Genomic DNA, 72089 nt, shown 5'->3' with positions numbered 1-72089 from the left:
CACTATAGTATTACTAAAATAACACTAGGATTACACTATAGTATAACTAAATTTACACTACAATAACACTATAGTATAACTAAAATAACATTAGCATTACACTATAGTATAACAAAAATTACACTAAGTTTACACTATAATGTAACTAAATTTACACTATAATAACACTATAGTATAACTAAAATAACAATAGAATTACACTATAGTATAACTAAAATTACACTAGGATTATACTATAGTATAACTAAAATAACACTAGTATTACACTATCGTATAACAAAATTTACACTACAATAACACTATAGTATAACTAAAATTACACTAGGATTACGCTATAGTAAAACTAAATTTACACTACAATAAAACTATAGTATAACTAAAATAACACTAACTTTACACTATAGTATAACTAAAATTACACTAGGTTTACACTATAGTATAACTAAATTTACACTACAATAACACTATAGTATAACTAAAATAACACTAGAATTACATTATAGTATAACTAAAATTACACTAGGTTTACACTATAGTATAACTAAATTTAAACTACAATAACACTATAGTATAACTAAAATAACATTAGAATTATACTATAGTATAATTAAAATAACACTAGCATTACACTATCGTATAACTAAATTTACACTACAATTACACTATAGTATAACTAAAATAACACTAGAATTACACTATAGTATAACTAAAATAACACTAGGATTACATTATAGTAAAATTAAATTTACACTACAATAACACTATAGTATAACTAAAATAATACTAGCATTACACTATAGTATAACTAAAATTACACTAATTTTACACTATAGTGTAACTAAATTTACACTACCATAACACTATAGTATAACTAAAATAAAACTAGAATTACATTATAGCATAACTAAAATTACACTAGGTTTACACTTTAGTGTAACTAAATTTACATGTAACTAAATTTACACTACAATAACACTATAGTATAACTAAAATAACACTAGAATTACACTATAGTATAACTAAAATTACACTAGGATTACACTATAGTATAACTAAATTTACACTACAATAACACTATATTATAACTAAAATTACACTAGGTTTATACTATAGTATAACTAAAATTACACTTGGTTTACACTATAGTATAACTAAATTTACACTACAATAACACTATAGTATAAATAAAATAACACTAGCATTAGACTATAGTATATCTAAAATTATACTAGGATTACACTATAGTATAACTAAATTTACACTACAATAACACTTTAGTATGACTAAAATAACACTAGGATTACACTATAGTATAACTAAATTTACACTACAATAACATTATAGTATAACTAAAATAACACTAGCATTACACTATAGTATAACTAAAATTACACTAGGTTTACACTATAGTGTATCTAAATTTACACTACAATAACACTATAGTATAACTAAAATAACACTAGAATTACACTATGGTATAACAAAAATTACACTAGGTTTACACTATAGTATAACTAAAATAACATAGCATTACACTATAGTATAACTAAAATTACACTAGGATTACACTCTATTATAACAAAATTTACACTACAATAACACTATAGTATAACTAAAATAACACTAGCATTACAATATAGTATAACTAAAATTACACTAAGTCTACACTATAGTGTAACTAAATTTACATTACAATAACACTATAGTATAACTAAAATAACACTAGAATTAAACTATAGTATAACTAAAATTACACTAGGATTACACTATAGTATAACTAAAATAACACTAGCATTACACTATAGTATAACTAAATTTACACTACAATAACAATATAGTATAACTAAAATAACAATAGAATTACCCTATAGTATAACTAAAATTACACTAGGATTACACTATAGTATAACTAAATTTACACTACAATAAAACTATAGTATAACTAAAATAACACTAGCATTACACTATAGTATAACTAAAATTACACTAGGTTTACACTATAGTATAACTAAATTTACACTACAATAACATTATAGTATAACTAAAATAACACTAGAATTACACTTTAGTATAACTAAAATTACACTAGGTTTACACTATAGTGTAACTAAATTTACTCTACAATAACACTATAGTATAACTAAAATAACACTAGCCTTACACTATAGTATAACTAAAATTACACTAGGTTTACACTATAGTATAACTAAATTTACACTACAATAACATTATATAACTAAAATTACACTAGGTTTACACTATAGTATAACTAAATTTACACTACAATATCACTATAATATAACTAAAATAACACTAGCATTACACTATAGTATAACTAAAATTACCCTAGGATTACACTCTATTATAACTAAATTTACACTACAATAACACTATAGTATAACTAAAATAACATTAGCATTACACTATATTATAACTAAAATTACACTAAGATTACCCTATAGTGTAACTAAATTTACACTATAATAACACTATAGTATAACTAAAATAACAATAGAATTACACTATAGTATAACTAAAATTACACTAGGATTATACTATAGTATAACTAAAATAACACTAGCATTACACTATCGTATAACTAAATTTACACTACAATAACACTATAGTATAACTAAAATAACACTAGAATTACACTATAGTATAACTTAAATAACACTAGGATTATGCTATAGTAAAACTAAATTTACACTACAATAAAACTATAGTATAACTAAATTTACACTATTATAACACTATAGTATAACTAAAATAGCACTAGAATTACATTATAGTATAACTAAAATTACACTAGGTTTACACTATGTGTAACTAAATTTACACTACAATAACACTATAGTATAACTAAAATAACACTAGAATTACACTATAGTATAACTAAAATTACACTAGGATTACACTATGGTATAACTAAATTTACAATACAATAACACTATAGTATAACTGTGAGGACCTCGGGTTACTAATCTCGTCTTAGGGCAATTAATGATTAATAAAACAATTAATCAATAATAGAAAATAATACAAACCAAGAGGTAATATTTTTTTTTAAAAAAAACTTTCCAGAGCCTCGCTCGATCCGGCAAAGTTAGCCGATCGAGCGAGCTATGAATTAATACTCTCGGGTCTGCACACCAAAGCCTCGCTCGATCCGGCAAAAATCGCCGATCGAGCGAGCATGAATTTTTCTCGTTTTAGCCCATAACAACAGGCCTCCCTCGATCCGACAAAAATCGCCGATCGAGTGAGCATGATTTCAAGAAAAAGTTCAGAACACACTTTGCTGTCAAAACATAGAACAATGGCAAGAATCTTCAATACAAATCGATCATAAGCATGTGACGACCCGGTTCTGAATCTCTCAAATTCACAAAATTAATCCAAGATCATGAATAAAAGATAAGCAAACACCAAGCATTCAAAGCTGGAATTTTTTTTTTAATGGGCTGCGCTCGAGCGGCTGAAATGCGCTGCTCGGGCGCACCCTGTTGGTGTCAAAACAGTAGCCAATTGCCCTGGCTGTGCTCGGGATGCTGTTTTCTGCAGCTCGGGCGTGGCCCTGGGCAGTTTCCTGCCCACAAAACGCAGCTCAAAACCAGGTCTAAAACTTGCTGTCAAACTTGAACCTTTGATCTACTAAAACATGCACAAAGTAAGAATCAAGTTCTAAACATGTTGTATCAACTCCCAAAAGCATCATCATGGTATAGAAATCATATCAAGTCAACAACATATATATACATTAACAACTCAAAGCAAGAGTAGAACATCCATTTCAAGTGTATGTTTACAAGATCAACTATCAACACTTTAACTAAAGTTCAAGTCTACTAATTCAAAGCCTCAACTCTTATTCTAAACATATAAGACAGCAACTTCATTTCTATACCGGATCATCACGCTAATCTCTCATCTCTTGTTCTTCAATTCCGCTTTTGCCCGGATCCACTTCCGCCTATCGTCATGACACATACAACACAACAAATAGCCGGATAACTCCGGTGAGAAATATATTTCCCAGTAAAAGCAACTAAACATGCAATACAAATCATATATCAAACTCATGATATAAAAGTAAATACGATGCATGTTTTAAAACAAGGTTCATCTCTTATTAAAACAAGGTTCATCTCTTATCTCGTCAATTGGGATCCCGAGAAGTAGATATCATAACTAATCCACCGACTCTCCCGATCGAGGTGGGGTTACTTATCTTTCTTCTCTACACTTCGAAGCAATCATATATGCAAATCAGACGCTAGGCTAAAACAACCACCCAGGCCATACATATACAATTCCTCAAATCGTCTATTCGAACGTTTCCGTTCATTTCAAAATCAAGGAATAAGTCTTCAAGATGAATGCAACTTATATATCATCATCAAGGCATTCATTATATCAACACTTATTCAATAACTCAAAGTAAAACACATAAGAGCAAATAATCAAACAAGTATGTGATTTAGGGGAACTCGATACAAACCATCTCGAGTTGTAATCCCAATCAAATAATAGTCCACTTTTACCTTTCAAATGTGAAGTGTAGGATGTCTTCTAACTGTTCAAAGTTGTACAAGATGACCAATATAAGCCTTGACTCAATTCTGCTCAAAACCATACAACTTGAATGTAGAATAGTCTCAAACCTTGTTCCTTCTTCTATCGATTTCGAAGTTAAGATCAATGAATTGAAATGTCCTGTTCAAGCACTGAAACGATAGCATAACAATCAAGGAAACATCAGCTATTAGTTCAGCAACTTCGGAATCCAAAAACAATAGCAAATCACTTCAAATCAATAGTTCAACGGCATATCGATATAAACTCGGTGATTCCGAACATATCAAGAACAACATTAGCTATATACAATTCAAAACCAGCATAATCCTCAACATATCAATAGTTATTCAATTGAATCATAGCTGGAATTCATAAGAACATGATATACAAATCAATCTTCAACTCAACTTCAAGATTATCAAAGGTAGAAGGTTAACAACCACACTTTTATATCAACATCTGATCTCTGTCAAATTCGACTTCTCAAACCTTGATAATCAAAGAAGAAACTAAAATCAAATCAAAGGTCATCTTGCGAGGATTCCAGAACATCTTTCGGAATCGAAATCGGATCACCGTAGAAAAAGATATCGCAATTGAAAGATGAAGGAAAAAGCTTGGCAAAGTCTCTGTTTCTTGCTCTCGGTTTCTTGACATGGAAATCTGATGAAAATTTTGTATTACACGTGAACAATTTCAAGGCTAGCAAGTGTCCCGTCCAAATATAAGATTTTGCACTTTAGCCCCTCAACTATGCAATAATTACAATTCAGTCCTCAAATTCTCAATTTATTCAATTTCAATCCTAAATAATTTAAGAATATTAGAATTTAAATCAAAACTCTAAATATTCCCAAATTAAATATTCTCGGATTAAAATTAAATAATTCTGGGCGTTACAATTCTCCCCCACTAAGACACGATTTCGTCCTCGAAATCTGAAGTAATATCAACAAATCATATATCAAATATCAGATAACAGAAAACTAAAGAAGACTCACATCAATGAAACATCTCTGGAAATCTTTGCTTCATATCAGATTCAGTCTCCCAAGTCGCTTCTTCAATACCATGACGACTCCATTGGACTTTCACAAGTGGAATATTCTTCGTTCGTAGTTGCTTCTCTTTTCGATCAAGAATCTGAATTGGCTTTTCGAAATAACTCAAGGTCTCGTCGAGTTCAGCCTCATCAGATTGAAGCACATGAGATTCATCAGCAAGATATTTACGAAGCATCGATACATGAAAGACATCATGTATTCCAGATAACGATGGAGGAAGAGCTAATCGATAGGCGAAATTGCCTATTTTCTCCAGAATTTCATAAGGACCGATGTAGCGTGGAGACAATTTCCCTCGCTTGCCAAATCATACGGTGCCTCTGAACGGAGAAATCTTCAAAAAGACACGATCCCCCTGTTCAAAAGACAAAGGTCGACGTCGAATGTTGGCATATTTCGTCTGTCTATCTTGAGATGTCTTTATTCGTTTCTGAATAAGCTTCACCTGGTCATTCATATCACGTATCATATCAGGACCAGTATCAGGTACTTCAGAAATATCATCCCAATACAAAGGAGATCGACATTTTCTTCCGTATAAAGCTTCAAAAGGAGCCATTCCTATACTCGATTGATAGCTGTTGTTGTACGAGAATTCACAAAGAGGTAGTGATTCTTGCCAACTAGTGCCAAAATCAAGCACTAAAGCTCTCAACATGTCCTCCAATGTATGAATAGTACGCTCAGACTGTCCGTCAGTCTGTGGATGATAAGCTGTGCTCAAATGTAACTGAGTACCCAAAGCGTTCTGCAAACTATGCCAGAAATGTGATGTGAATCGAGGATCACGATCTGATACAATAGATTTCGGCACTCCGTGCAATTTGACAACTTCACGGACATAAATTTCTGCCATCTGGTTGTGTCTATACGTCATACGATATGGAATAAAACACGCTGATTTCGTTAATCTGTCAATAATCACCCAGATAGCATCACAACCTCTAGAAGATCGAGGTAATCTAATCACAAAGTCCATGGAAATATGATCCCATTTCCATTCAGGTACAGACAAATTCTGTAACAAACCAGGCGGTCTCTTCCTCTCAGCCTTCACCTGTTGGCAATTCAAACATCGAGCTACAAAATCAGTGATATCAGTCTTCATTTGCTTCCACCAATAATGAGCTTTCAGATCATTATACATCTTCCTACCACCAGGATGAATACTGTAACGACTACAATGCGCCTCTTTGAGTAGTTGTTGACGTACATCAGAAATATCATGCACTACAAGGCGATTGTGAACGTATAGAAGATCATCTTGAACCCGATATTCAGATACATGCCCTGATCGAACTTTCTCAATCGAGTTCTGCACATTCTGATCAAGTTTCTGAGCATCTCGAATTCTTACCAATAAAGCTGGTTCAACTTGCATTTGATAGAGTCGAAGAGGCTGATAATTTGTATCAAATACTAATCCAGATAAACAGCAATTTTCAATCAAATTCGATACACCAATCGTCGATAAGGATAAAGAACATACCTTTCGACTAAATGCATCAGCTGCTGCATTCGATTTTCCTGGATAATATTTAATCTCGCAGTCAAAGTCTTTCAGCAAATCAAGCCATCGTCGCTGTCTCATATTCAGTTCTTACTGTGAAAATAGATATTTCAGACTCTTGTGATTAGAATAGATTTCAAACTGTTCCCCGTACAGATAATGTCGCCAAATCTTCAAAGAAAATACAATGGCGGCCAATTCAAGATCATGAATCGGATATCTGGTTTCGTGAAGCTTCAATTGTCTCGAGGCATAAGCAATCACATGACCTCGTTGCATTAAAACACAACCTAAACCTCGGTGAGATGCATCACAATAAACAGTGAAACCACCAGTACCTGAAGGGATCGTCAAGACTGGTGCACTGGTCAATTGTTTCTTCAACTCCAGAAAACTGGATTTACAAGCATCAGACCAGACAAATGAAGTATTCTTCTGAGTCAACTGAGTAATCGGCTTTGCAATACTGGAAAAATCTTTAATGAATCGTCGATAATACCCAGCCAAACCCATGAAACTCCGGATTTCAGGAACAGATGTTGGTCTTGACCAACTGATCACTGCTTCGACTTTGCTTGGATCCACCGAAATACCGTTTCCAGATATAATATGTCCAAGAAAGACAACCTGTTTCAGCCAAAACTCATATTTCGACAGTTTAGCATACAGTTTCTCGGCTCGTAAAGTTTTCAATACTGTTCTCAGATGTTCAGCATGATCAATCAGATTCTTTGAATATATCAGAATATCATCAATAAAGATAATCACGAAATCATCGAGATACTTCTGAAATACACGGTTCATCAAAGCCATAAACACAGCTGGAGCATTCGTCAAACCAAACGGCATAACTATGAACTCATAATGGTCATACCTGGTTCTGAACGCAGTCTTAGGAATATCAGAATCCCTAACTCTCAGCTGATGGTATCCAGATCTCAGATCGATCTTGGAATACACAGAAGAACCTTGCAACTGATCAAATAAATCATCAATACGAGGCAAAGGGTATTTGTTCTTTACCGTAGCCTTGTTCAGTTGCCGGTAGTCAATACATAATCTCATTGAACCGTCTTTCTTTCTGACAAACAATACTGGAGCTCCCCAAGGAGAAAAACTGGGTCGAATGTATCCCTTGGCCAGTAAATCTTCTAACTGTTCCTTCAATTCTTTCAATTCAACTGGTGCCATTCGATAAGGTGCTTTCGAAATCGGTGCAGTTCCTGGCATCAGTTCGATGTTGAAGTCAATCTCACGATACGGAGATAATCCTGGAATCTCATCAGGGAAAACGTCCGCAAATTCACTAACCACTGGCAAATCAGCCAGGTTTGGGCTAGTTTTCAACACATCAACTGCATAAACAAGAAATCCCTCTGCTCCTTTCTGCAAGAGTTGGGTCATAGATAATACAAAAATAAGAGGAATCTTGGCACGTGAACCCTTACCATAGAATTTCCATTCTCCAGCCATTTCAGGTCTGAATCTCACTATCTTCTGGAAACAGTCTACGGTAGCTCTGTACTTGTTCAACATATCAATCCCAACAATACAGTCGAAATCAGACATACCAAGTACGAAGCAATCTATCTCAATTTCATTACCCTCATACTGTAGTAAACAGTTCTTAACTATCTGAATCGATATAAGACCCCTCCCCAAAGGAGAAGAAACAGATACTACAACAGGTAATGTTTCAACAGGCAATGAATGCAATGAAACAAATTGAGCAGATATAAATGTATGAGATGCACCTGTATCAATCAAGACATATGCGGGATAACCATAAAGAGAACAGTTACCTGCAATCACGTCATCTGGTGCTCCCTGTGCCTGCTCCTCCGTCAATGCATAGACATGAGCCTGCTGTCTCTGTGGATGATTGCCTACCTGACTTCCTCCTGACCTCGACTGTTGCTGAGGTGGTGATGGTTGAAAGGAATGGACAGAGGAGGCTTGTCTTGCAGGTTGAGCCACTGATCGTGATGACTTTGTACCTCGTGCCTGTCCAGCACCTCTCTGAGGACATACTCTCGCAAAATGGCTAGTCTGATGGCATATATGGCATCTCCCAGATACACCTCGACACTGATCAGTTGGATGTCCTCCACCACAAGTGTTACAGAATACCACAAATTTCTGTTTCGTACCACTGGAACTCGAATAACTGCTTCCAGATTTCTTAAATTGTTTTCCTCTAGCTTGCAAATATCCCTTCTTGCCACTGCTACTGCCACCACTGTCAAATCGAAACGACTGTTGCTGAGTTGAAGCTGAAGGTTGTGACTGTCTCTGAGGCTGTGCAATATACGAAGCTCCTCGCTGCTGTATCAAGCCAGCTTCTGCTCCTTTGGCACTGTTCAAGGAATCAGCAAAATTATTCGGTCGCCTTGTGTTTACCAGTGTAAAAACATCAGGATTCAGTCCATTAATGAACTGATCAGTCATAGCCTCGTCACTATCTGCAACATGTGGAGCAAAACGTAGCAATGTAGTGAATTTAGCAACATAGTCTTCAATATTTAAATTTCCCTGCTTCAGATTAGCAAATTCAGCACCCTTGTCTTTTCGATAAGATACCGGAAAGAAACGTTGATAAAATTCTGTCTTGAAGACATTCCAGGTCAGAATAGTTCCTCGACGCTCCAGAGATTTCTTTGTTGTGAACCACCAGCTTTTAGCAACTTCATGCAACTGATGTCCAACAAGTCTGACTCTTCGCTCATCACCGTAGTCAAGTGAATCAAACAACATCTCCATGTCATCTAGCCATCCTTCCCATTCAACTGCATTTTCAGTACCTTTCAGAGTTGGCGGCTTGTAGGATTGAAAACGTTTCAGTAGTGTTTCCATGGGAGTTGCAGTCATATCGGTCATATCTCGTGATGTACTGCCCTGTTCATTACTCGGGACTGCAATTGCAGGCACTATCGGTGAGACAACTGTCGGTGGAATATGAACTGTCTGTTCTGGTATAGAAATAGGAACATGAGGTCTCAGAGGAGGTCGTCCTGGTCTTCGAGACATATCTGATTATCAAAATGGTTAGCATACCAAATCATCAAATTATCTCAGTCCTCCTCTGATCATCTTACCTCTGATCAAGACTCGGTTCTGATTCAATCTTTAAATAAATAATTGAAGTACTCAACAAGACATGCTTCCAATCAATTCAGATAATCAGATAGAATATCATAAATCATCAGAATCCATGCCTCTAATCAGTTCAGATATTCCAGTAGGCATGCATCTTTAATCATCGTAATCATACTTTCAAATAAAATAAATACAACATCTTGTAATAAAATACTTGAAAGTAAATCATGCTAGCATTTAAAACATGTAATTCAATCACGTAATTAAATCATAGCATGATAAAAAAAATAAATAAGTAAGGCAGAAGACTCGATCTACCCCACTCACGGTCTATCTAAGTCCAGAATTGTCTTGCTCTGATACCACCTGTTGTGACGACCCGTTTCTTAATCTCTCAAATTCACAAAATTAATCCAAGATCATGAATAAAAGATAAGCAAACACCAAGCATTCAAAGCTGGAATTTTTTTTTTTTAATGGACTGTGCTCGAGCGGCTGAAATGCGCCGCTCGGGCGCACCCTGTTGGTGTCAAAATAGTAGCCAACTGCCCTGGCTGCGCTCGGGCTACTGTTTTCTGCAGCTCGGGCGCGGCCCTGGGCAGTTTCCTGCCCACAAAACGCAGCTCAAAACCAGCTCTAAAACTTGCTGTCAAACTTGAACCTTTGATCTACTAAAACATGCACAAAGTAAGAATCAAGTTCTAAACATGTTGTATCAACTCCCAAAAGCATCATCATGGTATAGAAATCATATCAAGTCAACAACATATATATACATTAACAACTCAAAGCAAGAGTAGAACATCCATTTCAAGTGTATGTTTACAAGATCAACTATCAACACTTTAACTAAAGTTCAAGTCTACTAATTCAAAGCCTCAACTCTTATTCTAAACATATAAGACAGCAACTTCATTTCTATACCGGATCATCACGCTAATCTCTCATCTCTTGTTCTTCAATTCCGCTTTTTCCCGGATCCACTTTCGCCTATCGTCATGACACATACAACACAACAAATAGCCGGATAACTCCGGTGAGAAATATATTTCCCAGTAAAAGCAACTAAACATGCAATACAAATCATATATCAAACTCATGATATAAAAGTAAATACGATGCATGTTTTAAAACAAGGTTCATCTCTTATTAAAACAAGGTTCATCTCTTATCTCGTCAATTGGGATCCCGAGAAGTAGATATCATAACTAATCCACCGACTCTCCCGATCGAGGTGGGGTTACTTATCTTTCTTCTCTAGACTTCGAAGCAATCATATATGCAAATTAGACTCTAGGCTAAAACAACCACCCAGGCCATACATATACAATTCTCAAATCGTCTATTCGAACGTTTCCGTTCATTTCAAAATCAAGGAATAAGTCTTCAAGATGAATGCAACTTATATATCATCATCAAGGCATTCATTATATCAACACTTATTCAATAACTCAAAGTAAAACACATAAGAGCAAATAATCAAACAAGTATGTGATTTAGGGGAACTCGATACAAACCATCTCGAGTTGTAATCCCAATCAAATAATAGTCCACTTTTACCTTTCAAATGTGAAGTGTAGGATGTCTTCTAACTGTTCAAAGCTGTACAAGATGACCAATATAAGCCTTGACTCAATTCTGCTCAAAACCATACAACTTGAATGTAGAATAGTCTCAAACCTTGTTCCTTCTTCTATCGATTTCGAAGTTAAGATCAATGAATTGAAATGTCCTGTTCAAGCACTGAAACGATAGCATAACAATCAAGGAAGCATCAGCTAATAGTTCAGCAACTTCGGAATCCAAAAACAATAGCAAATCACTTCAAATCAATAGTTCAACGGCATATCGGTATAAACTCGGCGATTCCGAACATATCAAGAACAACATCAGCTATATACAATTCAAAACCAGCATAATCCTCAACATATCAACAGTTATTCAATCGAATCATAGCTGGAATTCATAAGAACATGATATACAAATCAATCTTCAACTCAACTTCAAGATTATCAAAGGTAGAAGGTTAACAACCACACTTTTATGTCAACATCTGATCTCTATCAAATTCGACTTATCAAACCTTGATAATCAAAGAAGAAACTTACATAAAATCGAAGGTCGTCTTGCAAGGATTCCAGAACATCTTTTGGAATCGAAATCGGATCATCGTAGCAAAAGATATCGCAATTGAAAGATGAAGGAAAAAGCTTGGCAAAGTCTCTGTTTCTTGCTCTCGGTTTCTTGACTTGGAAATCTGATGAAAATGTTGTATTACACGTGAACAATTTCAAGGCTAGCAAGTGTCCCGTTCAAATATAAGATTTTGCACTTTAGCCCCTCAACTATGCAATAATTACAATTCATTCCTCAAATTCTCAATTTATTCAATTTCAATCCTAAATAATTTAAGAATATTAGAATTTAAATCAAAACTCTAAATATTCCCAAATTAAATATTCTCGGATCAAAATTAAATAATTCTGGGCGTTACAAAGCATGTTATAATATCTCAGAACATGCATATATACATATAGCCATGCTCAAGCATTAAATCTTAAGATTATTACATCAAATAGATAGCATAGAGGCATGAAACAATAAGCTACACTAAATCTTCACATGTGAGCTTCTAAATCTCAAGTTTCATATCAAAATCAAGGCTATCAAACTACCATTCTTTCTCTTAAAACCCGAGTCCACACTTGCTAAGTCTCACTCCCGAGCTGTCCATATCATCTCAGACTAGCTCCTGCCCCACCTGTTGCAATGCACACATACAAAACAAAACAACAGCCGGATAAACTCCGGTGAGAAATTATTCTCAGTATAATCGACATATAAACGCGTTAAATAAATTCATATCAACCCTAAACATATCAACTCAAGAATAGAGTAAAAATACCGCATATCTCGCTTCAGAATTGATTCATAAATCATCGTTGCCATCAAGGTTCGTATCCGATCTTGACATGGATATCCATCTATCAAAATCATTTCGGATTCGAAAATAAAGTCGCCCTCCGACCTTGGCATAGAATCAATTCGTATCATCATCATATCAAAATCATATCGATTCAAAATTAAAGATCCACTACCTGTGAAACGACCCTAACTCTATAATAAATAAATATGCGGAAATTTTTTTTTTTTTTTATACTTACTAAATAAAATATGTACATATATGCCCATACATATATGCACAGAATAAAAATATTTAAAATGAATAAACAATTAAATACTTAAATAAAAATGCATTCTTAAAAATATAATAAATATCTGAGTCAAACATTAATTAAAAATATACTGCATAAGTAAATAAAAGTTTGCATGCACTGAAAATATTAAATAAATATTCTAGACCCTCAATCACTGAAAATAATAAAAATGTATCATGCTGACAAGAACAATAACATGCATAGCGACTCAGAATATTTCACGGTCACGGGGCCACTGCATGCATGCTCATACGTCCTCGCCTCCGGTGGGTACAATGTCATCCTCAACGTACTCACCTGCACCATACCATTGTAGTGAGCCTAGAGGCCCAACATGCTAACATAACAAGGGTTTAAAATAATTTAAACCAATTTAATACTAATACATACATATACATGAATGAGCATGCTTAAAAAATTACATAACATAACTTACTTAAATAAACATAATACATAACATAATACATAACAATATTGAGCAATTTATTTTCTAACATAGCATGGTTGTATCCGTAGTGTAACCTTAAATCATACATTAAATACTGATCAGCGTGGAAACCTACGTACGTGGCCGGTGACGAATCACCTCTTAAATTGGCAGTAAACTGCCCTTCAATCATATGGGACGAATCCCCCTTAAATTGTCACACTACTTCAACTTCCAACATAAAATATTTTTATTGCTCAACTTAAACATTAAATCATGCATAAAATATTATTTCATGAATGCATGTACTTGAATAAAATGTGTGTCCATCATATCTATTTAATTTAATTTCTTACTAACATATAAATATTAAAATAACTTAAATGCATATAAATAATTAAATATATATTCAGGACACATGCAAATTTTCTCATGGATGGTCCTGGACTGCTGGCCCTACACACAAGCCCATTAACTTAAATCTGGCCCATTAACATACTTAAGCCCATTATTTCAAACTTTAAGCCCAAATAATTATTCTAAGCCCAATTAAATTAATAAAGCCCATTAAAATTACACTAAGCCCAATAACACTTAAACTGGCCCATTGGGCCCAAAAACCCAAAGACTGGCCCATTAACTTTTATGGGCCCAAAAGCCCATAAAATAAATGGACTAACTTAATTAAAATTTTTAAAAGTCCAAATAAAATTATTTGGGAGTCGAAATAATTTTATTTCAATTTATTTGACCCAAAAACACATAAATTTGTAAAATACTTTAAAAATAAAATACTCGAGCCCGGCCCACCAAACTCGGACCCGGACTCACTAACCCGACCCACTACCTAACCGACCCGACCCGGACCACTCAGACCCGACCCAGACCCCTAACCTAGCCCAACCCGATCCCCTCTCTCCCATTGCCTCTCGGCCGTGAGCAGCAGCATTCCGGGGCAGTTGCCGCCATGCTCCGGCCGTCCCCTGGCCGGAGCACCACCACCTACCTCTAGCCCTCTTCAAGACGTTTCCAACCATGTAAGAACCAGCCCAAACCATCAAGTATAGAGGGAGAACGAAGCTCTGCAAAACTGCCTACCCGCAGCTCGCGCGCAGACAGGAGCAGCTGTGGCGTTTTGCTTCGTTCTCAAGATTCCGACCACCTAAAATCGCGAAACCAATTGCAAAACTCATCCAACATCTAGTAGGTGCCAACCCAACAAACCTCACCCAAAATAGTGGCCTGAGGAGGGAGAACGAACCATTCTACCAGAAGCCAAAAACCTGCGCGCGATTTGCTTGGCTCCAGAAGACATGGCTTCGACTCCAGCCCATTACAGCCCCACAAATCTGACCAAACCCAATCCTAGGGACCCTTGGACCCCCTCTGAACCGTGGACAGCAGCCATGCACAATCCATGCAAGAAAAACGTGAGTATGCAAACCAAAACAATGCAAGAACAAGGTGCAACGTCCAAAACCGAAATTTTCTGGAAAAATCTTGGAAAAGTTTGATGTATACACGATACCCACATGCATATACTGATATGGAGAAGAAAAGAGAAGGAAAAATCATGCCTTCCACCAAAGTAGTAGAGAAAACGAGAAGGCGACGAGTCCGGGACGACGGGGGCGATGACAACCGACTTGAACCTTCAAAAACGAGCTATGGAGTTCTTCAAGGATTGCTAAGTGAAGAAGATGAATATGGAGAATGGAGGGGAGGTAGGCGGCTGATGCTAGGAGAATGGCGTAGGGTTTGGGGATTATTTTAGGTAGATAAGGGTTTAATAATTAAAATAGGAAGATAATAACATAATTAAAATAATCCCAACTTTAAAAATAATAATACTAACATAAATATTATAAAATCTCGAAATAATAATTTTAGGGAATTTTAAAGATAATAAAAAGTCAATATTTTGGCTTAATTTGAATAAAAATGGACTCCTAAAATTAAATAAAATTAAATACTTAAAATTTTGGGATAATAAAACTCAAAATAATAATCTAAGGCTCCAAAAAGGCTCATAAAATAAATTGGCTAGAAAATTGTCATCTCGTCCGTCCACGGTCCCGTCTACGCGATTAAATAATAAAAATACTAAAAATCATAAAATCACTAATTATGGGTTAAATGCTTAAAAATAAATTAAATCATGCATAAATAATTCACAAAATTATTTAACCCATAAATCATAAATTTAAATAATTAAATATCCTAATTATGCAGGCGGATTTATGTAATTAAAAATACCGGGTGTTACAACCTGGGATGGATTGACAACATCAAAATCAAATCAAAGCAATAAATACGTATGTGATTTTGGTAGAACAACTCAAGAAGAATCGTTCTTGAGTTTCAAAATTCCTGACTCTCAATGTTGTCATTATACCTTCGTAATTCTTGATTCTGAATGCTTCAATCTGAAATATAATCATCGAAACATATATATCAATCTTCATTCTAATCATTCATATCAAAATCAATTCAAATTCATCAATCTATCTTCAATCAAACTCATTCAAACCTTCAACTTCTTCATATATGATACAACTCGGAGTTGTGAGTCGTTAGCATTCGAAATTTATCCAAAACTGAGAAATAAAAATGCTAAATCATCGATAACATTTCAAATATAGTCTTATTTCAGTCATAGGCTATTCAAACAGCTTCAAAACATCAATTGACGGCGTAGCGATTCAAAATCGGAAATCGACAACATAGCGATTTCGAATCAATCTTCATATACCAAATATATCATCATTACAAGTACCAAATCAGCATACCAGCTGGTATAAACATCGAATCACATGCTGGAAATCATACTAAGTTCAATCTCTATCAGTTCGTCAATTCGGTTGCGATATCGGAATACATATACATGTAAGAACATGTACAAACATGCAATACTGATCTCTTAAATGGATTGAGCTCATATCACATATGAAATGTAACGATTATCATCTAACAAAATCAGAATACGATCCTCAGATCATTGGCTCAATCATAGGCTAAAAATCTGGTTGCAAAACATAACCGAGCATCGTAGCGATTCAAATTCGGGATTCGACTCCGTATGGAACTTCAATTCTAATCTCATATCAACTATATGAATCACATATCAGCTACTTAAATCATATTCTCGGCATATCAGCAGTATAACATCAAGATACATGCTGTAACAATTCATTCAAATGCATACGATGTTAAATAACCAAGTCGATGTCGATATGGACATGTAGAAACCATCAAAATACAAGACATAAGTTCAACGTCTGATTTCTGTCATTTCTGGATTTTGAAATCTTGATAAATCAACAAGATACTTACATCAAATCGAAGTACTTGTCTAAAGGATTCCAGAACATCTTTCGGAATCGAAAACGGACGACCGACACAAAAGTTACGTCATTTTGAAAATCGTCGAAGCAACAAAAATGGAGGGATCGGACTCCCCTGTTCGTGGCTCCATTTTCCGAATGAATTTCCTTCCACCTTACACGTATTCCATCTAATATATATATATATATATATAATCGGATATGCATGCATAAATTGCACTATTGCCCCTGGCCTCTTCCAAAAGGTGCAATTCAGTCACCGGCCTTCTATTTAATTCAATTTCAATCCAAAATAATTTAAGAATATTAGAATTTAAATCGAAACTCTAAATATTCCCAAATTAAATATACTCGAATTAAAATAAATTAAATTCGAATCAATTAAATAATCCCGGCCGTTTGCACTTCAGCCCTTCAAACTTCGATATTTGCAAATCAATCTCTGATCGGATTGAATCTTTGAAATACGTCATATTAATTTCCAAAAGTTGGAATTTAATCTTAAATTCCATAAATATTCAAATCAAATATTTATTCTTTTTAATCTAAGAATTCCCGAAATTGAAATCTCAAATTCTCAAATTAAATATTTTCGGCTCAGAAATTAATTCTATCATTTCTTCAGCTTCTCAAATCAATATTAACCCGAAAATGGAATTTAATTCTCAAATACCATAATTAAGAATTTAATATTTCTGAGCCTTACATTTTCTCTTCTCTAAGAAATGATTTCGTCCTCGAAATCACAATCAATTTAAATATCAAGTCTGATAGACTGAATGATTACCTGAAGTGGTTCTCACTTCAATCATCCAATTCTGATCTTCGTATTTTATTTCTTCATCTCTTAGCAAATTAATTCTTCGGATCCGCTTCAATTGTCTTGTACCGTAATTAATAGAAGAGAATATTTTCTGAGTTGTTTCTTTCCTTACTCAAGGATCTGTCGAATAATTGACTTCACTCAGAATTTCTTCCATATCTATTGTATTTGATTAAAGTTAAAATATGTGGAACAATCAGATCCAACATATCAAGCTGAAAGTAATACTTCTTTCAAATCGCATCATCAATTCTATCTGACATTTCAGTCAGTAAAATCTAACTTCAATGACGACTTGTTTCTTCTTCAAGATCAATCCATGCCCTAGGCAAAGCATATCTCAAGTCGACAATGTCATTCTATTCATCGTTTCAAGATCTTCCGAGTTTGTATCTCAAACACGGTTATTTCTCTATTCTGAATCGAATGATAATTCAATATAACTCTCCTATTAACAAATCAGTAACAACTTCAATAGTTATATCTATCATTCAATTGCTAACTCTGATTCGTCTTCTATGTTCTCATTTCAGATAGATTTATAGTCATAATCTTTGTGTATCTCAAATCATATCTGATATTGAATACGTCGGTAATATTATAACCATAAAGAAATCTGATTTCTTCTCATCGTATCATCAAATTATCTTCTCAATAGCAATTCAATAACTATCTTATTTTTAATCAAGGATATTTTTGAGATTCTGAACATCAACTATTCAAAGTACGATCATTGTATCAATCAGATAGCTGTTACATGACTTATAATCATTAAATGGCAAGTCATCAATCCATGAATACCCAATCAGGTATTAAAGTTCTGAGAATACTCTCACAATCTAGAAAATCAACTCAGATAATCTATCGATCAGAGAATGGTATCATGCAATCACATCTAACCAAACTCTCAAAACATCAATCAATCAATGCCATATCTCGATCAAAGAACTCTAACGTATTCATCATGACAATAGATTATCATCATTCCTGTAAGTTTATCATCAAATCCTTAGCTTCTTCACGGCTAACAACTATCTATTCATATCTGTATCACATCTTATACAGCATATTCTGAAAATCTGATTTATCTATCAAAAACTATTATGCTGTACTTTACAGATTTCAAAGTATTTAGAACTTTTAATATTCTATATCATGTCAGATATAGGTTATTTCTGAAATTAAATTCATCTACTCTGACCATTCTTCAATTCACGTATTTTCGCATCAAAAAGTATTCATACACTGAGCACAATTCAGTGATTTGATTGTACAGACATATCATTTTCTTTAGTAATTTCATCAATCTAATCATAACTACCACCTGTTTACCTCATTTATACTGCTTCATCATAATATTTTCGCAAAATCTTCTTTCAGATCATATTCTCGTTCTAATTCTAGAGTTCCTAAAATATCACTGAACTCATCTGGTCAACGATTTTCTTAAATTCATTATAAATTCTTTGTATGTTTAACTTCGAAAACATACTATTACTGTCCTATCTGGTTGAATAATTACTAACTTTATCATTGTGCAATTCTTCAAATTCTGATATCCCTTTTTGGAAATATCAGGCACAATTCATAATATCATTCATAAAAGAGTTCATCTATTCGGATCTGAAATCTATTCAGATCTGACATGAATATTCATATCTCCATTCTGACATTTTGTATTGAATTCTCATCGCTTCAATTTGATTTTCTGTGTTTCTTTCATCTTCGTAACAATTCTGGCTTCTTTTCAATTAGAAATCATTCTGATTGTTCTGCATTCATCTGAATATTCGAACCAAAATACACAGAATTCTAAAATCACTTAATTGAATGCCTATTTCATTCTTCATTCTATGTCCCAAAATACTAATAACTCATATCATCTAACCCAAAATAATAGATCATCTTCGAATTTCCTCTATTAGTTACGAGTCAAAATCTTAAAATACGCTGAAATATCCATCAAAAGATCAATAATTCTCAAAATCAAAATCAATAAATCAAGATTGAGAAAATCACTCAATCAAGGTCATCCACAACTCAAAATGTCTGGATAACAAACTCTGCACAGTGAAAACAACTCACTTGCATCGCATACTCCAAATGAGTGAAATAATTTAGCGCGCCATGAATAACCAATATTAAAGATTTCAAGAACCATAACTCCTTTTGATGTAATCGATTCAGCATAATCAAAGAAAAGACTCATTTGTAACTGATTGTCATATCATCATCGATTCGATAAACCTCAATAGCACCATTCATGTCATCAAGTCGCTATAGAATTCCAGTTCAAAACTTAAACTAAAATCAAAATCTTACTGGAACATATATCAGAAAACTTCGACTTATTGGCACATCGACCAATGCTAATTTAGATTGTGAACATATCTATGACATTGAATATTCTGATGTCGAAATCTGTTTGTAATTGAACTTCATATAACAAACAGGAATGATAGAACCTTAATTCGAGATTCTATATCATATCATCATATTCATATGCACATTATGTTCTTGCTGATCTAATTTAATCGTTTCTGATCATCAATCTTCTGCTATTCTGTATCAGGTTATTGCATCATCATCTATCATGCAACCTAAACAGATATCTCATTATGAACAAAATCATGTTCAATTCATTTCATCGAAGTAGTAGTTCCATTCTTCAGTTCAATTCACAATTTTGCTTTTCGGATACAGAAGAGCAATATAATAAGCTTCATTTATCATATAGCTTCGTTGCACCAATAACATAAACAGGTTAAAACAATAAATTTGTTACCTGCAATTTCATTTCTGTGCAATTTCATTCGGATCCTCTGTATACTTCTGGAACTATTCTTCATTCAAATCTTCTCTGAGTCGAATTTGCTTCTGACAAAGACTAGCACATCAGCTTGTACTGTCTCTACACTGATTCTTTGGATATCTTCCTCCAAATTGAGTGTAGTAATCTTTGACTTTCTCTGTATTCAGACCCAAAAAAATCTGTATCGGTCCGCTAAAGTGAGGAGACTCTCTTCATATTGTTTACTTCATATCTGTCTTGAAAGAATAAGTTCAGCCAATTGTGATGATATCATCCACTGTAGCAAAGCTATAATGCTATTCTTTCTGTATCATCATTCAGTTTCAATTCTCTTCGTTCAGTCAATGTCTTCCAGAAAATGTGTCAGGAATCAATATATATTCAGACAGAATCTTCGAATTCAAGTCATAAATAAACAACTCAATCGTGAGCTGCTTTATTATCATGGACAATTCAAAAACTGATAATAGGCTTGAACAGCTAGAAATATATCCTTCATAATCAAAATATTCAATTTCGAGAGATAATTCTTTCTCATCAGTTTATCTGTTGTGGCAAAGAATCGTTAAATCAAACTCTGTTTGAAGCACTTACCAACAAATAATATACCTCTGTTCTGTCAAAATTTCTTCGTCAAAAGATATTAGCTAGTCTCTAGGTCTTGAAGTTGATAGACAATCAATCTGATACGATATTCATCTATATCTGTCAGGTATCTGAACAACTGATCAAGTTCTTCAGACCAACTTCTACCTACAATAACATCGATTCATTTGCTGATATTCTGTTCTGTTCAATCAAAATACTTCATTAAGCTGAGCAATACAGTGAAGTTCTATCTGATCAGACAATTCTGTTCAGTCCGGCAAGACACTTCTGATTCAGTCTGGGGTGCTTACGTCACCCAAAGAACACTGTTTTCTTCGATTCGGGGTGCTTACATCACCCAGGGAGAATCTTATAATAACTTCGATAAGACTTCCCAAACTTTACTTACCAAGTAATAAGAAAGTCAATTATTTACGAATCAGTAAATCAGGCAATTTCATTTCAAAAAGTAGATCATGCGCACATGTAATTTCATCGAATCAGTAATGCATAATCATGCAATACAATAAATGAATGTGACTCAATCTACCCCACTCAGCTTCTATCTCAGTCCTAGAAACTTACGCTCTGATACCACCTGTTGTGAGGACCTCGGGTTACTAATCTCGTCTTAGGGCAATTAATGATTAATAAAACAATTAATCAACAATAGAATATAATACAAACCAAGAGCTAAAATTTTATTTTTTTTTTTAAAAACTTTCCAGAGCCTCGCTCGATCCGGCAAAGTTAGCCGATCGAGCGAGCTATGAATTAATACTCTCGGGTCTGCACAACAAAGCCTCGCTCGATCCGGCAAAAATCGCCGATCGAGCGAGCATGAATTTTTCTCGTTTCTGCCCATAACAACAGGCCTCGCTCGATCCGACAAAAATCGCCGATCGAGCGAGCATGATTTCCAGAAAAAGTTCAGAACACACTTTGCTGTCAAAACATAGAACAATGGCAAGAATCTTCAATACAAATCGATCATAAGCATGTTATAATATCTCAGAACATGCATATATACATATAGCCATGCTCAAGCATCAAATCTTAAGATTATTACATCAAATAGATATCATAGAGGCATGAAACAATAAGCTACACTAAATCTTCACATGTGAGCTTCTAAATCTCAAGTTTCATATCAAAATCAAGGCTATCAAACTACCATTCTTTCTCTTAAAACCCGAGTCCACACTTGCTAATTCTCACTCCCGAGCTGTCCATATCATCTCAGACTAGCTCCTGCCCCACCTGTTGCAATGCACACATACAAAACAAAACAAAACAACAGCCGGATAAACTCCGGTGAGAAATTATTATCAGTATAATCGACATATAAACGCGTTAAATAAATTGATATCAACCCTAAACATATGAACTCAAGAATAGAGTAAAAATAACGCATATCTCGCTTCAGAATTGATTCATAAATCATCGTTGCCATCAAGGTTCGTATCCGATCTTGACATGGATATCCATCTATCAAAATCATTCCGGATTCGAAAATAAAGTCGCCCTCCGACCTTGGCATAGAATCAATTCGTATCATCATCATATCAAAATCATATCGATTCAAAATTAAAGATCCACTACCTGGGATGGATCGACAACATCAAAATCAAATCAAAGCAATAAATACGTATGTGATTTTGGTGGAACAACTCAATAAGAATCGTTCTTGAGTTTTAAAATTCCTGACTCTCAATGTCATCATTATACCTTTGTAATTCTTGATTCTGAATGCTTCAATCTGAAATATAATCATCGAAACATATATATCAATCTTCATTCTAATCATTCATATCAGAATCAATTCAAATTCATCAATCTATCTTCAATCAAACTCATTCAAACCTTCAACTTCTTCATATACGATACAACTCGGAGTTGTGAGTCGTTAGCCTTCGAAATTTATCCGAAACTGAGAAATAAAAATGCTAAATCATCGATAACATTTCAAATATAGTCTTATTTCAGTCATAGGCTATTCAAACAGCTTCAAAACATCAATTGACGGCGTAGCGATTCAAAATCGGAAATCGACGACATAGCGATTTCGAATCAATCTTCATATACCAAATATATCATCATTACAAGTACCAAATCAGCATACCAGCAGGTATAAACATCTAATCACATGCTGGAAATCGTACTAAGTTCAATCGCTATCAGTTCGTCAATTCGGTTGCGATATCGGAATACATATACATGTAAGAACATGTACAAACATGCAATACTGATCTCTTAAATGGATTGAGCTCATATCACATCTGAAATGTAACGATTATCATCTAACAAAATCAGAATACGATCCTCAGATCATTGGCTCAATCGTAGGCTAAAAATCTGGTTGCAAAACATAACCGAGCATCGTAGCGATTCAAATTCGGGATTCGACTCGGTATGGAACTTCAATTCTAATCTCATATCACCTATATGAATCACATATCAGCTACTTAACATCATATTCTCGGCATATCAGCAGTATAACATCAAGATACATGCTGTAACAATTCATTCAAATGCATACGATGTTAAATAACCAAGTCGATGTCGATATGGACATGTAGAAACCATCAAAACACAAGACATAAGTTCAACGTCTGATTTCTGTTATTTTTGGATTTTGAAATCTTGATAAATCAACAAGATACTTACATCAAATCGAAGTACTTGTCGCAAGGATTTCAGAACATCTTTCGGAATCGAAAACGGACGACCGACACAAAAGTTACGCCATTTTGAAAATCGTCGAAGCAACAAAAATGGAGGGATCGGACTCCCCTGTTCGTGGCTCCATTTTCCGAATGAATTTCCTCGCACCTTACACGTATTCCATCTAATATATATATATAAAATCGGATATGCATGCATAAATTGCACTATTGCCCCTGGCCTCTTCCAAAAGGTGCAATTCAGTCACCGGCCTTCTATTTAATTCAATTTCAATCCAAAATAATTTAAGAATATTAGAATTTAAATCGAAACTCTAAATATTCCCAAATTAAATATACTCGAATTAAAATAAATTAAATTCAAATCAATTAAATAATCCCGGCCGTTTGCACTTCAGCCCTTCAAACTTCGATATTTGAAAATCAATCTCTGATCGGATTGAATCTTCGAAATACGTCATATTAATTTTCGAAAGTTGGAATTTAATCTTCAATTACATAAATATTCAAATCAAATATTTATTCTTTTTAATCTAAGAATTCCCGGAATTGAAATCTCAAAATCCATAAATTTTCAAATTAAATATTTTCGGCCCATAAATTAATTCTATCATTTCTTTAGCTTCTCAAATCAATATTAACCCGAAATATGGAATTTAATTCTCAAATCCCATAATTAAGAATTTAATATTTCTGGGTCTTACAATAACTAAAATAGCACTAGCATTACACTATAATATAACTAAAATTACACTAAGTTTACACTATAAGGTAACTAAATTTAGACTACAATAACACTATAGTATAACTAAAATAACACTATCATTACAATATAGTATAACTAAAATTACACTAAGTCTACACTATATTGTAACTAAATTTACATTACAATAACACTATAGTATAACTAAAATAACACTAGAATTAAACTATAGTATAACTAAAATTACACTAGTATTACACTATAGTATAACTAAAATAACACTAGCATTACACTATAGTATAACTAAATTTACACTACAATAACAATATAATATAACTAAAATAACAATAGAATTACCCTATAGTATAAATAAAATTACACTAGGATTACACTATATGTAACACCCGGTATTTTTAAATACGTGAATCTGCATGCATAATTAGGAAATTATTCATTTAAATTTTTAGATTTATGGGTTAAATATTATGTGAAGTATTGGTGCATGATTTAAGTTATTTTTAAGCATTTAACTCATAATTAGTGATTTTTGTGATTTTAGAATTATTGCATTATTTAATCGCGTAGACGGGACAATGGACGGACGAGATGACGACTTCTTACCCAAATTATTTTATGAGTATTTTTAGAGCCCAAAAATATTATTTTGAGATATTATTCACCAAAATTTTTAGTATTTAATTTGAGTTATTTTAAGGGTCCGTTTTTACCCGATTTAAGCCAAAATAATGACTTTTTAATATTTTTAAAATTCCCTTGATTTGTAATTTCGGGATTTAGCTATTTATTATGTTAGGAAATATCTTTATAAGTTAGGAAATATTTTATTTATAATTATATTTATTTAAAAGTTCATTTTTAGCCAAAATGAGTCATTTTAATGACTTTTATTAATTTATAAAAATTCCCTAAATTCATATTTTGGGATTTATGATTTATGTTCAGATTTGTAAATTTATTAGGGAGCTTTTAAAATATATTTTTCCTAATTATCTAGTTTATTAAAAACAAATCAAATCCTAGTCTACCCAAGAATCCCCTATCACACGTTTATTTCCCATTCTCTCAACCTAGCCGCCTCCCTCCCCTCTCCATTCTCCTCCTTCAACGCAAACACCAGGGAAGCCATAGCCATGGGTTGTTCAAGCTTCAAGCGTGATCGTTCTTTGTCTCGTCGTCCCGGATTCGCCGCTAACGCATTCGTCTTTTCTTAATCACGTTTAAGGCATGTTTTCTTCCATTTTTAAGACCATATCAGTAGGTATATGTGTGAGTGTGTATGCATCAGATTATGTACTGTCCTGTTCGATTTTTGTAAGAAACTTTGGATTTTGAATGAACTATTCACGTTTTTCTGCATGTGTTGGCTTGTTCATGATGCATACTCATGTTTTTAAGGAAGGGGCCGATCCAGGGCTGCTGGCCACATCTAGGGTGATGTCTTAGGGTCCCTAGGATTGAATGGCTTGCCTGGTTCGAGCCATGCATGGCCAAGAGAGGAGCTGGTTCAGAACAGGTCCTAGGGTGCGCATGTTGAGCGATGTTGGGAGATTGGGTCGTTCTCGGTCCATAATGCATGTTTTAGACTGATTCCAGTTGGGTTAGAACCCTACGACATAGGGGTAGGTTTTTGCCAGTGATTTCCCAGCCAGTGATGGCCGGAGCTGGCCGGAAGATTGGCCGGAACTCTGCTGTCGCGCGCAGGAGGCGAGCAGAATAAGGGCTAGTTTGTTTTGGTTCGTTCTCCTTCGTTAGGGCTCGGATTGGGCTGGTTTTTAGCTTGTTGGAAATGTCTTGAAGAGGGCTAGGGGTAGGTGGTCATGCTCCGGCCAGGGGATGGCCGGAACATGGCGGCATCAGCCCCGGAAAGCTGCTGCTCGCGGCCGAGGAGAAGGATAAGAGAAGGGTTCGGGTTCTGGGGTTTCTAGCTGGTCCGGGTCGGGCTGTGGGTTCCGGGTCGGGTCAGTGGGTCATGGGTTATGTTAGTTGGGTCCGGGTCCGGGTTAAGTGCGTCGGGCTCGGGTATTTTTATTTTTAAGTTTTAAGTTTAATTAAGTATTTAATGGGCCTAATTAAATCCCAAAATTTAATTGGGCTCCATTTAATTATTTTGAGTCAAATTTATTTATTTTGGGCTTAATTAATTTAATTAAGTGAGTCCAATAATTTTTATGGCTTTAGGGCCCGTGAAAATTATTGGGCCAGTCTTTGGGCTTTTGGGCCCATTGGGCCAGAATTGGTTATTTATGGGCTTTAATTATTTAATTGGGCTTAGATCAATTTTATTGGGCTTAAGTATGTTAATGGGCCAGATTTAAGTAAATGTGCTTGAGTGTTAGGGCCAGCAGTCCAGGACCATCCATGAGAAATTTGCATGTGTCCTGAATATATATTTAATCATTTTTATGCATTGAAGTTATTTTAATATTTATATGGTAGTAAGAAATTAAATTAAATATGTATGAAGGACACACATTTTTATTTAAGTACATGCATTCATGAAATAATATTTTATGCATGATTTAATGTTAAGGTTGAGCAAGAAAATATTTTATGTTGGAAGTTGAAGTAGTGTGACAATTTAAGGGGGATTCGTCCCCATATGATTGAAGGGCAGTTTACTGCCAATTTAAGAGGTGATTCGTCACCGGCCACGTACGTTGGTTTTCACGCTGATCAGTATTTAATGTATGATTTAAGGTTACACTACGGATACAACCATGCGATGTTAGAAAATTAATTGCTCAACAATGTTATGTATTATGTTATTTAAGTTTATTTAAGTTAAGTTATGTTATGTAATTTTTAAGCATGCTCATTCATGTATATGTATGTATTAGTATTTAATTGTTTTAAATTATTTTTAAACCCTTGTTATGTTAGCATGTTGGGCCTCTAGGCTCACTACACTGGTATGGTGCAGGTGAGGACGTTGAGGATGATGTTGTCCCCACCGGAGGCGAGGATGTATGAGCAGACATGCAGTGACCCCGTGACCGTGATAGATGTCTGAGTCACCTTGCATGTTTTTTGAATATTTTAGTATGATGCATTTTTATTACTTTTCAGTGGTTGTGAGTTTAGAATATTTTATTAAATATTTTCAGTGCATGCAGAATTTACTCATTTTTATTTTGCAGTATTTTTAATTAAATGTTTGACTCAGATGTTTATTTTATTTTAAAGAATGCATTTTATTTAAGTATTTATTTGTTTATTTATTTATTTATTTATTTTAAATCTTTTTATTCTGTGCATATATGTATGGGCATATATGTACATATTTTATTTAGTAAGTATAAAAAAAAAATAATAATAATTTTCCGCATATTTATTTATTAATTATAGAGTTAGGGTCGTTTAAGTTGGTATCAGAGCACGGTCCTTGGAGGGGTCATAACTGCTATGCGAGCTCAGAAGTCCACGCTACCGGTCTGTAAGTTTTAAGTGTTTATAGCATGATTTAATTTTTAGAATTTAAGTTAGCATTAATTTTTAAACAACTTAGTTATGCATGGCGATTTACGTTAATAAATATGTGGTGGTGCAGAATGCCTCCGAGACCAGTTAACAGACGTGGGGGACCTCCACCTCCACCTCCGCAGAACCCTATTGCAGCATTGGAGCAGGCCAATGCAAATATGATGGCAGGGATTACTTCTCTGTAAGAGCAGCAGGCTACTCGTCCCAGGTTGTCCCACGAGGAGGACGTTGCTGAGAGGTTCCAGAAGAAGGGACCCAAGGAGTTTGTTGGTACCACCGATCCTTTGGTGGCGGAGGGATGGATTCGCTCTCTGGAGTCCATCTTTGCTTATATGGGGATCACAGACACCAACAAGGTGAACTGTGCGACGTACATGCTGAGGGGTGATGCAGCGCTCTGGTGAGAGGGTGCAGCCAGAGGAGTCGACCTTCCTACACTGACCTGGGCAGAGTTTAGGCGTATCTTCTACGCCAAGTACTTTACTGAGGATGTGCGCAGTCGCATGATCCGTGAGTTTATGAGTCTCCGTCAGGGGGACAAGGCCGTGGTTGAGTATGTGAGGCAGTTCGAGAGGGGCTGTCACTTTGTGCCCTTGATTGCTGATAGTCCGCAGGAGAAGTTGAGACAGTTTGTGGAGGGCCTGAAGGCTGATATCAGGCATGATGTTCGTATGGCAGACGTCCTTACTTATGAGTCTGCAGTCAGTAGAGCCTTGCGTTCCGAGGAGGGTCGGAGAGAGATCCAGAGGGAGCAGCAGGGGAAGAGGCAGTTTCAGGCTGGGTACCAGCGACCATCTTCGCAGCCTCCTGCGAAGAAGCAGTATACAGGGCCGGCTAAGGGCCCGAATCAGCAGCAGAGGCCACAGCAGCAGAGGCCGCAGCAGCAGAGGGGCGGGGCCCCTAATGCCATAGCTTATCCTACTTGCCCGAAGTGCCAGAAGATGCATTCGGGACCTTGTCTATTGGGAGCAGGAGTTTGCTACCACTGTAGGGAGCCAGGGCATCAGATAGCTAACTGCCCCAGGAAGAAGAACACCGTTGGTAGGGTGTTTGTGATGCAGGCTGAGGAGGTAGATCCAGACACCTCCTTGATCACCGGTATATCTTATCCCTAGCATTTTAATAATTTTCCTTTGGTTAAGAATTTAGTCTTTAATTTGGAATTCTTGTTATTTGGGTTATTTAACTGCATGTTAGAATAGTAAGCATGTTTTACTTGTGATTAGAATTAAGAATTTGTAGTGACTTGTTGGGGAAAATTTAGTAGTGGTATGAAACTGTTGGGAATTTTCTGCGTGCAGGGAGAATTCTAGTTGGAGGCAACTCCACGTTTGCGTTGCTAGATTCAGGGGCTACGCATTCGTTTATCTCCCTGGAGTTTATCAGGCGGGTAGGCATCACACCTGAGAGTAGTGACAGTGGGTATGATGTTACTATGCCGTCAGGGCAGATTATTTCTACCTCGAAGGTTATTCGAGGACTGGAGTTAGAGCTGCAGGGACACTCCATTCGAGCAGATGTAGTAGTTTTGCCTTTGAGTGGTTTTGATCTTATTTTGGGTATGGACTGGTTGACAGTCAATGGAGCTTCGATTGATTTCCGTCGGAGATCAGTGTCAGTGAGACCTACAGTGGGCGACCCGTTCACTTTTCATGCATCTCAGAGCAGTGATATTCCTCAGGTGATATCTCTTATTCAGGCGAGGAAGTTGTTGAGACGGGGTTGCCAGGGGTTTCTAGCGAGTATTGTCACGACTTCAGAGCCATCTAGCAGATCATTATCAGAGATAGAGGTGGTTCGTGACTTTCCGGATGTCTTTCCGGAGGATGTTGCAGGAATTCCACCAGTGAGAGATGTGGAGTTCGGCATCGACTTAGTGCCAGACACCGTGCCTATCTCTAAGGCACCTTACAGACTTGCTCCTACCGAGATGAAAGAGTTGAAGGAGCAGATTCAGGAGTTGTTAGAGAAAGGCTTTGTTCGTCCTAGCTTTTCTCCGTGGGGAGCTCCGGTGTTATTTGTGAAGAAGAAGGATGGCAGTATGAGACTGTGCATCGATTATCGAGAGCTCAACAGGGTCACAGTGAAGAACAAGTATCCACTGCCAAGGATAGAGGATTTATTTGACCAGTTGCAGGGAGCTTCGGTGTTCTCCAAGATCGACCTGCGATCTGGTTATCATTAGTTGCGTGTTAGAGATGCAGATGTGTCCAAGACTGCTTTCAGGACACGATATGGGCATTACGAGTTCTTAGTGATGCCATTTGGGATGACCAATGCTCCAGCGATTTTCATGGATCTCATGAACCGAGTCTTTCAGCCGTATTTAGATCAGTTCATCATAGTCTTTATTGATGATATTTTGATCTATTCTAGGAGCATCGAGGAGCATAGATAGCATCTTCAGACAGCGTTGCAGACTTTGAGGGAGCATCGTTTGTATGCCAAGTTCAGCAAGTGCGAGTTTTGGCTTGAGCAGGTGGCATTTCTTGGCCACATTATTTCGAGAGATGGGATTGCAGTTGATCAGTCTAAGGTTGAGGCAGTGCAGAATTGGGGTATTCCGAAGAATGCTTCAGAGATTCGCAGTTTCTTGGGTTTGGCAGGATATTACAGGAAGTTTATCAAGGGTTTTTCCTCTATTGCAGTACCCTTGACTTCCTTGACCAAGAAGAATGCGAAGTTTATCTGGAGTTCAGCCTGTCAAAGGAGCTTCGATCAGTTGAAGGAAGCACTCACTACAGCACTAGTGTTAGCGATGACAGTACCACACGAGGAGTTAGTGGTGTACACCGACGCGTCTAAACTAGGTTTAGGCGCAGTGCTTATGCAGTGTGGTAAAGTTATTGCGTATGCGTCGAGGCAGCTGAAGATTCATGAGCAGAACTACCCGACGCATGACTTGGAGTTGGCAGCAGTGGTCTTCGCTTTGAAAATCTGGAGGCACTATCTGTATGGCGAGAAGTGCAAGATTTTCACAGACCACAAGAGTCTCAAGTACTTCTTCACACAGAAGGAGTTGAACATGAGACAGCGCAGATGGTTGGAGTTGGTGAAGGACTATGACTGTGACATTAGCTACCATCCGGGTAAAGCTAATGTGGTGGCCGATGCTTTGAGTCTGAAGTCGTCAGTGGTATCATGTTTGACCGTACAGTTACCACTACAGAGCGAGATTCAGAGATTTGGCTTGGAGTGTTATCCGAGCGGTAGTGCACCGAGCTTCTCAGTGTTGACGGTGCAGCCAGTTCTGCGAGATCGGATTAGGGAGGGACAGTCCACTGATGAGGAGTTGCAGCGATGGAGACAGAGAGATGAGGCTAGAGGTAATCTCTTGTATACAGTGGAGGATGGTATCGTTCAGTACCGTGGGAGGATGTGGGTACCGAACGTCGATCAGTTGAGAGCTGAGATTTTAGCAGAGGCTCACACATCTCCGTACTCCATTCACCCCGGAAGTACGAAGATGTACAAAGACTTGCAGCTATTGTATTGGTGGCCCGGGATGAAGAGTGACATCGGGAGAGTGGTGTCAGAGTGCTTGACTTGTCAGCAAGTCAAGGCAGAGCATCAGCGTCCAGCAGAACTTCTTAGACCTCTTCCTATTCCGAAATGGAAATGGGAGAATATTACGATGGACTTTGTGGTTGGCTTACCGAGGAGTGCCAGAGGGTGCACAGCGATTTGGGTGATTGTGGATAGACTCACCAAGTCAGCTCATTTCTTGCCGGTGAGGACTACTTATACTTTGACACAGTATGCAGAGCTTTACATCAGAGAGATTGTTAGACTGCATGGCATACCAGTGTCTATTGTGTCAGACAGAGATCCGAGATTCACATCTGCGTTTTGGAAGAGTCTGCACACGGCTTTGGGGACGAGGCTTTTGTTCAGTACAACATTTCATCCCCAGACAGATGGTCAGTCTGAGAGGGTGATCCAGGTTCTCGAGGATCTTCTGAGAGCTTGTGTCATTGATTTTCGGGGCTCTTGAGAGACTAGACTGCCATTAGTGGAGTTTACCTATAACAACAGTTTTCAGTCGTCTATAGGTATGGCTCCTTATGCAGCCTTGTATGGGAGGAGATGTAGATCTCCTGTGCATTGGGATGAGGTTGGTGAGCGGATTTTACTGGGTCCTGAGATTGTGCAGCAGACAGCTGACATTGTGACTCAGATTCGAGATAGGATGCGGACTGCTCAGAGTCGGCAGAAGAGTTATGCAGATGCCAGACGACGAGATTTGGAGTTCGCTGTAGGTGATCACGTGTTCCTGAAGGTGTCACCTATGAAGGGAGTAGTGCGCTTTGGCCGGAGAGGCAAACTTAATCCAAGGTATATAAGGCCATTCGAGATCTTGGAGAGAGTTGGCACGTTGGCCTACCGTTTAGCTCTACCTCCAGGGCTAGCGGCAGTGCACAACGTTTTCCATGTATCCATGCTTCGGAGATATGTCTCCAACCCGTCGCATGTGTTGGATTTCGAGCCCTTGCTGTTGCCACCAGATCTAGTGTATGAGGAGAGGCCAGTGCGGATCTTGGCTAGGGAGGAGCGGAGGCTTAGGACGCGGGTCATACCGATGGTCAGAGTCCAGTGGCTGAATCACTCAGAGGAGGAAGCTACATGGGAGACCGAGGCAGACATGAGGACTCGCTACCCGGAGTTGTTCGGGTAAGTACTTTAATTTCGAGGACGAAATTCAATTTAAGGGGGGGGGGGGGGGGGGAGAATTGTAACACCCGGTATTTTTAAATACGTGAATCCGCATGCATAATTAGGAAATTATTATTTAAATTTTTAGATTTATGGGTTAAATATTATGTGAAGTATTGGTGCATGATTTAAGTTATTTTTAAGCATTTAACTCATAATTAGTGATTTTTGTGATTTTAGAATTATTGCATTATTTAATCGCGTAGACGGGACAATGGACGGACGAGATGACGACTTCTTACCCAAATTATTTTATGAGTATTTTTAGAGCCCAAAAATATTATTTTGAGATATTATTCCCCAAAATTTTTAGTATTTAATTTGAGTTATTTTAGGGGTCCGTTTTTACCCGATTTAAGCCAAAATAATGACTTTTTAATATTTTTAAAATTCCCTTGATTTGTAATTTCGGGATTTAGCTATTTATTATGTTAGGAAATATCTTTATAAGTTAGGAAATCTTTTATTTATAATTATATTTATTTAAAAGTTCATTTTTAGCCAAAATGAGTCATTTTAATGACTTTTATTAATTTATAAAAATTCCCTAAATTCATATTTCGGGATTTATGATTTATGTTCAGATTTGTAAATTTATTAGGGAGCTTTTAAAATATATTTTTCCTAATTATCTAGTTTATTAAAAACAAATCAAATCCTAGTCTACCCAAGAATCCCCTATCACACGTTTATTTCCCATTCTCTCAACCTAGCCGCCTCCCTCCCCTCTCCATTCTCCTCCTTCAACGCAAACACCAGGGAAGCCATAGCCGTGGGTTGTTCAAGCTTCAAGCGTGATCGTTCTTCGTCTCATCGTCCCGGATTCGCCGCTAACGCATTCGTCTTTTCTTAATCACGTTTAAGGCATGTTTTCTTCCACTTTTTAAGACCATATCAGTAGGTATATGTGTGAGTGTGTATGCATCAGATTATGTACTGTCCTGTTCGATTTTTGTAAGAAACTTTGGATTTTGAATGAACTATTCACGTTTTTCTGCATGTGTTGGCTTGTTCATGATGCATACTCATGTTTTTAAGGAAGGGGCAGATCCAGGGCTGCTGGCCACGTCTAGGGTGATGTCTTAGGGTCCCTAGGATTGAATGGCTTTCCTGGTTCGAGCCATGCATGGCCAGGAGAGGAGCTGGTTCAGAACAGGTCCTAGGGTGCGCAGGTTGAGCGATGTTGGGAGATTGGGTCGTTCTCGGTCCATAAGGCGTGTTTTAGACTGATTCCAGTTGGTTTAGAACCCTACGACATAGGGGTAGGTTTTTGCCAGTGATTTCCCGGCCAGTGATGGCCGGAGCTGGCCGGCAGATCGGCCGGAACTCTGCTGTCGCGCGCAGGAGGCGAGCAGAATAAGGGCTAGTTTGTTTTGGTTCGTTCTCCTTCGTTAGGGCTCGGATTGGGCTGGTTTTTAGCTTGTTGGAAACGTCTTGAAGAGGTCTAGGGGTACGTGGTGGTGCTCCGGCCAGGGGATGGCCGGAGCATGGCGGCAGCAGCCCCGGAAAGCTACTGCTTGCGGCCGAGGAGAAGGATAAGAGAGGGGTTCGGGTTCTACGGTTTCTAGCTGGTCCGGGTCGGGCTGTGGGTTCCGGGTCGGGTCAGTGGGTCATGGGTTATGTTAGTTGGGTCCGGGTCCGGGTTAAGTGCGTCGGGCTCGGGTATTTTTATTTTTAAGTTTTAAGTTTAATTAAGTATTTAATGGGCTTAATTAAATCCCAAAATTTAATTGGGCTCCATTTAATTATTTTGAGTCAAATTTATTTCTTTTGGGCTTAATTAATTTAATTAAGTGAGTCCAATAATTTTTATGGCTTTAGGGCCCGTGAAAATTATTGGGCCAGTCTTTGGGCTTTTGGGCCCATTGGGCCAGAATTGGTTATTTATGGGCTTTAATTATTTAATTGGGCTTAGATCAATTTTATTGGACTTAAGTATATTAATGGGCCAGATTTAAGTAAATGTGCTTGAGTGTTAGGCCAGCAGTCTAGGACCATCCATGAGAAATTTGCATGTGTCCTGAATATATATTTAATCATTTTTATGCATTGAAGTTATTTTAATATTTATATGGTAGTAAGAAATTAAATTAAATATATATGAAGGACACACATTTTTATTTAAGTACATGCATTCATGAAATAATATTTTATGCATGATTTAATGTTAAGGTTGAGCAAGAAAATATTTTATGTTGGAAGTTCAAGCAGTGTGACAATTTAAGGGGGTTTCGTCCCCATATGATTGAAGGGCAGTTTACTGCCAATTTAAGAGGTGATTCGTCACCGGCCACGTACGTTGGTTTCCACGCTGATCAGTATTTAATGTATGATTTAAGGTTACACTACGGATACAACCATGCGATGTTAGAAAATTAATTGCTCAACAATGTTATGTATTATGTTATTTAAGTTTATTTAAGTTAAGTTATGTTATGTAATTTTTAAGCATGCTCATTCAAGTATATGTATGTATTAGTATTTAATTGTTTTAAATTATTTTTAAACCCTTGTTATGTTAGCATGTTGGGCCTCTAGGCTCACTACACTGGTATGGTGCATGTGAGGACGTTGAGGATGATGTTGTCCCCACCGGAGGCGAGGATGTATGAGCAGACATGCAGCGACCCCGTGACCGTGATAGATGTCTGAGTCACCTTGCATGTTTTTGAATATTTTAGTATGATACATTTTTATTATTTTTCAGTGGTTGTGAGTTTAGAATATTTTATTAAATATTTTCAGTGCATGCAGAATGTGAGGCCCGGTTACTCTAATTACATTTAATTATCATACAAACAAATAATTAGAAGTCAAAGCAGCGGAAAAACGATTTAAAATAAATTTTGGGCCTATAAAAATTTCGGCATGACCTCCCCGTAAGTAGGACATCCCAAAATACACAGACAGCAGTTTATTTAAAATAACTAAAACTAGGACCTCAACAAACTTAAACATCACACAACCATGTGCCGGCCAGGCACGAAAACAAATTAAAACAGTTAACACATACCTGAGCCGACAAGGCTTGATAATAATTTAAAATATAGTAGGAACTCTCAAATACAACACAAATACATCGGGGCATCTCCCCGGAGAATATAAAAATGACTCTAACATAATACATAATATAACTCCGATAATACATAATATAACTGGGAGACAAGACATGATCCAACCTCCTCAACGAGCTCCGCCAGCGGACCCTCCGCCTGGTGCTGAAAAGTCACTTGGGTAGCCTACCATGGTGCCAAACAGCAGCCACAGTAGCCCCCCCAGAATAAACTGAGGTTAGGATTCTGGTATGAAACAGTTAGGCAACAACAACAAAACATATAAACTATGCATAAACACATTATAAAATGTAGTATGCAATGCATGAACTGGGCTCAAAGTAAACGGGATAACAGGAGCCAACAAACAGTACGATAACAACTGGAACAATGCTCGAGCTAGAACACAGGGGAGCTACATCGTCATGTAACTAAAACGCCCTGCCAAGTATGCGAGGTATGTCGTGCTGTGTGAAATCAAACACCCACGACTCGGCCTCCATACAGCTGATATCGATACAACAGATAGGCACAATAACGAACAACATACGATGTCAAGATTCCAAGTGCATATCACACAGAAAATGCATCAAGGAATAGACAATCATAATTTCGGTCTCAGGGATACTAGGCATAAAAAGCCACCAGCTGATTCCCGAAATAACAATACGTGTGCCCAGAGTACAATACAACATGATAACGGGTAACAAGAATGATAGGGCTCAACGTGTGATGTAGTGAATATCATGCCCTATTCTAAATGCCACAAAATATATCAGATAATTTAACATATAAACAATGAGGCATTTAAATTCACATAATCCATATAGTTCACGTAATCAACATAATATCGGCAAAACAATATTTATATTTTTACCGTTGTATGTTACCAACCGTAACATACCTATACCAATTCAAACGAAGGTCCTCAACTCTAATTCCCAAAGTTTCGGCCTACAACACAATTAATATTCCAATATATATCAAAACGATGCGATATAACCAACGAAATTAAATTAAATCCAAGCGGGTAAAATCCCAATATCGGGCCCACTATACCTCAACTAAACCAGTTGGAAACTCACGCTCAAGGCTGGAAGAAGGGATTAAAACATCACAACTCGAAGCTAAACTAGCTGGACCGTAGCAACCTTCGAACTCGCCGGAAAGCTCGCCGGAAAATGGCTGGAAAAAGGGGCAAACGAACAGGGGAAGGTTCAGCTAATTCTAAGCTATGAAACACAGCAGAAATATGGTCTAAAAATCACCAAGATCGAAGCTTACTTACTCGAAGAATCGCAGCAGAAAATCGCAGCTCGACCAGATTCTGAACAAGGCTTGATTCGTGCCTAAACCTGGACCAAAATCAGCGATTCTTAGCTTCAATCGAAGCCACGGATGTAAGGAAGAAAACCCAACAAACGAATCGAATTTTGGACTCCGAACGAAGAAGTTATGGCCGAAATACCACAGCTGCGCAATTGGTGACGGGAATGAACGGGTTTGGGGGTTGGGCTTCTCTTCTCTTTTCTCTTTCTTTCTTTTGATTTATGCGTGTATATGTATATATGTAAGGGTGTGTGTTTGCCTCTATTTAATTATTATTTGGGCAACTTGACACAGTCCAGATATTTTAACGCTCGTGTATTATTTTAGCTCTAATATGTATTTTATATCGTTTAAATCTCGATATTCAAAAATACATATTTTTAATACACTTACTAATTTATTTGGCATGAATAATTATTTTAATTTAGCATCTCAATAATAATTCTAATTATGCCAAATTACCAGATAATTAACTTCTGGGTCTTACATTTCTCCACCACTAAAAACAAATTTCGTCCTCGAAATTTCAGTTTACACACATACATCTGAAATGCAATACACCACAATTCCATGCTAGGAATCAAACAAATATGGATAAGAAGTTCTTATCTTCTCCTCTGTCTCCCAAGTAGATTCCTCTACCCCATGCCTCGACCACTGAACTCGAACTAGTGGTACAACTTTGTTGCGAAGAACTTTCTCCTTGCGATCCAGGATACACATAGGATACTCAGTATAAGACAATGCTGGATCGAGTTCAACCTCATCAGGCTGAATGACATGAGACGGATCAGGCTCATACTTACGCAACATAGATACATGAAACACATCGTGGATGCCATCCAAAGATTGTGGCAACTCCAACCGATAAGCACAAGACCCAATACGTTCAACAATTCTATAAGGACCAATGTATCGAGGTGACAACTTACCTCTCATACCAAAACGAACAACGCCTCTAAACGGTGATATTTTTAGAAATACAAAATCATCAACTTGAAATTCCAAAGGTCGACGACGTTTATTCGCATAGCTTGTTTGTCGATCTTGGGCAGCTTTCATTCTTTGACGTATCAACTGAACTTTGTCATGCATTTCCTGAACAATCTCGGGTCCAGTCAATTGCTTTTCACCGAACTCATCCCAACAGAGCGGTGATCTACATCTGCGACCATACAAAGCTTCAAAAGGAGCCATGCCTATAGTCACTTGGAAACTGTTATTGTAAGAAAATTCTGCTAATGGTAAAGCTTCTTGCCAACTCTCTTTAAAATCCATAACTACAGCTCTAAGCAAATCCTCAAGAGTTTGGATTGTACGCTCAGTTTGACCATCGGTCTGAGGATGGTATGCAGTACTCATCGCAAGTCGTGTACCCATTTCTTTTTGGAAGCTAGTCCAAAACTTTGAAGTAAATCTAGGGTCACGATCCGAGACTATTGCAACTGGAACTCCATGCAGTCTCACTATATTCTCAATAAACAAACGAGCCATTTTCTTGTACGAGTAAGTCCTTTCATACGGAATAAAGTGAGCTGACTTGGACAATCTATCGACCACTACCCAAATGGCATTGAAGTGACGAGAAGTACGTGGCAAATGAGTGACGAAATCCATAGCCACATGTTCCCAGTTCCACTGAGGAACTTCAAGACTGTGTAGTAATCCTCCTGGTCTCATACGTTCTGCCTTAACTTGTTGACAGACCATACAACGAGATACAAACTCAGCTACATCCTTCTTCATGTTCTTCCACCAAAATTGAGGTCTGAGAATATGATACATTTTCTTGCCTCCTGGGTGAATGCTATAACGAGTGCAATGAGCTTCATTAAGGATGGCTGTGCGCAAGTCAGGAATATCTGGGACAACTAATCTTCCATTCAATCGAAGAGAGTCATCTAAATAAATTGAAAATCCAGATTGATGTCCTTGAGTCACTAAATCATAAGACTTCTGGATCTGATCATCTGACTTTTGGGCAGCTTTAATAATCTGAATTAACTCAGGTTCAACAGAAATCTGAGAAACACAGATAGCATTCCCTTGAATCTGAAAATTCAAACCAGAAGTGCAGATATCCTCGTGCAACTTAGAAATATAGATTGAGGAGAGTTGAGCATCATTATCGACTTTACGACTCAAAGCATCAGCAATGACATTCACTTTTCCCGGCTGATATTGGATCTCACAATCATAATCTTTCAACAGATCCATCCAACGTCTTTGTCTCATATTCAAATCAGATTGAGAAAATAAATATTTGAGACTCTTATGATCTGAATAAATTACAAATTGTTCTCCAAATAGATAATGTCTCCAGACTTTTAGCGCAAAGACAATAGCAGCCAATTCCAAATCATGAACAGGATATCTAGATTCATGTGTCTTCAACTGACGAGAACCATAAGCCACTACTCTGCCATGTTGCATCAAGACACAACCTAAACCTCGAGACGAAGCATCGGTGCAAACAACAAATCCTCCAGAACCACTTGGAATTGTAAGTACTGGTGCAGAAGTCAATCTCTTCTTCAACTCAACAAAACTTGACTCACATTCATCAGACCAAATGAATTTCTGATTTTTCTGAGTCAACAAAGTAATAGGTTTAGCAATCTTTGAGAATCCTTCAATGAATCTACGATAATAACCAGCTAAACCCATAAAACTCCGAATCTCTGGCACATTCGTCGGTCTTGGCCAATTCAATACTGCTTCTACTTTACTTGGATCAACAGAAATACCATGTTCAGAGATAACATGGCCTAGAAAGACAACTCTGTCTAGCCAGAATTCACACTTGGACAACTTTGCATATAATTGTTTCTTTTGAAGAATTCGAAGAATTAACCTCAAGTGCTTGGCGTGTTCTTCTTCGGACTTAGAATAAATAAGAATATCGTCGATGAAAACAATGACAAACTTATCGAGATATTTTCTGAATACACGATTCATCAAGTCAATGAAAATAGCAGGAGCATTAGTCAAACCAAAAGGCATAACTAAAAATTCAAAGTGTCCATATCTAGTGCGAAATGCTGTTTTTGTAATATCTTGTTGTCTAACTCGTACTTGGTGATATCCAGAGCGAAGATCAATCTTGGAATACACCGCCGTACCTTGTAACTGATCAAACAAGTCATCAATTCTTGGAAGTGGATATTTATTCTTGATGGTTGACTTATTCAATTGTCTGTAATCAATACACATTCTCATCGTGCCATCTTTCTTTTTAACAAAAAGAACAGGAGCACCCCAAGGTGAAGAACTTGGGCGAATATAACCTTTACTCAACAATTCCTGTAACTGTTCTTTCAATTCTTTTAACTCAACAGGAGCTAATCGATATGGTGCTCGAGATATAGGTTCAGTTCCTGGCATAAGTTCTATACTGAACTCAACTTCTCGTTCTGGTGGAAATCCAGGAATTTCCTCAGGAAATACATCAGAAAATTCACAGACAACAGGAATGTCAGATATTGACCGCTCACCTTGAGACAGATCGACAGCATAAACAAGAAAACCTTCATTTCCTGAGTCCAACAGACGAGTCATTTCGATAGAAGAGACTAAAGGAATCTTAGCTCGTGAACCTCGACCATAGAAATTCCATTTAGGAGCAAAACTAGGTCTAAATCGAACTATTCCTCTATAACAATCGACAGTGGCTTTATTAGAAGTTAGAACATCCATACCCACAATACAATCGAAATCATGCATAGGTAGGACTATAAGATTCAGGTACAACACATTATCAGCATAGAGCAACACCGCATTAAACACAGCATTATTAGTTATGATCATTCTTCCCATTGGAGTAGCAACTGATAAATTTCCATTCATACTAGTGGTGCAAAGATCATGCAAAGCGACAAATGCATGAGAGATAAACGAATGTGATGCTCCCGTATCAAAGAGTACTCGTGCTGTAAAACCACATAGAGTGCAGTTACCAGTAATTACAGTACCTGGAGCTGCCTGTGCCTCGTCCTCTGTCAAGGCAAATACACGAACGGGTGGCTGATTTTGTTGACCACCTTGTCCTCTTGATTGCTGATGTGGCCTGCTCGACTGTTGAGAAGAGTGGGATGGTGCAGAAAATTTGCCACCAGGTGTTCCACTACCTGCCTGCACTGATTTTCCTGTCTGACTGGGGCAAACTCGAGCAAAGTGTCCTGGTCTACCACAAACATTGCAAAGTCCTTGAACTCCCACACATTGATTGCTGAAATGTTTCCCACCGCAGTTATCACAATAAGGACCAGTGTAGCGTTGTCCACTCTGCTTTCCAGAACCTTCAGAACTAGTAGAACTAGAGCCAGATTTCTTGAATTGTTTCCCTTTTGGACGTAAAGATGAAGTACTAAAATGACTTGAAGATTGCTTGCCAGATTGGTGCTGGATAGGAGTCTTGTTTCCACTTCTCCTTCGAAAACTTGCCTCAGCCCTTTTTGCCAATTCCACAGCTTCGGGATAATTCATTGGCTTTCCAGTCGAGACAAATGGATGCAAGCGATCATCTAATCCTTCAGTGAAGCTTTCAACAATAGCTCCCTGACTAGCAGCAACATGAGGAGCATACTTCAACAGTTCGTAAAAAGTATCAGCATAGTCTTGCACCGACATATTTCCTTGTTTCAAGTTATGGAATTCAGTTGATTTGGCACTATAGAATGATGGAGGACAATAACTTTCCCTGAACTTCAGCTTGAATACATCCCAAGACGGTGTTACTTTCTGAGATTCCAAAGTCATCAAGGTAGTAGCCCACCACATCTTAGCACGATCCTTCAACTGATGGAGTGCTAGCTTCAAACGTTGCGCCGACGGATATTCAATCAAATCAAAGAGATCTTCAATCTCGGTAATCCAGATTTCAGCTTTTTCAGGTCCCTCATTACCAAAATAACGAGGTGGACGCATGGTATGGAAACGGGCAACTAACTCATCCATCCTAAGTTGTTCCAATCGTCCAGTAGCTTGATTAACCTCGGTATTAACATCAATGCGAGGTCTCCCACGACCACGCCCACGACCACGACTAGCATTATTACCACTTTCAGCCATTCTATAAAATATAAATCACAACAAAAATTAGAATGAAAATAAACATATCACATAGGCACGTAAACATGTTGAAAAGTAGCAACAACAAGCGCAAAAATCAACTTTAGTGTCTAGACTCGAGTGTCCTAGACTTTAGTTTGAGCATATCCCAGTTTATGCTCTGATACCATGTTGTGAGGCCCGGTTACTCTAATTACATTTAATTATCATACAAACAAATAATTAGAAGTCAAAGCAGCGGAAAAACGATTTAAAATAAATTTTGGGCCTATAAAAATTTCGGCATGACCTCCCCGTAAGTAGGACATCCCAAAATACACAGACAGCAGTTTATTTAAAATAACTAAAACTAGGACCTCAACAAACTTAAACATCACACAACCATGTGCCGGCCAGGCACGAAAACAAATTAAAACAGTTAACACATACCTGAGCCGACAAGGCTTGATAATAATTTAAAATATAGTAGGAACTCTCAAATACAACACAAATACATCGGGGCATCTCCCCGGAGAATATAAAAATGACTCTAACATAATACATAATATAACTCCGATAATACATAATATAACTGGGAGACAAGACATGATCCAACCTCCTCAACGAGCTCCGCCAGCGGACCCTCCGCCTGGTGCTGAAAAGTCACTTGGGTAGCCTACCATGGTGCCAAACAGCAGCCACAGTAGCCCCCCCAGAATAAACTGAGGTTAGGATTCTGGTATGAAACAGTTAGGCAACAACAACAAAACATATAAACTATGCATAAACACATTATAAAATGTAGTATGCAATGCATGAACTGGGCTCAAAGTAAACGGGATAACAGGAGCCAACAAACAGTACGATAACAACTGGAACAATGCTCGAGCTAGAACACAGGGGAGCTACATCGTCATGTAACTAAACGCCCTGCCAAGTATGCGAGGTATGTCGTGCTGTGTGAAATCAAACACCCACGACTCGGCCTCCATACAGCTGATATCGATACAACAGATAGGCACAATAACGAACAACATACGATGTCAAGATTCCAAGTGCATATCACACAGAAAATGCATCAAGGAATAGACAATCATAATTTCGGTCTCAGGGATACTAGGCATAAAAAGCCACCAGCTGATTCCCGAAATAACAATACGTGTGCCCAGAGTACAATACAACATGATAACGGGTAACAAGAATGATAGGGCTCAACGTGTGATGTAGTGAATATCATGCCCTATTCTAAATGCCACAAAATATATCAGATAATTTAACATATAAACAATGAGGCATTTAAATTCACATAATCCATATAGTTCACGTAATCAACATAATATCGGCAAAACAATATTTATATTTTTACCGTTGTATGTTACCAACCGTAACATACCTATACCAATTAAAACGAAGGTCCTCAACTCTAATTCCCAAAGTTTCGGCCTACAACACAATTAATATTCCAATATATATCAAAACGATGCGATATAACCAACGAAATTAAATTAAATCCAAGCGGGTAAAATCCCAATATCGGGCAGCCCACTATACCTCAACTAAACCAGTTGGAAACTCACGCTCAAGGCTGGAAGAAGGGATTAAAACATCACAACTCGAAGCTAAACTAGCTGGACCGTAGCAACCTTCGAACTCGCCGGAAAGCTCGCCGGAAAATGGCTGGAAAAAGGGGCAAACGAACAGGGGAAGGTTCAGCTAATTCTAAGCTATGAAACACAGCAGAAATATGGTCTAAAAATCACCAAGATCGAAGCTTACTTACTCGAAGAATCGCAGCAGAAAATCGCAGCTCGACCAGATTCTGAACAAGGCTTGATTCGTGCCTAAACCTGGACCAAAATCAGCGATTCTTAGCTTCAATCGAAGCCACGGATGTAAGGAAGAAAACCCAACAAACGAATCGAATTTTGGACTCCGAACGAAGAAGTTATGGCCGAAATACCACAGCTGCGCAATTGGTGACGGGAATGAACGGGTTTGGGGGTTGGGCTTCTCTTCTCTTTTCTCTTTCTTTCTTTTGATTTATGCGTGTATATGTATATATGTAAGGGTGTGTGTTTGCCTCTATTTAATTATTATTTGGGCAACTTGACACAGTCCAGATATTTTAACGCTCGTGTATTATTTTAGCTCTAATATGTATTTTATATCGTTTAAATCTCGATATTCAAAAATACATATTTTTAATACACTTACTAATTTATTTGGCATGAATAATTATTTTAATTTAGCATCTCAATAATAATTCTAATTATGCCAAATTACCAGATAATTAACTTCTGGGTCTTACACAGAATTTACTTATTTTTATTTTGCAGTATTTTTAATTAAATGTTTGACTCAGATGTTTATTTTATTTTAAAGAATGCATTTTATTTAAGTATTTATTTGTTTATTTTTTTATTTATTTATTTTAAATCTTTTTATTCTGTGCATATATGTATGGGCATATATGTACATATTTTATTTAGTAAGTATAAAAAAAAAATAATAATTTTTCGCATATTTATTTATTAATTATAGAGTTAGGGTCGTTTCACTATAGTATAACTAAATTTACACTACAATAAAACTATAGTATAACTAAAATAACACTAGCATTACACTATAGTATAACTAAAATTACACTAGGTTTACACTATAGTATAACTAAATTTACACTACAATAACATTATAGTATAACTAAAATAACACTAGAATTACACTATAATATAACTAAAATTACACTAGGTTTACACTATAATGTAACTAAATTTACACTACAATAACACTATAGTATAACTAAATTTACACTACAATAACACTATAGTATAACTAAAATAACACTAGCATTACACTATAGTATAACTAAAACTACCCTTGGATTACACTCTATTATAACTAAATTTAACTACAATAACACTATAGTATAACTAAAATAACATTAGCATTACACTATAGTATAACTAAAATTACACTAAGTTTACACTATAGTGTAACTAAATTTACACTACAATAACACTATAGTATAACTAAAATAACAAAAGAATTACACTATAGAATAACTGAAATAACACTAGCATTACACTATCGTATAACTAAATTTACAATACAATAACACTATAGTATAACTAAAATAACACTAGAATTACACTATAGTATAACTAAAATAACACTAGGATTACACTATAGTAAAACTAAATTTACACTACAATAACACTATAGTATAACTAAAATAACACTAGCATTACACTATAGTATAACTAAAATTACACTAAGTTTACACTATAGTGTAACTAAATTTACACTACAATAACACTATAGTATAACTAAAATAAAACTAGAATTACATTATAGTATAACTAAAATTACACTAGGTTTACACTATAGTGTAACTAAATTTACACTACAATAACACTATAGTATAACTAAAATAACACTAGAATTACACTATAGTATAACTAAAATTACACTAGGATTACACTATAGTATAACTAAATTTACACTACAATAACACTATATTATAACTAAAATAACACTAGGATTACACTATAGTATAACTAAATTTACACTACTATAACACATAACTAAAATAACACTAGCATTACACTATAGTATAACTAAAATTACACTAGATTTACACTATAGTATAACTAAATTTACACTACAATAACACTATAGTATAAATAAAATAACACTAGCATTAGACTATAGTATAACTAAAATTACACTAGGATTACACTATAGTATAACTAAATTTACACTACAATAACACTTTAGTATAACTAAAATAACACTAGGATTACACTATAGTATAACTAAATTTACACTACAATAACACTATAGTATAACTATAATAACACTAGCATTACACTATATTATAACTAAAATTACACTAGGTTTACACTATAGTGTAACTAAATTTACACTACAATAACACTATACTATAATTAAAATAACACTAGAATTACACTATAGTATAACAAAAATTACACTAGGTTTACACTATAGTATAACTAAAATAACACTAGCATTACACTATAGTATAACTAAAATTACACTAGGTTTATACTATAATATAACTAAATTTACACTACCATAACACTATATCATAACTAAAATAACACTAGCATTACACTATAGTATAACTAAAATTGAACTAGGATTACACTCTATTATAACGAAATTTACACTACAATAACACTATAGTATAACTAAAATAACACTAGCATTACACTATAGTATAACTAAAATTACACTAAGTCTATAATATAGTGTAACTAAATTTACATTACAATAACACTATATTATAACTAAAATAACACTAGAATTAAACTATAGTATAACTAAAATTACACTAGTTTACACTATAATATAACTAAAATAACACTAGCATTACACTATAGTATAACTAAATTTAAAATACAATAAAAATATAGTATAACTAAAATAACACTAGAATTACCCTATAGTATAACTAAAATTACACTCGGATTACACTATAGTATAACTAAATTAACACTACAATAAAACTTTAGTATAACTAAAATAACACTAGCATTACACTATAGTATAACTAAAATTACACTAGGTTTACACTATAGTATAACTAAATTTACACTACAATAACATTATAGTATAACTAAAATAACACTAGAATTACACTATAGTATAACTAAAATTACACTAGGTTTACACAATGGTGTAACAAAATTTACACTACAATAACACTATAGTATAACTAAAATAACACTAGCATTACACTATAGTATAACTAAAATTACACTAGGTTTACACTATAGTATAACTAAATTTACACTACAATAACATTATATAACTAAAATTACAATAGGTTTATACTATAGTACAACTAAATTTACACTACAATAACACTATAGTATAACTAAAATAACACTAGCATTACACTATAGTATAACTAAAATTACCCTAGGATTACACTCTATTATAACTAAATTTACACTACAATAACACTATAGTATAACTAAAATAACATTAGCATTACACTATAGTATAACTAAAATTACACTAAGTTTACACTATAGTGTAACTAAATTTACATTATAATAACACTATAGTATAACTAAAATAACAATAGAATTACACTATAGTATAACTAAAATTACACTAGGATTATACTATAGTATAACTAAAATAACACTAGCATTACACTATCGTATAACTAAATTTAAACTACAATAACACTATAGTATAACTAAAATAACACTAGAATTACACTATAGTATAACTAAAATAACACTAGGATTACGCTATAGTAAAACTAAATTTACACTGCAATAAAACTATAGTATAACTATAATAACACTAGCTTTATGCTATAGTATAACTAAAATTACATTAGGTTTACACTATAGTGTAACTAAATTTACACTACAATAACACTATAGTATAACTAAAATAACACTAGCATTATACTATAGTATAACTAAAATAACACTAGCATTACACTATAGTATAACTAAAATTAAACTAGGTTTACACTATAGTATAACTAAAATAACACTTGCATTATACTATAATATAACTAAAATTACACTAGGATTACACTATATTATAACTAAATTTACACTAGAATAACACTATAGTATAACTAAAATAACACTAGAATTACACTATAATAAAACTAAAATTACACTAGGATTACACTATAGTATATAACTAAAATAACACTAGCACTACACTATAGTATAACTAAAATTACACTAGGTTTACACTATAGTATAACTAAATTTATATTACAATAACACTATAGTATAACTAAAATTGCACTGGCATTACACTATACTATAACTAAAATTACACTAGGTTTACACTAAAGTATAACTAAATTTACACTACAATAACACTATAATATAAGTAAAATAACACTATCATTACATTATAGTATAACTAAAATTACACTTGAATTAACTATAATATAACTAAATTTACACTACAATAACACTATAGTATAACTAAAATAACACTAGGATTACACTATACTATAACTAAATTTACACTACAATAACACTATAGTATAACTAAAATAACACTAGCATTAGACTATAGTATAACTAAAATTACACTAGCATTACACTATAATATAACTAAAATTACACTATAGTATAACTAAAATAACACTAGCATTAGACTATAGTATAACTAAAATTACACTAGGATTACACTATAGTATAACTAAATTTACACTACAATAACACTATAGTATAACTAAAATAACACTAGGATTACACTATAGTATAACTAAATTTACACAACAATAACACTATAGTATAACTAAAATAATACTAGCATTAAACTATAGTATAACTAAAATTACACTAGGTTTACACTATAGGGTAACTAAATTTAAACTAGAATAACACTATAGTATAACTAAAATAACACTAGAATTACACTATAGTATAACAAAAATTACACTAGATTTACACTATAGTATAACTAAAATAACTCAAGCATTACACTGTAGTATAACTAAAATTACACTAGGTTTACATATAGTATAACTAAATTTACGCTACAATAACACTATAGTATAACTAAAATAACACTAGCATTACACTATAGTATAACTAAAATTACACTAGGATTACACTATTTATAACTAAATTTACACTACAATAACACTATAGTATAACTAAAATAACACTAGCATTAAACTATAGTATAACTAAAATTACACTAAGTTTACACTATAATGTAACTAAATTTATACCAATAACACTATAGTATAACTAAAATAAAACTAGAATTAAACTATATTATAACTAAAATTACACTAGGATTACACTATAGTATAACTAAAATAACACTAGCATTACACTATAGTATAACTAAATTTACACTACAATAACACTATAGTATAACAAAAATAACACTAGGATTACACTATAGTATAACTAATTTTACACTACAATAAAACTATAGTATAACTAAAATAACACTAGCACTACACTATAGTATAACTAAAATTACACTAGGTTTACACTATAGTATAACTAACTTTACACTACAATAACACTATAGTATAACTAAAATAAGACTAGTATTACACTATAGTATAACTAAAATTACACTAGGTTTACACTATAGTATAACTAAATTTACACTACAATAACACTATAATATATGTAAAATAACACTAGCAATACATTATAGTATAACTAAAATTACACTTGGATTAACTATAGTATAACTAAATTTACACTACAATAACACTATAGTATAACTAAAATAAAAATAGCATTACACTATAGTATAACTAAAATCACACTAGGTTTAAACTATAGTTTAACTAAATTTAGACTACAATAATACTATAGTATAACCAAAATAACACTAGCATTACATTAGAGTATAACTAAAATTACACTAGGTTTACACTATAGTATAACTAAATTTACACTATAATAACACTATAGTATAACTAAAATAACACTAGCATTACAATATAGTATAACTAAAATTACACTATAGGTTTAAACTAAAGTATAACTAAATTTACACTACAATAACACTATAGTATAACTAAAACAACACTAGAATTACAATATAGTATAACTAAAATTACACTAGGTTTACACTATAGTGTAACTAAATTTACACAACAATAATACTATAGTATAACTAAAATAACACTAGAATTACACTATAGTATAAATAAAATAACATTAGCATTACACTATAGTATAACTAAAATAACACTAGGTTTACACTATAGTATAAATAAAATAACACTAGCATTACACTATAGTATAACTAAAATTATACTAGGTTTAAACTATAAAATAACTAAATTTACACTACAATAACACTATTGTATAACTAAAATAACACTAGCATTAGACTACAGTATAACTAAAATTACACTAGGATTACACTATCGTATAACTAAATTTACACTACAATTACATTATAGTTTAACTAAAATAACACTAGGATTACACTATAGTATAACTAAATTTACACTACAATAACACTATAGTATAACTAAAATTACACTAGGTTTACACTATAGTATAACTAAATTTACACGAGAATAACATTATAGTATAACTAAAATAACACTAGAATTATACTATAGTATAACTAAAATTACACTAGCATTACATTATAGTATAACTAAAATAACACTAGCATTACACTATAGTATAACTAAATTTACACTACAATAACACTATAGTATAACTAAAATAACACTAGCATTAGACTATAGTATAACTAAATTTACACGAGAATAACATTATAGTATAACTAAAATAACACTAGAATTACAATATAGTATAACTAAAATTACACTAGCATTATATTATAGTATAACTAAAATAACACTAGCATTACACTATAGTATAACTAAATTAATACTACAATAACACTATAGTATAACTAAAATAACACTAGCATTACACTATAGTATAACAAAAATTACACTAGGTTTACACTATAGTGTAACTAAATTTACACTACAATAACATTATAGTATAACTAAAATAATACTAGAATTACACTATAGTATAACTAAAATTACACTAGCATTACATTATAGTATAACTAAAATAACACTAGCATTACACTATAGTATAACTAAATTTACACTACAATAAAACTTTAGTATAACTAAAATAACACTATAATTACACTATATTATAACTAAAATTACACTAGGATTACACTATAGTATAACTAAATTTACACTACAATAACACTATAGTATAACTAAAATAACACTAGCATTAGACTATAGTATAACTAAAATTACACAAGGATTACACTATAGTATAACTAAATTTACACTATAATAACACTATAGTATAACTAAAATAATACTAGGATTACACTATAGTTTAACTAAATTTACACTACAATAACACTATAGTATAACTAAAATAGCACTAGCATTACACTATAGTATAACTAAAATTACACTAGGTTTACACTATAGTATAACTAAATTTAAACTACAATAACATTATAGTATAACTAAAATAACACTAGCATTAGACTATAGTATAACTAAAAATACACTAGGATTACACTATAGTATAACTAAATTTACACTACAATAACACTTTAGTATAACTAAAACAACACTAGAATTACACTATAGTATAACTAAATTTACACTACAATAACACTATAGTATAACTAAAATAATACTAGCATTACACTATAGTGTAACAAAAATTACACTAGGTTTACACTATAGTATAACTAAAATTACACTAGGTATACACTATAGTATAACTAAATTTACACTACAATAACACTATAACATAAGTAAAATAACACTAGCATTACATTATAGTATAACTAAAATTACACTTGGATTAACTATAGTATAACTAAATTTACACTACAATAACACTATAGTATAACTGAAATAATACTAGCATTACACTATAGTATAACTAAAATTACACTAGGATTACACTATAGTTTAACTAAATTTACACTACAATAACACTATAGTATTACTAAAATAACACTAGCATTACACTATAGTATAAGTAAAATTACACTAGGTTTACACTATAGTATAACTAAATTTACACGACAATAACACTATAGTATAACTAAAATAACACTAGCATTACACTATAGTATAACTAAAATTACACTAGGATTACACTATAGTATAACTAAATTTACACTACAATAACACTATAGTATAACTAAAATAACACAAGAATTACACTATAGTATAACTAAAATTACACTAGGTTTACACTATAGTATAACTAAATTTACACTACAATAACACTATAGTATAACTAAAATAACACAAGAATTACACTATAATATAACTAAAATTACACTAGGATTACACTATAGTATAACTAAATTTACACTACAATAACACTATAGTATAACTAAAATAACACTATAGTATAACTAAAATTACACTAGGATTACACTATAGTATAACTAAATTTACTGTAAGGCCCGGGGTTAATTGAATTAATCCAAAAATTAATTAATTTTAATCCGAGTATAATTAATTTGGGAATATTTAGAGTTTTGATTTAAATTCTAATATTATTAAAATATTTAGGATTGAAATTGAATTAAAAATATTTTTCGAGGACCGATTTGCAATTAATGAAGACTTGAGGGGCCAAAGTGCAAATAGTGAAGTTTAACTTGGACACTTGCTATATGTGGAGGCTTAAACGTGTATGTACATGTGTTAATACCAGAATTTTCATCAAATTCAGCATCAACCATCGAGGCCTTCATCTTCTTCATCTTAGATTGATTTTCAAATTGTGATATCTTTTGATCCGTTCGTCCGATTTCAATTCCGAAAATTGTTTTGGAATCCTTGCAAGAAGGGCTATCTATTGATGTAAGTATTATTTTGATCCAGATGATTTCAAAATTATGTTATGGGCAGAAATCAGACTTGAATATGTATTGATGTTCTAGAGCTTCTATTCTTTGTTATATCGAAACCGGCTCGATGATTGAATGCCTTTTGGATTTGCTATGAATGTCCAGCCATTATTTCGAAATTTTAACTTTTGATATGTTGATTTATGGCTGGTGTACATGCTGATATGTGTGTGTTTAGTGAAGAGGATTGATATATATTTGACGATATCGAAGTTGAACCAAAGAACAAGCATCGTTCGCAAGTGCTATGATTTTTCAGAAGTTGGATTCGATCTTATGCTTCTGATTGAGTTGATATATGATGATATTCATCTGTTATAATATGTATATGAAGTTGATATGAATGATAGAATGGTTGGAAATGAATTACGTTTGCCAAAATTATATCGTTATGCCGTCAAGTCAAGAATTGACTAGTTTTGGATTCTTTTTGATTAAGCTGAACATGGTTTGAGTTCTTGCTGATGTTTTTCTATATATATGATGTGTTTTCAGATTGAAAACAGGGGAAATTGAGCTTGGAAAGTTCAGCGTCGAACCGAGAAAGAATTGATCAAAGTTTGTGCACTTTATGACTTGAAGAGTGATGGATGGTTGAGCAGAGTTTTACAAGGGACTTGTTGTGTTGCTTCACTAGAGTTGAAGAGTTTGAAAACCAAGATTGAAAGGTATAAGACAACCTTTAAAGAAAGGGCTTGCACACTCAATATGAATCTATTGAGTATTCTTTTCTAAAACCACATACTTTGTGCTTCTATTGTTAATAGATGCTTATATGATTACTTACTTGATCTAGTTCGTATTGTTGGTCTTGAATTTATGCGTTTGAGTTTGTTGCATTCATATTGGGCCAACTTTATTTCGAGTTTTGAGGGCTGAGTTTTCCAGATATAATGATAGGACGTTTGGACGTATATTGAGGAGTTTAGGTGGTTGAGTTGTCCCTAACGTTTTACGGCTAGGTGATTGAGTTATCCCTTCCATTTGACGCTCAATATAGCGGACCAAAGTCCGGGAATAAGCACTCAACATCACCTCGAAGGGAGAGTAGGTGGATGGGTTGATGTGTTTCTTTCCTAGGGATCCCAAAACAAGAACCGATACCGATATGATAACCGATTTTAAATCATGCATTGCTTTCAATTTAAATAGATGAGTTTCTATTATTTGTTAAGTTGAAATATTGCATGATTGTTTGAAAATTTGATATTAAATTATTGACTTAATATGAGTTGTAGTTGTTGATAGCATGTCTTGCTTGATTTTATAGTTTGCAACTTGATTATAGCATGTTGAGTTAATATGCCTTAAGTTGTGAAACGACCCTAACTCTATAATAAATAAATATGCGGAAATTTTTTTTTTTTTTTTTTTTATACTTACTAAATAAAATATGTACACATATGCCCATACATATATGCACAGAATAAAAAGATTTAAAAAAAATAACTAAATAAATAAATAATTAAATAAATACTTAAATAAAATTTCATTCTTTGAAATAATAAAAATATCTGAGTCAAATGTTTAATTAAAATACTGCATAATAAAAATGAATAAAAGAGTGCATGCACTGAAAATATTAAATAAAATATTCAAAACTCCCAACTGCTGTAAAATAAAACAAATCGTATCATGCTGACAAACATAATAACATGCATAGTGACTCAGAATATTTCACGGTCACGGGGCCACTGCATGCATGCTCATACGTCCTCGCCTCCGGTGGGTACAATGTCATCCTCAACGTACTCACCTGCACCATACCAGTGTAGTGAGCCTAGAGGCCCAACATGCTAACATAACAAGGGTTTAAAATAATTTAAACCAATTTAATACTAATACATACATATACATGAATGAGCATGCTTAAAAATTTACATAACATAACTTACTTAAATAAACATACATAACATAATACATAACATTATTGAGCAATTCATTTTCTAACATCGCATGGTTGTATCCGTAGTGTAACCTTAAATCATACATTAAATACTGATCAGCGTGGAAACCTACGTACGTGGCCGGTGACGAATCACCTCTTAAATTGGCAGTAAACTGCCCTTCAATCATATGGGGACGAATCCCCCTTAAATTGTCACACTACTTCAACTTCCAACATAAAATATTTTTATTGCTCAACTTAAACATTAAATCACGCATAAAATATTATTTCATGAATGCATGTACTTGAATAAAATGTGTGTCCATCATATATATTTAATTTAATTTCTTACTAACATATAAATATTAAAATAACTTAAATGCATATAAATAATTAAATATATATTCAGGACACATGCAAATTTTCTCATGGATGGTCCTGGACTGCTGGCCCTAACACTCAAGCCCATTAACTTAAATCTGGCCCATTAACATACTTAAGCCCATTATTTCAAACTTAGGCCCAATAACACTGTCCCTGGCCCAATGGGCCCAAAAGCCCATTAACATACCCAATAACTTTCATGGGCTCCCAAGCCCATAAAAATTTCTAGCCAACTTAAAAATTTAAATAAAATTATAAAAAGCCCAAAAATAATTAACTTAACCCAAAAAATTTAATGGACACATGGTACTAATTAAATTTTTGGGAATTTAATTAGTCCATTTAATTCCTAACTAACTTAAAGACTTAAAAATAAAAATACCCGAACCCAAATAAAATAACCCGGACCCGGACCCAAGACCCGACCCGGATCCAAGCCAAAACCCTAGACCCGAAACCTAGCCCATCTTATTCTTCTCGGCCGCCGACTCGTGTGCAGCAGGCCTTCCCGGCCTGCTGCAGCCCAGCTCCGGCCGCCGTGGCTGGAGCCCCTCCAGCAGGACCTCCCCAGGGTCCTGCCGGTTCGAACCATAACCGGCCCCCGTCCCCATGCAGCCCGAACCAAGACCCCGAAGCTTCTGAACCCAGAACCCTAAACTGCTCTCGGCCGAAGCTCCTACTGAACAAGGTGACCACCTGGGTTCGTTTGGCTCGAACCACTCGAGCCAACCGAACCCAGACCACGCACTCGTACCCCAGGGAACCTAGCCATCAGTCGAACCAAGCCTAGAGAGGAAGAACCGTGAGCATGCCAAGAAATACGAAGCACAATGCACAACAACAACATGAAAAACGATTTTCTGAAAAACTTAAAGGAATTTCGATGCCTACCATAATCCATATAATATAATACTGATATCGTACGAAAATGGAAAAGAAATCATGCCTTTCACCGATTTATGGAGTTTAGAAACGTGTACGACGGACTTCGGGACGACGGGACGACGACGGGGTGTCTTGGCTGCTTGGAACCTTCGAAAAAGCTATGGAGTCACCTTGGCTTGAGGAAGAAGATGAAGATGAAGATGGAGAATGGGGGTGGTGTCGGCTGATGCTTGGGAAGGAGGAAGGGGTCGGCTAGTAGGTTTAGGTTTTAGTATAATTAGGAAATAGGGTAATTAATTATATAATTAAGGATATAACATATATATAAAATATAACTTAATTAAAACTCTAAGAGAAACCTTTAAAAATCTGAAACATAAAATAAAAATCTCGAAATATAATTTTAGGGGAATTTTAAAAATACTAAAAAGTCAATATTTTGACTAATTTTGGATAAAAATGACCCCTAAAATTAAATAAAATTAAATACTTAAAATTTTGGGATAATAAAACTCAAAATAATATTTTAAGGCTCCAAAAAGGCTAATAAAATAATTTGGATGGAAAGTTGTCATCTCGTCCGTCCACGGTCCCGTCTACGCGATCAAATAATTAAAATACTAAAAATCATAAAATCACTAATTATGGGTTAAATGCTTAAAAATAACTTAAATCATGCATAAATAATTCACATAATTATTTAACCCATAAATCATAAATTTAAATAATTAAATATCCTAATTATGCAGGCGGATTTACGTAATTAAAAATACCGGGTGTTACAATTCTCCCCCTCTTAAATTGAATTTCGTCCTCGAAATTAAGGTACTTACCCGAACAACTCCGGGTAGCGAGTCCTCATATCTGCCTCGGTCTCCCAAGTAGCTTCCTCCGCCGAGTGATTCAGCCACTGGACTCTGACCATCGGTATTACCCGCGTCCTAAGCCTCCGCTCCTCTCTAGCCAAAATCCGCACTGGTCTCTCCTCGTAAACAAGATCTGGCGGCAACTGTAAGGGCTCAAAATCCAACACATGCGACGGGTTGGAGACATATCTCCGAAGCATGGATACATGGAATACGTTGTGCACTGCCGCTAGCCCTGGAGGTAGAGCTAAACGATAGGCCAACGTGCCAACTCGCTCCAAGATCTCAAATGGCCCTATGTATCTCGGATTAAGCTTGCCTCTGCGTCCAAAACGCGCTACTCCTTTCATAGGTGACACCTTCAAGAATACGTGATCACCTACTGCGAACTCCAAATCGCGTCGTCTGGCATCGGCATAACTCTTCTGCCGACTCTGCGCTGTCCTCATCCTGTCTCGAATCTGCGTCACAATGTCAGCTGTCTGCTGCACAATCTCCGGACCCAACAAAATCCTCTCACCAACCTCATCCCAATGCACCGGAGATCTGCATCTCCTCCCATAAAGTGCTGCATATGGAGCCATACCTATAGACGACTGAAAGCTGTTGTTATAGGTAAACTCCACTAAAGGCAGTCTAGTCTCCCAAGATCCTCGAAAATCGATAACACAAGCTCTCAGAAGATCCTCGAGAACCTGGATCACTCTCTCGGACTGACCATCTGTCTGGGGATGAAAAGCTGTACTGAACAAAAGTCTAGTCCCCAAAGCTGTGTGCAGACTCTTCCAAAACGCTGAGGTGAATCTCGGATCTCTGTCTGACACGATAGACACTGGTATGCCATGCAGTCTAACAATCTCTCTGATGTAAAGCTCTGCATACTGTGTCAAGGTGTAATTAGTCCTTACCGGCAAGAAATGAGCTGACTTGGTGAGTCTATCCACAATCACCCAAATCGCTGTACACCCTCTGGTACTCCTCGGTAAGCCAACCACAAAGTCCATCGTAATGTTCTCCCACTTCCATTCCGGAATGGGGAGAGGTCTAAGAAGTCCTGCTGGACGCTGATGCTCTGCTTTGACTTGCTGACAAGTCAAGCACTCTGACACCACTCTCCCGATGTCACTCTTCATACCGGGCCACCAATACAATAGCTGCAAGTCTTTGTACATCTTCGTACTTCCGGGGTGAATGGAGTACGGAGATGCGTGAGCCTCTGTCAAAATCTCAGCTCGCAACTGATCGACGTTCGGTACCCACATCCTCCCACGGTACTGAACGATGCCATCCTCCACTGTATACAAGAGATTTCCTCTAGCCTCATCTCTCTGTCTCCATCGCTGTAACTCCTCATCAGTGGACTGCCCCTCTCTAATCCGATCTCGCAGAACTGGCTGCACCGTCAACACTGACAAGCTCGGTGCATGGCCACTCGGATAGCACTCCAAACCAAATCTCTGAATCTCGGTCTGTAGTGGTAACTGCACAGTCAAACATGTTACCACTGATGACTTCCGACTCAAAGCATCGGCCACTACATTAGCTTTACCCGGATGGTAGCTAATGTCACAATCATAGTCCTTCACCAACTCCAACCATCTGCGCTGTCTCATGTTCAACTCCTTCTGGGTGAAGAAGTACTTGAGGCTCTTGTGATCGGTGAAAATCTTGCACTTCTCGCCGTAAAGATAGTGCCTCCAGATTTTCAAAGCGAAGACCACTGCTGCCAACTCCAAGTCATGCGTCGGGTAGTTCTGCTCATGAATCTTCAACTGTCTCGACGCATACGCAATAACCTTACCACACTGCATAAGCACTGCGCCTAAACCAAGTTTAGACGCGTCGGTGTAAACCACTAACTCCTCATGTGGTACTGTCATCGCTAACACTGGTGCTGTAGTGAGTGCTTCCTTCAGCTGATCGAAGCTCCTCTGACAGTCTGAACTCCATATAAACTTTGCATTCTTCTTGGTCAAGGAAGTCACGGGTACTGCAATAGAGGAAAAACCCTTGATGAACTTCCTGTAGTATCCGGCCAAACCCAAGAAACTGCGAATCTCTGAAGCATTCTTCGGAATGCCCCAATTCTGCACTGCCTCCACCTTAGACTGATCAACTGCAATCCCATCTCTCGAAATAATGTGGCCAAGAAATGCCACCTGCTCAAGCCAAAACTCGCACTTGCTGAACTTGGCATACAACCGATGCTCCCTCAAAGTCTGCAATGCGGTCTGAAGGTGCTGTCTATGCTCCTCGATGCTCCTAGAATAGATCAAAATATCATCAATAAAGACTATGATGAACTGATCCAGATATGGCTGAAAGACTCGGTTCATGAGATCCATGAAAACCGCTGGAGCATTGGTCAACCCAAATGGCATCACCAAGAACTCGTAATGCCCATATCGTGTCCGGAAAGCAGTCTTGGACACATCTGCATCCCTAACACGCAACTGATGGTAACCAGATCGCAGATCGATCTTGGAGAACACTGAAGCTCCCTGCAACTGGTCAAACAAGTCCTCTATCCTCGGTAGTGGATACTTGTTCTTCACTGTGACTCTGTTAAGCTCCCGGTAATCGATGCACAGTCTCATACTGCCATCCTTCTTCTTCACAAACAACACCGGAGCTCCCCAAGGAGAAAAGCTAGGTCGAACAAATCCTTTCTCTAACAACTCCTGAATCTGCTCCTTCAACTCTTTCATCTCGGTAGGAGCAAGCCTGTACGGTGCCTTAGAGATAGGCACGGTGTCTGGCACTAAGTCAATACTGAACTCCACCTCTCTCACTGGTGGAATTCCGGCAACATCCTCCGGAAAGACATCCGGAAAGTCACGAACCACCTCTAACTCTGGTAATGATCTGCTAGATGGCTCTGAAGTCGTGACAATACTCGCTAGAAACCCCTGGCAACCCCGTCTCAACAACTTCTTCGCCTGAATATAGGATATCACCTGAGGAATATCACTGCTCTGAGATGCATGAAAAGTGAACGGGTCGCCCTCTGTAGGTCTCACTGACACTGATCTCCGACGAAAATCAATCGAAGCTCCATTGACTGTCAACCAGTCCATACCCAAAATAAGATCAAATCCACTCAAAGGCAAGACTACTACATCTGCTCGAATGGAGTGTCCCTGCAGCTCTAACTCCAATCCTCGAATAACCTTCGAGGTAGACATAATCTGCCCTGACGGCATAGTAACATCATACCCACTGTCACTACTCTCAGGTGTAATGCCTATCCGCCTGATAAACTCCAGGGAGATAAACGAATGCGTAGCCCCTGAATCTAGCAACGCAAACGTGGAGTTGCCTCCAACTAGAATTCTCCCTGCACGCAGAAAATTCCCAACAGTTTCATACCACTTCTAATTTTTCCCAAACGAGTCACTACAAGTTCTTAATTCTAATCACAAGTAAAACATGCTTCCTATTCTAACATGCAGTTAAATGACCCAAATAACAAGAATTTCAAATCAATTACTAAATCTATAACCAAAGGAAAAACATTAAAATACTAGGGATAGGATGTACCGGTGATCAAGGAGGTGTCTGGATCGACCTCCTCAGCCTGCATCACGAACACCCTACCAGCGGTGTTCTTCTTCCTGGGACAGTTAGCAATCTGATGCCCCGGCTCTCTGCAGTGGAAGCAAACTCCTGCTCCCAATAGGCAAGGTCCCGAATGCATCTTCTGGCACTTCGGGCAAGTGGGATGAGCTATGGCATTAGGGGCCCCGCCCCTCTGCTGCTGCTGCGGCCTCTGCTGCTGTGGCCTCTGCTGCTGATTCGGGCCCTTAGCCGGCCCTGTATACTGCTTCTTCGCAGGTGGCTGCGAAGATGGTCGCTGATATCCTGTCTGTACAAACTGCCTCTTGCCCTGCTGCTCTCTCTGGATCGCTCTCCCGACCCTCCTCAGAACGCAAGGCCCTGCTGACTGCAGACTCATATGTAAACACGTCTGCCATGCGCACGTCATGCCTGATCTCAGCCTTCAGGCCCTCAACAAACTGTCGCAGCTTCTCCTGCGGACTATCGGCAATCATGGGCACAAAACGACAGCCCCTCTCAAACTGGCTTATGTACTCCACCACAGATCTGTCCCCCTGACGGAGACTCATGAACTCCCGATCATGCGACTGCGCACATCCTCAGTGAAATATTTGGCGTAGAAGATACGCCTAAACTCAGCCCATGTCAGAGTAGGTAGATGGACTCCTCGTACTGCACCCTCCCACCATGAGGCTGCATCGCCTCGCATCATGTATGTAGCACAACTCACCCTGTCGGCGTCTGTGATCCCCATATAGTCAAAGATGGACTCAAGTGAGCGAATCCATCCCTCAGCCACCAACGGATTGGTGGTCCCCAAGAACTCCTTAGGCCCCTTCTTCTGGAACCTCTCGGCGACGTCCTCCTCGTGGGACAGTCTGGGACGGGCTGCCTGCTGCTCCAGCAAGGCAGTAATACCCGCCATCATCGTGGCACTGGCCTGCTCCAGTGCCGTCATGGGGTGCTGCTGAGGTGGCGGTGGAGGTGGAGGTGGATGTGGAGGTCTCCCACGTCGATTCACCTGTCTGGGAGGCATTCTGCACCACCACATATTTATTTACGTAAATCGCCATGCATAACTAAGTGTTTTGAAATTAATACTAACTTAAATTCTAGAAATTAAATCATGCTATAAACATTTAAAACTTACAGACCGGTAGCGTGGATTTCTGAGCTCGCATAGCAGTGAGGACCCCTCCGAGGACCGTGCTCTGATACCAACTGTAACGACCCACTATATCAAGACGGGTCTTTTCAGCGTGCTTTGTCCTCACTCACACGCACCCTGAGAAACTTCCCAGGGGGTCACCCATCCTATAATTGCCCCAAGTCAAGCACGCTTAACTTTGGAGTTCTTATGTGATGAGCTTCCGAAAAGAAGGTGCATCTTCTTTTCGGAAGCCCATCACATAAGAACTCCAAAGTTAAGCGTGCTTGACTTGGGGTAATTATAGGATGGGTGACCCCCTGGGAAGTTTTCCAGGGTGCGTGTGAGTGAGGACATAAGCACGCTGAAAAGACCCGTCTTGATACAGTGGGTCGTTACAAAATGGTATCAAAGCCGACCTCTCTTAGTACGGTATGGTTCGGGGACGAACCAAGCGGAAGCTGGTGGGCATGTGACGCCCGGGGCTGAGGAGGCAGGGAGTGATCGCCGGTGCCAAGAGGTTGCACGGACAATGAGCGGCTCCTGGTAGGCTTCTAGGCGGAGGGAGACATGAATGAACCGATCCCGTGCCGGAATGAGAGGGGATTCTGAGACTGTGTAGGTATGGGACTACATAGTTGAGAAGGGTTTAAAAGATTTCATATGTACTGCTCATATCAAGAAGGTGCATCTTCTTTTCGGAAGCTCATCACATAAGAACTCCAAAGTTAAGCGTGCTTGACTTGGGGCAATTATAGGATGGGTGACCCCCTGGGAAGTTTCTCAGGGTGCGTGTGAGTGAGGACAAAGCACGCTGAAAAGACCCGTCTTGATATAGTGGGTCGTTACAAGTTGCTTTGAGTCTTATTTGCTGAATGAATGTTAATATGCTTCAAGTTGAATTACTTGAGTTTATACATGTTTATGTTGTTTTATACTGGGATTAAATTCTCACCGGAGTCTCTCCGGCTATTGTCTTGTTTGTATGTGTGCATGACAATAAGTGGGACTGGAACAAGTCCGGGAAGACCGTGAAGAAATGAGATCGAGCGAGAGTAGAGTGGTGATCCGGGTTTAGATATAGAGTTGCTGTCAAATTGTATCAACTTGAGTTATAGTTGCTTGTCTGCTATGAATTTAGCTTATGTTGTACTAAATTCTAGTTGAAGAAGAACTAGTAGATAACTCCATATGGATGTTATTTTTTTGTTGTTGATCTTGAGACATGAAGTTAGTATGAGCATGTAAGATGGTGTTGGATTATGATTTATAGATGTAATCTTTTGAGTTATATATGAAAAGAAGCATGTTGAAACTCATGTTGTGATCTTGGTTGTGTCTCTAATACTTCATGTAGTTGAGATATCTTGTGTATATGATTTGTACAGCAGCTAAGGAGATTGACAGCAGATTTTCAGCCTTCTAATTTTTTTCTGGCTGCTTGGCCTGTGCACGGGTGAGCCCTGCTCGCATTCGCGTGCTGGTCAAGTTCAAGGGGTCGCTGCCCCATTGAACTGCGCATGCGCAAGGGGCGAGCCCCGCGCGCGCGCTGGTCACTATTGATAAAAAAAATAATAATAAATTTCTTTTCTCTGAGGCTTTGATGCTTGGCCTTAATTTATGTTTTAGAGATTAATATTTGATTTGAGATATTAAGAACCGGGTCGTCACATTTACACTAAAATAACACTATAGTATAACTAAAATAACACTAGCATTACACTATAGTATAACTAAAATTACACTAGGATTACACTATAGTATAACTAAATTTACACTACTATAATATTATAGTATAACTAAAACAACACTAGCATTACACTATAGTATAACTAAAATTACACTAGGATTACACTACAATAACACTATAATATAACTAAAACAACACTAGCATTACACTATAGTATAACTAAAATTACACTAGGTTTACACTATAGTGTAATTAAATTTACACTACAATAACACTATAGTATAACTAAAATAACACTAGAATTACACTATAGTATAACTAAAATAACATTAGCATTACACTATATTATAACTAAAATTACACTAGGTTTACACTATAGTATAACTAAAATAACACTAGCATTAGACTATAGTATAACTAAAATTACACTAAGTTTAAACTATAGTATAACTAAATTTACACTACAATAACACTATAGTATAGCTAAAATAACACTAGCATTAGACTATAGTATAAATAAAATTACACTAGGATTACACTATAGTATAACTAAATTTATACTACAAATACACTATAGTATAACTAAAATAACAATAAGATTACACTATAGTATAACTAAATTTACACTACAATAACACTATAGTATAACTAAAATAACACTAGCATTAGACTATAGTATAACTAAAATTACACTAGGATTACAATATAGAATAACTAAATTTACGCTACAATAACACTATAGTATAACTAAAATAACACTAGGATTACACTATAGTATAACTAAATTTATTTACTTGTTTAAAATAAGGGCACAAAACAAAGGTATTTTTAGTATCAGTTATTTTTAATCTGTGTGTGCTTGTATTTACGTAGTACTCGTTATTACCCCTCATATTTTTGCTCAGTCTTTTAGACTCACTACACTTATTATTTTCAGGTGAGGAGTATTTCTTAGAGATTGAGGGGCAAGACTATCGAGCGGATTGCGATGCGGGCACGGAACATCCCTCCGACCTAGGCTATTCTTCCGCAAAAGTTTATTTTAACATTTCATAGTCTTTTATTCTTTGGATTAATGTAAATGTAAAGATTCATTGATTGTCTTGGGGCATGGAAATATCAAAGTGTTAATTATTTTTAAAGGTTGAATTGTCGTATCTTCTTCCCAGATCTTCGTTCGTTTCTCGGTCTGAATTATTTAGTATTGTTGGTCGTTTTATTTTGACTGCTCTCTGTGACAGGTGGGTTATAATATAAACAAAGAGGTCATGCCGAAAATTTTTGAAAATCCGTATTTTTATTTAGTTTAATTTATAAGTTGAGTAAGGGTCGTTTCAATAGCGTTATTGTAGTGTAAATTTTTTTATACAATAGTTTAAACCTTGTGTAATTTTAGTTATACTATAGTGTAATGCTAGTGTTATTTTAGTTATAATATAGTGTTATTGTAGTGTAAATTTAGTTATACTATAGTGTAATGCTAGTGTTATTTTAGTTATACTATTGTGTTATTATAATGTAAATTTAGTTATACTATAGTGTAATCCTAGTGTAATTTTAGTTATACTATAGTGTAATTCTAGTGTTATTTTAGTTATACTATAGTGTTATTGTAGTGTAAATTTAGTTACACTAAAATGTAAACCTAGTGTAATTTTAGTTATACTATAGTGTAATTCTAGTGTTATTTTAGTTATACTATAATGTTATTGTAGTGTAAATTTTGTTATACTATAGTTCAAACCTAGTGGAATTTTAGTTATACTATAGTGTAATGCTAGTGTTATTTTAGTTATACTATAGTGTTATTGTAGTGTAAATTTAGTTATACTATAGTGTAATCCTAGTGTAATTTTAGTTATATTATAGTGTAATGCTAGTGTAAATTTAGTTATACTATAGTGTTATTGTAGTGTAAATTTAGTTATACTATAGTGTAAACCTAGTGTAAATTTAGTTATACAATAGTGTAATGCTAGTGTTATTTTAGTTATACTATAGTGTTATAGTAGTGTAAATTTAGTTATAATATAGTGTTATTGTAGTGTAAATTTAGTTATACTATAGTGTAAACCTAGTGTAATTTTAGTTATTATAAAGTGTAATGCTAGTGTTATTTTAGTTAAACTATAATGTTACTGTAGTGTAAATTTAGTTATACTATAGTATAATCCTAGTGTTATTTTAGTTATACTATAGTGTTATTGTAGTGTTATTTTAGTTATACTATAGTGTAAACCTAGTGTAATGTTAGTTATATTATAGTGTAATGCTAGTGTTATTTTAGTTATACTATAGTGTTATTGTAGTGTAAATTTAGTTATACTATAGTGTAAACCTAGTGAAATTTTAGTTATACTATAGTGTAATGCTAGTGTTATTTTAGTTATACTATAGTGTTTTTGTAGTGTAATTTTAGTTATACTATAGTGTAAACCTAGTGTAATGTTAGTTATACTATAGTGTAATGCTAGTGTTATTTTAGTTATACTATAGTGTTATAGTAATGTAAATTTAGTTATAATATATTGTAATCCTAGTGTAATTTTAGTTATACTATAATGTAATTCTAGTGTTATTTTAGTTATACTATAGTGTTATTGTAGTGTAAATTTAGTTACAATATAATGTAAACTAGTGTAATTTTAGTTATATTATAGTGTAATTCTAGTGTTATTTTAGTTATACTATAGTGTTATTGTAGTGTAAATTTAGTTACACTATAGTGTAAACCTAGTGTAATTTTAGTTAAACTATAGTTTAATTCTAGTGTTATTTTAGTTATACTATAGTGTTATTTTAGTGTAAATTTAGTTACACTATAGTGTAAACCTAGTGTAATTTTTGTTATACTATAGTGTAATGCTAGTGTTATTTTAGTTATACTATAGTGTTATTGTAGTGTAAATTTAGTTATACTATAGTGTAAACCTAGTGTAATTTTAGTAATACTATAGTGTAATGCTAGTGTTATTTTAGTTATACCATAGTTTTATTGTAGTGTTAATTTAGTTATACTATAGTGTAAACCTAGTGTAATTTAAGTTATACTATAGTGTAATGCTAGTGTTATTTTAGTTATACTATAGTGTTATTGTAGTGTAAATTTAGTTATAATATAGTGTAAACCTAGTGTAATTTTAGTTATACTATAGTGTAATGCAAGTGTTATTTTAGTTAGACTATAATGTTATTGTAGTGTAAATTTAGTTATAATATAGTATAATCCTAGTGTAATTTTAGTTATACTATAGTGTAATTGCTAGTGTTATTTTAGTTATACTATAGTGTTACTGTAGTTTAAATTTAGTTATACTATAGTGTAAACCTAGTGTAATTTTAGTTATACAATAGTGTAAAGCTAGTGTTATTTTAGTTATACTATAGTGTTATTGTAGTGTAAATTTAGTTATAATATAGTGTAAACCTAGTATAATTTTAGTTATTATATAGTGTAATGCTAGTGTTATTTTAGTTATAATATAGTGTTATTGTAGTGTAAATTTAGTTATACTATAGTGTAATTCTAGTGTTATTTTAGTTATACTACAGTGTTATTTAGTGTAAATTTAGTTATACTATAGTGTAAACCTAGTGTTATTTTAGTAATAATATAGTGTAATCCTATTGTAATTTTAGTTAAACTATAGTGTAATTCTAGTGTTATTTTAGTTATCCGATAGTGTTATTGTAGTGTAAATTTAGTTATACTATAGTGTAAACCTAGTGTAATTTTAGTTATACTATAGTGTAATTCTAGTGTTATTTTAGTTATACTATAGTTTTATTGTATTGTAAATTTAGTTACACTATAGTGTAAACCTAGTGTAATTTTAGTTAAAATATAGTGTAATTCTATTATTATTTTAGTTATACTATAGTGTTATTGTAGTGTAAATTTAGTTACACTATAGTGTAAACCTAGTGTAATTTTAGTTATATTATAGTGTAATGCTAGTGTTATTTTAGTTATACTATAGTGTTATTGTAGTGTAAATTTAGTTATACTATAGTGTAAACCTAGTGTAATTTTAGTTATACTATAGTGTAAAGCTAGTGTTATTTTAGGTATACTTTATTGTTATTGTAGTGAAAATTTAGTTATACTATAGTGTAAACCTAGTGTAATTTTAGTTATACTATAGTGTAATGCTAGTGTTATTTTTATTATACTATAGTGTAATTCTAGTGTAATTTTAGTTATATTATAGTGTAATTCTAGTGTTATTTTAGTTATACTATAGTGTTATTTTAGTGTAAATTTAGTTACACTATAGTGTAAACCTAGTGTAATTTTAGTTATACTATAATGTAATGCTAGTGTTATTTTAGTTATACTATAGTGTTATTGTAGTGTAAATTTAGTTATACTATAGTGTAAACCTAGTGTACTTTTAGTTATACTATAGTGTAATGGTAGTGTTATTTTAGTTATACTATAGTGTTATTGTAGTGTAAATTTATTTATACTATAGTGTAACCCTAGTGTAATTTTAGTTATACTATAGTGTAATTGTAGTATTATTTTAGTTATACTATGCTGTTATTGTAGTGTAAATTTAGTTGTACTATAGTGTAAACCTAGTGTAATTTTAGTTATTCTATAGTGCAATGCAAGTGTTATTTTAGTTATACTATAATGTTATTGTAGGGTAAATTTAGTCATACTATAGTATAATCCTAGTGTAATTTTAGTTATACTATTGTGTAATGCTAGTGTTATTTTAGTTATACTTTACTGTTATTGTAGTGTAAATTTAGTTATACTATAGTGTAAACCTAGTGTAATTTTAGTTATACTATAGTTAATTCTAGTGTTATTTTAGTTATACTGTAGTGTAATGCTAGTGTTATTTTGGTTATACTATAGTGTAATCTTAGTATAATTTTAGTTATACAATACTGTAATTCTAGTGTTATTTTAGTTGTACTATAGTTTTATTGTAGAGTAAATTTTGTTACGCTATAGTGTAAACCTAGTTTAATTTTAGTTATACTATAATGTAATGCTAGTATTATTTTAGTTATACTATAGTGTTATTGTAGTGTAAATTTAGTTATACTATAGTGTAATCCTAGTGTAATGTTATTTATACTATAGTGTAATGCTAGTGTTATTTTAGTTATACTATAGTGTAATCCTAGTGTAATTTTAGTTATATTATAGTGTAATTCTAGTGTTATTTTAGTTAAACTATTGTGTTATTTTAGTGTAAATTTAGTTACACTATAGTGTAAACCTAGTGTAATTTTAGTTATACTATAATGTAATGCTAGTGTTATTTTAGTTATACTATAGTGTTATTGTAGTGTAAATTTAGTTATACTATAGTGTAAAACAAGTGTACTTTTAGTTATACTATAGTGTAATGGTAGTGTTATTTTAGTTATACTATAGTGTTATTGTAGTGTAAATTCAGTTATACTATAGTGTAATCCTAGTGTAATTTTAGTTATACTATAGTGTAATTCTAGTGTTATTTTAGTTATACTATACTGTTATTGTAGTGTAAATTTAGTTATACTATAGTGTAAACCTAGTGTAATTTTAGTTATACTATAGTGTAATGCAAGTGTTATTTTAGTTATACTATAATGTTATTATAGGGTAAATTTAGTTATACTATAGTGTAATGCTATTGTTATTTTAGTTATACTATACTGTTATTGTAGTGTAAATTTAGTTATACTATAGTGTAAACCTAGTGAAATTTTAGTTATACTATAGTGTAATGCTAGTGTTATTTTAGTTATACTGTAGTGTAATGCTAGTGTTATTTTAGTTATATTATAGTGTAATCTTAGTATAATTTTAGTTATACTATAATGTAATTCTAGTGTTATTTTAGTTATACTATAGTGTTATTGTAGTGTAAATTTAGTTACGCTATAGTGTAAACTTAGATTAATTTTAGTTATACTATAATGTAATGCTAGTGTTATTTTAGTTATACTATAGTGTTATTGTAGTGTAAATTTAATTATACTATAGTGTAATGCTAGTGTTATTTTAGTTATACTATAGTGTTATTGTAGTGTAATTTTAGTTATACTATAGTGTAAACCTACTGTAATGTTAGTTATACTATAGTGTAATGCTAGTGTTATTTTAGTTATACTATAGTGTTATTGTAATGTAAATTTAGTTATAATATTGTGTAATCCTAGTGTAATTTTTGTTATATTATAGTGTAATTCTAGTGTTATTTTAGTTATACTATAGTGTTATTTTAGTGTAAATTTAGTTACAATATAGTGTAAACCTAGTGTAATTTTAGTTATACTATAGTGTAATTCTAGTGTTATTTTAGTTATACTATAGTGTTATTGTAGTGTAAATTTAGTTACACTATTGTGTAAACCTAGTGTAATTTTAGTTAAACTATAGTTTAATTCTAGTGTTATTTTAGTTATACTATAGTGTTATTGTAGTGTAAATTTAGTTACACTATAGTGTAAACCTAGTGTAATTTTTGTTATACTATAGTGTAATGTTAGTGTTATTTTAGTTATACTAAAGTGTTATTGTAGTGTAAATTTAGTTATACTATAGTGTAAACCAAGTGTAATTTTAGTTATATTATAGTATAATGCTAGTGTTATTTTAGTTATACTATGGTGTTATTGTAGTGTAAATTTAGTTATACTATAGTGTAAAACTAGTGTAATTTTAGTTATACTATAGTGTAATGCTAGTGTTATTTTAGTTATACTATAGTGTTATTGTAGTGTAAATTTATTTATACTATAGTGTAAACCTAGTGTAATTTTATTTATACTATAGTGTAATGCAAGTGTTATTTTAGTTTTACTATAATGTTATTGTAGTGTAAATTTAGTTATAATATATTATAATCCTAGTGTAATTTTAGTTATACTATAGTGTAATTGCTAGTGTTATTTTAGTTATACTATAGTGTTACTGTAGTGTAAATTTAGTTATACTATAGTGTAAACCTAGTGTAATTTTAGTTATACAATAGTGTAATGCTAGTGTTATTTTAGTTATACTATAGTGTTATTGTAGTGCAAATTTAGTTATACTATAGTGTAAACCTAGTATAATTTTAGTTATTATATAGTGTAATTCTAGTGTTATTTTAGTTATACTATAGTGTTATTGTAGTGTAAATTTAGTTATACTATAGTGTAATGCTAGTGTTATTTTAGTTATACTATAGTGTTATTGTAGTGTAAATTTAGTTACAATATAGTGTAAACTAGTGTAATTTTAGTTATACTATAATGTAATTCTAGTGTTATTTTAGTTATACTATAGTGTTATTGTAGTGTAAATTTAGTTACAATATAGTGTAAACCTAGTGTAATTTTAGTTAAACTATAGTTTAATTCTAGTGTTATTTTAGTTATACTATAGTGTTATTGTAGTGTAAATTTAGTTACACTATAGTGTAAACCTAGTGTAATTTTTGTTATACTATAGTGTAATGCTAGTGTTATTTTAGTTATACTATAGTGTTATTGTAGTGTAAATTTAGTTATACTATAGTGTAAACTTAGTGTAATTTTAGTAATACTATAGTGTAATGCTAGTGTTATTTTAGTTATACCATAGTTTTATTGTAGTGTTAATTTAGTTATACTATAGTGTAAACCTAGTGTAATTTAAGTTATACTATAGTGTAATGCTAGTGTTATTTTAGTTATACTATAGTGTTATTGTAGTGTAAATTTAGTTATAATATAGTGTAAACCTAGTGTAATTTTAGTTATACTATAGTGTAATGCAAGTGTTATTTTAGTTAGACTATAATGTTATTGTAGTGTAAATTTAGTTATAATATAGTATAATTCTAGTGTAATTTTAGTTATACTATAGTGTAATTGCTAGTGTTATTTTAGTTATACTATAGTGTTACTGTAGTTTAAATTTAGTTATACTATAGTGTAAACCTAGTGTAATTTTAGTTATACAATAGTGTAAAGCTAGTGTTATTTTAGTTATACTATAGTGTTATTGTAGTGTAAATTTAGTTATAATATAGAGTAAACCTAGTATAATTTTAGTTATTATATAGTGTAATGCTAGTGTTATTTTAGTTATAATATAGTGTTATTGTAGTGTAAATTTAGTTATACTATAGTGTAATTCTAGTGTTATTTTAGTTATACTACAGTGTTATTTAGTGTAAATTTAGTTATACTATAGTGTAAACCTAGTGTAATTTTAGTTATACTATAGTGAAATGCTAGTGTTATTTTAGTAATAATATAGTGTAATCCTAGTGTAATTTTATTTAAACTATAGTGTAATTCTAGTGTTATTTTAGTTATCCTATAGTGTTATTGTAGTGTAAATTTAGTTATACTATAGTGTAAACCTAGTGTAATTTTAGTTATACTATAGTGTAATTCTAGTGTTATTTTAGTTACTATAGTTTTATTGTATTGTAAATTTAGTTACACTATAGTGTAAACCTAGTGTAATTTTAGTTAAAATATAGTGTAATTCTATTGTTATTTTAGTTATACTATAGTGTTATTGTAGTGCAAATTTAGTTACACTATAGTGTAAACCTAGTGTAATTTTAGTTATACTATAGTGAAACGATAGTGTTATTTCAGTAATAATATAGTGTAATCCTAGTGTAATTTTAGTTATACTATAATGTAATTCTAGTGTTATTTTAGTTATACTATAGTGTTATTGTAGTGTAAATTTAGTTACAATATAGTGTAAACTAGTGTAATTTTAGTTATATTATAGTGTAATTCTAGTGTTATTTTAGTTAT

At 34.6% G+C, this 72089-nt stretch overlaps 1 protein-coding gene across 2 annotated transcripts; it reads right to left on the bottom strand.

The window, feature by feature from the left end:
- Window positions 1–36119: 36119 nt before the first annotated feature.
- Window positions 36120–42464, bottom strand: LOC140893140 (uncharacterized). Of its 2 annotated transcripts, XR_012153036.1 has the most exons (3): window positions 37174–37308; window positions 37019–37068; window positions 36128–36300 (listed from the first exon to the last, which is right to left on the bottom strand). XR_012153036.1 is itself a non-coding variant. In XM_073302206.1 (2 exons), the coding sequence occupies exons 1-2, from the start codon at window positions 42397–42399 to the stop codon at window positions 36245–36247; spliced, it is 1041 nt and encodes a 346-aa protein (XP_073158307.1). In that variant the 5' UTR covers window positions 42400–42464; the 3' UTR covers window positions 36120–36244. The 2 variants fall into 2 exon arrangements, 1 of the variants encoding a protein (XP_073158307.1); XM_073302206.1 differs by lacking the exons at window positions 37019–37068; window positions 37174–37308 and adding an exon at window positions 41415–42464 and having other exon boundaries at window positions 36120–36300.
- Window positions 42465–72089: the final 29625 nt, after the last annotated feature.

The sequence above is a fragment of the Henckelia pumila genome, chromosome 3 (assembly GCF_033568475.1).
Source record: "Henckelia pumila isolate YLH828 chromosome 3, ASM3356847v2, whole genome shotgun sequence".
NCBI lineage: Eukaryota > Viridiplantae > Streptophyta > Magnoliopsida > Lamiales > Gesneriaceae > Henckelia > Henckelia pumila.
This window is presented reverse-complemented; position numbering and strand designations above follow the sequence as displayed.

Excerpts from the sequence above, each read along its gene's own strand:
- LOC140893140 (XM_073302206.1), bottom strand. The coding sequence starts at position 42,399 with ATGGATGAGTTAGTTGCCCGTTTCCATACCATGCGTCCACCTCGTTAT. Across the intron at positions 36,301-41,414 it reads CGAGGCACAGGCAGCTCCAG|GCTACCCAAGTGACTTTTCA; the intron begins GTACTGTAATTA and ends GCACCATGGTAG.